Here is a 51788-nt window from a genome sequence, read left to right as displayed (position 1 = left end):
GAGTCAAGACCTTTGGCCTTTGTACTGGAGACCTCAGTGAAGCAGTTGGAAAGGAAGATAGATGTTTACCGTCTGGGGGTAGGAAAAGAACTTGTAAGGTAATGAGAGCAGATAATGAAAGAAGTCAACACTAAAAGTTAAGTCCTGATGATTTGGTTGCAGTGCCACAAGAAGTTTGATGATCCGCACAAGTGGTCAAGGTCAGAAAATGCATATTCAATTCAGTGTCCTGTCAATTGCAACACTGGCCTAGATAAAGTTCCAATCACTACACACCCTCACTCACCCATCAACAATCTAGTAATCAGAAATTATTCTTAACATTCAGAAATTTCACCTCACCTTCACACACTAAGCATCCCTTGAAGCTATAGATTCATATCTTTCAGGTTGCAAACACTGCCAACTACTCAACCATGACAACCATATTAGCCAACAGATTGCATGCATTCACTGACACACATCACTTTCCTTGCAGGACAGATTGGCGCACAGAGCTAGCAAGAATTATCCAGAGGGACAGATGCTCACCTGCATGTTCTAATTGCATTGTGCTGGTGATTGCTATGCTGTGTATTGCTAAGGCTGTGTTCAGTGTTGAGGTTAAACCCATTAATGATGACTGCATCCTTAAACCTAATCTGCACATCTACATCCCATATGCAAATTACCCCACACAAGTCTATGGTGGAACCAGAGTTGCATGTTTACTCCATTTGCATCTTGTAACTCATAACTTTGTGGGAAAAAGGACATGTGGGATTTAGATGTGCAGATTAGGTTTAAGGATACAGTTATTGTTAAAAACTCATCTAATTCACTAAAATCTTTTCAGGATGGAAATTTGTCATCCTTAACTGGTCCAGCTTGCCTGTGACTCCAGAGCTGCATCAATGTGATTGACTCTTAACTGCTCTCTCAGCAGTTAAGGGACAGGCAATAAATGATGAAGAAAAGCCCATGTCCCAAGAATATTTTTTTAAAAATGCATTGGAATGTCTGCCTGAAAACTTGCAGTTAATGTTAAAAAGTGCAGAGGAGCTCCTCACCAACTTGGCACAAGGCTTTGCAAAGGTCTTGGAACACATGCTTTCCAGTGTTGAAGTTGATGCCAACTCCTCTCACACACATGGAACCAAACATGATGTAATATCTGATGGCAAGTGCTCCATCTTATGTTACAGCATAAGTAACGGTCCTCCAATACTTATGCAAAAATAACCCCAAAGAACTGTTCTGAAGGGCCTCCGTACCCGAAACATTAACTTTGCTTTCTTCTCATAGGTGTTGCTTGACTATCTGAGATTTTCCAGCAATTTCTGTTGTTGCTTCTAACAGAGAGTCATAGAGCTTGGAAATAGACCCTTCGGTCCAACTAGTCCATGCTGACCATGTTCCCAAACTAAACTGGTCTCACTTGCCTGTACTTGGCCCAAATCCCTCCAAACATTTCTTATTCATGTACTCATCCAAATGTCTTTTAAAATTTGTAACATTACCCACATCTACCGCTTCCTCTGAAAGTTCATTCCACACACTAACCACTCTGTGTAAAAAGGTTACCCCTCATGTCCTTTTTAAATCTTCCTCTTCTCATCTTAAAAATTATGCCCCCTAGTTTTGAACTCTCCTGCCTTAGAGAAAAGACCTTTGCTATTCACCTTAAATATTCCCCTCATGACTTTTTAAAAATCTCTATAAAGTCATCCCTCACTCTCCAGAGAAAAAAGTCTCAGCTTATCCAGCCTATTCTTACAACTCAAACCATCATACTTGGCAACATCCTGGTAAATCTTTTCTGAACCCTCTCCAGATTAGTAATGTAGGCACACAGTCCATTGTCCAAAATTTGAAAAGCTCTGAAATCCAAATACTTTTTGTGAAGGTTTTTTCTCCCTAACTAGGTTGTTTGGTGTGCAACAGTTAACCCATCTCCACACCCACTTGACCCTCAGCACTCAGATGTGACTTGGTGGCATGGCCCAGCACTGGCAGGCATCAATTCTGTCTCAGCTCTCGTAGTACTCACAGGTATGTCTGCTGTTCAGTAAAAATTCTTCAATTTCACCATTAAACCGTCACTTCCAATATCTGGAAAAATTCAGAATTCTGAAAACCAGCTGGCCCCAAGGGCTTTGGATAAAGTATTGCGCACCTGTATTCTTCCTATAACAGGCTGAACAGAACTGGACACAGTACTCCAGAAGAGACTTCACCAATGGCCTGTATAATCTCAACACAACATCCCAATTCCTATACTCAAAGGCCTGAGCAATGAAGGCAAGCATGCTGAATGCCTTCTTAACCACCCTGTCTACCTGTGGCACAACTTTCAAAGCATTATGTACCTGAACCACTAGGTGTCTCTGGTCTACACTACCCAAGGCCCTATCATTAACTGAGAACACAAAATGCTGGAAATCACAGTGGGTCAGGCAGCATCCATGGAGAGAGAGCAAGCATGTTTTGAGTCTAGATGACCCGACATTTCTCTCATCTAGGCTCAAGATATTAGCTTGCTGTCTCTCCATGGATGCTGCCTGACCTGCTGTGATATACAGTTTTTTTTTTTGTTTTCGGTACAGATTCCAGCATCTGCAGAAATTTGCCCCTATCATTAATTGTATTGGACCTGCCCTTGCTTGTTTTATTAAAATGGTATATCGGAAGCTCAGGTTGCTGCTACATTAGGTCAGCTTGCAATTATGCAAACTCAGAATGTGACCATCAGGAATGCTGATGCCAGTTAAAAACACAATGTTGTGGTTGCTGGAAATCTGGAAGTGAAAAGAGGAAACGCTGAAGAACACTATTCAGAAAAAGAGTCAGATCAGTCTCAAAATGCTAATTTTGTTTCTACCTTCATAGATGCTGCCAGACCTGCTGAAATTTTCCAGTATTTGTTTCCTTTTATTTATGTTGCTATCAATGTTCAAAGCAGGGTGCAGAGCATGACAAGTCTAATAATCTGTCCTCTAATGAATTATTCCGATTGTCAAGGCACTGTCCTAGAGCAGTGCTATGGAACACAAACCTACTGCCTACTCAGAGGTAGGTGGCATTTCTCTTCTCACACCATCACTTTGCCATTGCCCTGGCTGTTTAGTTAATAGGTGGCTTCATTTTTGCATTTGGTAAATCAGTCACTGTCACCGACAGAGGAAGAAATGACGCAGGACTGTTGGTGAATGGAAAAATGACTGATACGGCCCCCATGAGCTTTTCATTGATAAAAGTGACCAGACTTGGGTTATCTATGCTGTGTCCTCCATTCCTTTTCCTCCTTTTTATTCACTACATACTTGTGCTTTAGCTCCTCAGATATTCACTCTACTGCTAGCGGTCAGGGCTGTCCCACACAACAGTGAGGTTGTGCACCATCACAAACCTTTGCATCTGTTCTGCTGAGTGCTGCAACAATCATCCAGGGCAGACTAAGTAGTGGAAGGTAATGGTCTATTCCATTAAACTTTGTGTGGAAGCATATGAATCATCAAGTACTTGGTAATTGGATAACGTTTGCCACCCAGTAGACAACCTGTAATTGTTCACGGTAATAAATGCATTTATTGCACAACAGGCTCCTGCAGAATGAAGACAAAAAAAAACTGCAGATGCTGGAACCCAAGCAGGAGGCTGGAAGAAGACAAACTAGCCAGGCAGCATCAGGAGTTGGACAAGTTGACATTTCGGGTGTAAGCCTTCTTCGAGACTGTCAGTGGGTGTAAGGGGAGCAGCAGATAAAGGGGTTGGGGGGTCAGCCTATCCACACCTCCCTACCCTGCCACCTCACCCCCGCCCCCTTTATCTACAGGTCTCCTTACACCCACCCCCAGTCCTGAAGAAGGGTTACATCTGAGATATCAACTTCTCCACCCCCTGATGCTGCCTGGCTTACTTGTCTATCCTGCAGGTCGAAGGCATCTTGATTTCCAGAGTATTTGCATTGGCCTGTGCTATTCCATGCCTATGCTCACATACTTGCTGAACTGTGAGAAAGTAAAATCCCTTTTAGGTTTAGGTAAATATCAAAATTGAAATGTGGTGCCCACAAGGCAATGTGAATACCATAAGACCATAGATGTAGGAGCAAAGTAAGACATTCAACCCATTGTCTGCTTTGCATTTCAATGAGATCATGGCTTATCTGGTAACTCCTCAACTGCACTTTTCAGACTTTTCCCTATAACCCTTGATTCCCTTCGTGATGAAAAAAATCTAAATCAGTCTTGAATGTACTAAATGACACAGTCTATGCAGCCCTCCGCAGTAAAACATCTTAATCATACCCTGTACCATGGGGATGCCCCAGTCCTCATGCAGTCATATGCTCACTTTGCTAGCTTTTCTGTGGCAAGATAAAACAAAGTATATTAGCTCTCCTTAAACAGAGAGCATCAGTGGCCTTTCTAATATAACAATAGAGGACAAACTGCAAATTGTTGTGAACAATTCCATCCGAGAAGGATTCAACAGATGACAGGAGACATACAAAGCTTAAAGCCTCAAGAAATGCAGTCCTCACCCACTTTGAGCTTGCTACAACAGGTGAGGGTGATTTACTCGAGTTAAAATAAGACAATGAGTCACTTGTCCTCAAATTAGAACAATGTGTCAATTCCTCAGCATTGTATAGGTTTCATTTCTGTATTCTGTATCTTAGAATTATCAGCATAGTGATATAAAATGATACATTGATTTCAAATTTCATCATCTTATTTTAATATTTGGCAATCCTATGGATTAAAATTCTTTTAAAAAGGAAAATTACTGATTTCAAAAAAGCTACAGCAATCAGCTGGCCACTCAGGTTGCAAGCTTTGTGCAACCAAGGTGAAATAAACAAAATCATCAGAACTGCAATTAACAGTTTTATCAAATGACATTAAAACTAGTTCATCCATTCAGGCATGAAGAAACTCTCATCTCCTATTTTCATTTACATCTGCATGATAACTTTCACATATTGGAGGTGAAAGACAACATCTGCAAGTATCAATAGAAAATCATAGAATCCCTATAGAATGGAAACAGGCCATTTGGCCCACAAGTCCACACTGACCCTTCGAAGAGTAACCCACCCAGTCCCATTCCTCTGCACATCTCTGAACATTATGGGCAATTTAGCGTGGCCAATTCACCAACCTGTACATCTTTGGACTGTGGGAGGAAACTACACAGACAGTCGCCCAAACTGGAATCAAACCTGGGTCCCTGGCACTGTGAGGCACTAGTACGAACCACTAAGTCACCATGACACCTTAAAGTATGAAGCTTAGAAACAAGGAACTCAGACACAGGAATACAAACACAGCTGTATTTTAGGGATTTGCTTTTTCAGAGCTGAGAATATTAATTTGTGACTGGAACCAGCTGAAATAAAACTCTCTCAGCCTCTCAAATAGGAACTGTGGTCTTGGGCTAAAACCATGTGTCTTGAGGACATCTTAAGTTCCATAGATAATATCTTCCTGTCATTGTCTGTATTTTAAAACTGTGAGCTTGTAAGAGTTTAAACTTGATTTTCTATCTTTAATATTCATCTTGGGGTTGAAATTATCTTTAATTTCACTCAAGAAAACCTTATAATTGATGCCTTACTGCTACAATAGATGTTGAGTAATTACCTTTTTATTAGAGACAGATTTATTCCCATGCTTCAAACATAAATCTGTGTTACAGCCAACCAAGGAGGGGAGCTGATTCATCCCTTCTCACCTGGTTGCAACAGAAAGTTAAATCATTGTTCCTGAATAACATGGACTGACGTTCTCAATATTTCTTTACCTAAGTACAGAGCCTATATAATATTTCATGTCAATAGACACACAGCACCCTCAGGTATAACTACCAGCTGTTTTATTACAAAAAAATGCAGAAGTGTGGCATTTAATATATGTGTGATGTAGTTTGCTTTTTAAAATGTTGTTTATAACAAGAAAACATTGGCAAAGTTACATAGAAAGCTTGAGCTTTATAAAACAGTTACATGTAAATAGCCATTCTCTATTGTTGGAATAAACTAAACAAAACATCGACCACCTCTGTTTTAATAAGCTGTCCTCTTGTGCATAGTCTGAAATAATAATGCCACTTGTCACTTCAAGCATCAAACAAACATTGAATGACAGTCACTGGTTAAAACTGCTTCCTTGCAAAGCAACAATTGGAAAATCCTTCTGCTTCTCTACTTGGTGAGAGCATTCAACCAAGAAAATGAAAAAATATGGCGAGGAGAGTCAGTTATGCTTGGTTCACGACTTGTCGTCTGTTGTACAATGGCTTCTATAGCAGACCCTGGGCTTTCCATCTGTTTTGGGGTGGGAGTGTAGTTGGAAAAGTAAACAAAGTAACTTCATGCAAAGTTAAGAATTGCATATTTTAAAATTAAATAATTACTGTAGCTCAAGGACATTAATTTAGTTTAATTTTTGGAAAGTCAAACATCAATAATATGAACAGATTATAATGTATAAACATGTTACTTTGATTTGTATTTAAATAATATTCAAATGTTAGTTTTAAAAATCATACATTTTTAAGGTTTGACACATTATTATACATTTACCATGTGCAAAATTACATATTTTCAGCTATTAATAGATGTTCAGAATAATTATCAATGAATGGAACATTTACTATTATTCAAACAACAGGACAACAAGAGGACAATTTTCTGTAATATGCACATTAAATGATACTTTTTAGTTTTCAACCAGGGCAAATGGAACAGAGATTGTTTTTTTTTCTGAAGTGTTTTATGGAAAAAATACAAAATTGTTTATTATATTGTAAAATAAAAACTGAAAGAACTTTGGATGGTGTAAATCAGAAACAAAAACCAGAAGTTGCTGGAAAATTTCAGCAGGTCTGACAGCATCTGTGCAGAGAAATCAAAATCAAAATCAAAGGGTTGGTGACCCTTCCTCAGAAGGAACATTAACTTTGATTTCTCTTCACAGATGCTGCCAGATCTGCTGAGCTTTTTCAGCAACTTATGTTTTTGTTGCTTGTTACATTGTTGTTTGTGAAAGAATCTGGAATAATTGTTATGTTACCTTCTTCATTAAAAGTCCATTCAACCCTTCTTTGTACAAGTCATGTATTCCAAAGGTTGTGAAGTATGACCATCAGTGTCAACATTGAAAGGCAGAAGCCTAGAGCCTAGTGAAGAATAACAGACCAGTACTACATACATTGGAATGAAGACAAATGAATTGAAACATTTAGTCCTGACGTCAAAAAGCACCATTTGACATAGGTATCAAAATCTCAGACAATTTATTGCATAACATTTTAATTTTTTTCCCTTTAAGGTTTTTATATCTCTCTTCAATAATAAGGTGGACAGATGAACCGATGTCAACATTCTGCTGAATCTGGTCCATATCCAATCTCTCAGGAATATTTACTGATTCAAATGACAGTCCAATTTCTTTTCCAAAAATGACTGGTTTTATCCAGCACTTCCAACTTGCAACAGGCAAGTTAAGAACTCTCATTTAACCATTTTATTACATTAAAAAATAATGCATGTTGGCAAGGTGAAACAAGTACCAGTAGGTCTGTTCTGGAGCCTCAGTTTTTCACAACATATATTTATGACTTGAATGGAGAATAGAAAGTTGTATATTCAAGTTTGCAAATACACAAATTTAGGAGGCACCATGTGTTGACTATGTTGGAGAAAAGGAATAGTGTCGACCAATTGTGTTGATAAGTAAAAGAAAACATTCATGAAGGAAAAGCAGTGGATGTTGTCTGTATAAATGTTGATGAAATATTTGACTAAATTCCACTTGAGAACGCTGGAATGGGAGAGTCAGTATCAGCTTGAATTAAAACCAGCTTCTGGAGAAATTGAGTTGTGTAAATGGTCTTTTTTTTTTAATCACAGACAGGAGATGAGAGACCATGCTGTTTCCTAATATTCAGTGCTAGGATCACTGCTTTTCATTTAATTGGGTAGTATGGATACTGGAATAAAATTCTAATTATCTCAAACCTGGAGGTGTAGCAAACAGTGATGATGTCAATGAACTGTGTCAGGTGTCGATACACTTCCAGAATATGCAGGCAACTGGCAAAAGAAATTAATTGCACGGAATTGAGATATGGTGCTTTTTTGCAGAAGAGATGGGAGAGGTTATGAATACATATATGTTTACATGCAGCTATTTAAAAAGTTCTGAAGTGTATTAAGGGACAGAGCAAACTTATGGTTTACATTCAAAAATCTTTTGAAGGTGGCAGGACAGATTAAGAGAGTGGTTAGCAAAGCATATGAAATCATAAATTGAGGCATTGAATACAAAGGAAGGGAAGTTAAGCTGAACCTTCATAGACAGTGGATAGGCTACAACTGGAGTACTGCTTCCTATCCTGGTCACTTAACTTTAGAAAGGCTAAGAGGATCCTTGAAAGGATGCAAATGAAATTTACCAGAATGGTTCCAGAGAAGCGAGAATTTAATGACAATTTTGAGTTGGAGAAGATGGGTTTCTTTGAAGCTGATGAAGTGGAGATCTGATCATGACAGGTTTAGACAAGATGGACAAAGAAAAATTGTTCCCAGCAGTTGATGGTACAAGGCAGCACAGAGTATAAGTTTAGGCTAAGAGATACAGGGAGTCTGTAAGGAAGAACTTGCTTATGCATCAACTAATGATGATTTGAAACACACTGTCTCCAAGGTTGGTGGTAACAGAAACAATTAATCAATGAATTCAAAAGGAAATTTGACAGACATCTGAAGAAAATGAACTTAGGCTGCTATGAGGGTAATATGGAAGAATTGGGCTGACTGGACCAATCTATAGAGAGCTGGTGTACACTTTGTAACACTGTGGAAAAGGTACTTGATCATGATGATAGTATACATTATGATGCTACTTTTACAGTTACATATGATCAGGAATGGAGAAGAGAAGAATGGAAACATTATGTATTCAGAATAATATATATAGGACTTACTGAGAGAAAGAGAACATTACTGTGGGATGAGAATTAGATGGAGATGTAGCACTTCCAGAGCAACAGTAGTTTAACTAGATAGCCTAGCTTCAAGACTACCATATAGACACCAAATTCCCAAGACAGCCCATGGTGGCTAGAATCTGTAATAGGACAATAACACTGGCTTCAGTCGTGGGAGTAGCACAGTCCATACATACAGCTGTAGTAGCACAGAGCATGCTAACAACAGTATTTGTTTAAAGAATGATAATGGTAATGTTCTCTCAAAGCATATTGTCCACCAGCAAAGCGTCAATATCAGGAAATTGAGGCCAAGTCATGGTCCATGCAGCAGAGAATACAGACAAGAGGGAAGACCCTGCAGACCAGAAGAAAACATTGGAAGACTTTGATGGCAAAGCAGTAGAAAGGGAAACTTCCAGCAACAACAAAAAAACACAGTCAAAAGACTTTAATAAACAATGAAAAACTTCCCATTACTTCTCCAAGTCAGGGCCATGAAGGAATATCAGCTCCTGTTGAAACACTGCCATTTCCAAAACAGTTTGGGAATGCTGAGGGCCCACTGCAATTCAAGAATGTAAAATACCATGGAGGCAAGAGTTCCAGAGATACAGACAGCAACAGCATTACATGTGAAAGAGGCGAAAGTGAGGTCTGCAGATGCTGGAGATCAGAGATGGAAATGTGTTGCTGGAAAAGCGCAGCAGGTCAGGCAGCATCTAGGGAACAGGAGAATCGACGTTTCGGGCATTAGCCCTTCTTCAGGGCTAATTCCTGAAGAAGGGCTAATGCCCGAAACGTCGATTCTCCTGTTCCCTAGATGCTGCCTGACCTGCTGCGCTTTTCCAGCAACACATTTCCATCTCTTACATGTGAAAGAGCAAAGTTATCAGAACAAAACATTTCTAAATGCAATCAGGCCAATAGCTGATGACATGCTGGTTTAGAAATGTGTAGAAGAAAGTGTTACTAACTACAAATCCAGTGTCAAGTTATTCAAAGCATATTTTGGTTGGAAGAGGAATCTTGAGCCAGAATGAAAAAGATTGAACCAAAGGTTGCAAAGGCAAGGGAAATCAATTGAATCACTTCTAACCAATTATGTTCAAGGGGGGTGCTATGGTTACAAAGTAACTGAAGTTGGGCCAATGAGTGATTGGGACATCAGAGGTACCAGGCATAAACAAGATTGGATTTTCTCCAATCAAAACAAGAAGCCTATGTAGAATGCAACATCGTTTCAGGTTAGGCCTCAGAGTAGGGTCACTATTCAAATTACTACTGAAGCTCAATTTGATTGGGTGAGTGGACCCGAAGAAAGCATTGTAACGCTCCTAAAAGGCTGTCAAAATGGCAAAGAGTGGGACACAAATTCATCACATATAGTGGAATGTACAAGATGTGGATCAAGACAACAGAACAAATGACCTCCAGGGAGTGAGCTGAGTATTATTGATGAGGGTTAGCACACTTTGAACACTATTGCCAACTTGCAAATACTGTATCACAACAAAAGCAAAAAAGAAGACCCAATGAGGAAGAAATTCCTGAAGAAGGAAAGCCATTTCCTAAAGAGAAGATCAAGAGGTCAAAGATGAAGACCAGAAAGGCAAACAAACATTTTTAGGTAAATAAAAGAGGGCCAGCAAAGTGCTGGATTATTGCTTTACAAGTGAAAGAATTTATTAAAGAATTTACTAAGATACAAAGGTGACTGTTTCAATATTGATTGACAGCTTGCCATGGTTAAATACGTGAATATGTAATCAGTAAGCATCAAACTACAAGGTGTAAAAGTTACAGATCTTCAATAATGAAGACAGTTCAGCACTACACACAGCCACAGGGGTAAGAGATCAAGATTCTCTATGTCTTGAGAAACCAAAAGTACATCATTAAGCAGAAATGCAAATATCCAATTAGTTCTCCTAGAGAGAGAATAGGCACAACATTACATGATGAAAATAGCAAAGAATTTTGTCAAGAATCCTATGAGTTTTCAGAGTCTTAGAAAAGCTGAAATAGAAACACCACATTACACTGCAGAAAGTAGTGTATGCTTTGCCAATATGCTTGAATACCACTGGATAAGTGTTCCTCTCACTCTAAAGAAACTGAAGGTACACCTAGACAGCATGTTATGAAGTAACATCACCAGCAATGAAGCCAACAAAGTGGTCGTCAGTCACAAACAAAAACAGAAATTGCTGGTAAAGCTCAGCAGGCCGTGACCATTGACAATAGTTCCCACACCCAACGGATAAGTTTGTGAGAGTCATAGGTCGCACACAACTGAACAAGGCTGCTCAAAAGATAAAACCCAGATGCTATAATCAGAAACAAAAATAGATATTGCTGGAAAAGCTCAGCAGGTCTGGCAGCACCTGTGGAGAGAAATCAGAGTTAATGTTTTGGATTGAGTGACCCTTCTTGACAACTCCTTCAATTCTGAGGAAAGGCCACTCGAGCCAAAACATTAACTCTGATTTTGCTCCACAGGTGCTAGAGACCTGCAGAGCTTTTCTGGCAATTTCTATTTTTACTCAAAGATGTTCACCCAATTTAGTCAGTGGACAACAATTTAGGAAATAAAGAGCAGGGCAATAATTGAATTTCCACAGCCAAAGCATGTCACCAATGTTCAATGCTTTTTAGGAATGGTCAACCTGATGGAGAAGCTCATTCCAGATCTAACCCCAGTAACATGACCACTAAATATGCTACAGATGAAAGGACAACAAAGGCTTTGGAGACCATATGAGACTACAGCATTCAAAAGAACCCTAGACATACTAACACACTTTAACCCAATTTTCTCTACAACAGTAGCTGTAGACGCAACTCCCATAGGATTAGGCGTAGTTTTCATTCAAGTTATAATGATAGGAGCAGAAATCTGTATACTCTGCATCAAGACTATTGACAGCAACAGAGCTGATATATGGTACAATGGAGAAAGAAGCATTAGCCATTACATGGAAATGTGAACCTCCTCAGATCATCTCACAGGACTAAAATATCGAGGGGAAACAGACCAGAAATCACTCATCATGCTATTTGGATGTAAATAAATAATGAAAATGCCATTAAGAGTATGAAAACTCAGATTAAATTAATCAGATATGAATACTCAACAGTCTGCATCCCAAGGAAGATGCTGATTACCACTGATGCACTATCAAGTGCAATGGTGGATCAGGCTGAAATGTAAGTCTCAATCCTCACTGAACAGATCGAAGCATCTTCCATTGAGTAACAAGCATAATACTAGCTACAGAGATAAAACTAAAAGAAATTTGTGCAACTTAGAAAACAGATAAAGAGTGAATCAGGATCAGAGAACTTTGTCTAGAAGGTTGCTCCACATATTGTACAACAGAACTCATTCTAAATAGTTACCATAAACAGAAGCAACATTGAAAAATAGGAGATAGCAAACAGGATGTGATCACAAGCTGGTAATATTGAAATCCTTGACAGAACAAATGCTAAAATGTCTAAATCCTAAATAAAATAAGGAGAGAACATAGGGATCACTAAGTGTAGAGGCTTAGTTCATCAGTCCGTATGGTGTCCAGGCATTTCAAAGAAAATATGGAATTTTATATTGTGTTACACGCTGGTATTAACTATAGTCAAGTGTCATTAGAGCCACTAACGTCTCAACACTTCCAGATATAATTTGACAAAGGTCAGGAATATATTTATTCCACTTCTGAGGAAAGACAAATTTAGTACTGTTACATTACTACTCCACATGGATTAAAGTTGCTGCACATCATAAAGTTACAGTGGAGTCAATAATTAAGACATGGAAGTGACTTGGTTTCCATACTGTGTTGCCAGATGAAATGGTTTCAGATAGCACACACAACTTGTGAATGAGGAGTTCCAAAAAATGCATAACGGAGGCTGATGTTAACCACACCACAAGTTATCCAGTTCTTTTACAGAAAAAAAATTACATGCAGAGCAAGGTCCAAACCATAAAGTGATGACCAAGAACACAGGTTGGGTATAAGCATTATGAAGTCATGGCTCCACAATACTGAACAATGGAAACAATAGATACTTATTCTGTGGAGCAATGCATGGAAAGAAGATTAAAAACAAATTCCTTTAATACAGGTATAATATCAGGTAAAATATAATGTATCAAGATCATGAGAAAGCAAGATAGAAAAAGAACACAGAAGGAAGCAACAGAAGTGACACAGCTGCACACTCAGGACAAAGATATTGTCAGTTTTGCCACCGAGTTAGAGAGCTTTGATAGGGGACTGGCAAATAGAGAGTGCAGCCCTCAGAATGAAACAATCACAATTGTATATTGTTTGCACACCTGAAGGAAAATTCAGGAGATACAACACATTAATCCTGCTCAAGCCAAGAAGAAAAGCAGTGCATAATTACCACAGTGTGGGGGACACGGACAACTGCACTACATCAGCTACCTCACAGAGTAATACAATAGCTCCAGGAATGGTCCAAAATGGTCACCTTTGTTCAGCAATCAAACAAACAGGGACAGGATGAGCAGTGATCACTCCACAATGTCTCTATCTCTGATATTTGGACTCTGAGGAGTGGATGATAGTGATAGTGTAAATGGTCAAAACAGATTGTTGAGCTTAGGTCAACAAAGTAGACATGTATGTTAGGAATGAAATATACAGGCAAATGAATATATTAAAGAAGATGGTACTTTGATTAGCTTCCCTACAGTGTGGAAACAGGCCCTTCAGCCCAACAAGTCCACACCAACCCTCCAAAGAGTAACCTCCCTCTGACTAATGCACCTAACACCGTGGGCAATTTTAGCACGGCCAATCCACCTGACCTGCATATCTTTGGATTGTGGGAGGAAACCCACGCAGACACGGGAGAATGTGCAAACTTCACACAGACAGTCACCCAAGGCTAAAATTGAACCCAGATCCCTGGCACTGTGAGGCAACAGTGCTAACCACTGAGCCACCGTGCCACCTGACAACAACAGTCACATGTGAGCAGGACTCAAAAGAGATAGCTTTTTAAAATATCATGACGATTAGAATTTTACTGCAGAATTTAAAGGACTTCCTGAGAGTTACTCCTAAATAAAAATAAGATAGAAAAGCAGCAGAGTCATAATAGGTCAATCTCCATAGGACAGCCTCAAGAGTGCTGCACAGTGAATGCAATGAAGAGACTTCATAAAGGGAGCAACAATGTAGTTTGTCCACAGGAGTAGCACAGTCCACAGGAGTAGATACAGTTGTAGAAGCAAATTAACATCTGAATGAATTTAAAGGATGGTCACAGTTATGCTGTCCCAAAGCAAACGTGATGAGCTGAATGGTGTTCTTTTGTGTCTCTGAATTCCATTCATGATTTAGGTGTCATGCACAAAATTGCTTAAAAAGTGAACAGCTGCACACAGTGACTAAAATGACCAATGAAAGTAAAAGCTCTGGAAAGCTGAATTAAAAACAGAAATGCTTGAAATATTCAGCAGATCAGACAGCCTTTGTGGAGAGAGAAACAGACGTCAGATGACTAACCTTTTGTCATAACTAATGAAGTAGTATTGGAATGTTGGTCTTTATGTCAGGAGAGATAGAATTGGAAAATGTTGCAGTAATGCTTCAATTTAGAAGGAGCAAAACACATTTACTAGAATTGTGCTACAAGTTTAAGAATTGAATTGAGGGTAGGCTGCATTCTTCTGTATTTAGAAAGTTGAAAGGTGAAAGGAGGCATTTAAAATGATGACTGTATTTGATAGGGTGGATATAGAGACATTATTTCCTTAGAGGGAGTACAGACTAAGAGGGCTACATCTGAAAAATTAAAGCTAGATACTTTAGGATTAAAATCAGGATGCACTTTCTTTCGCCACATTAAAGATAATGGAAATCTAGCATTCTTTTCCTCAAAAGTAATGATGCTTAACCGATTGACTGAGATTGATACTTCTTTTGTTAAGTAAGGGGATCAAAAGATAAATGAAGTTGAGTAAATATAGTTAGGTATAAATCACCTGAGATCAAATTGAATAGTTGAACAGATTTGAACAGTTTAGTTACTTGGTGTGTAAAATGTAATACAACTTGTCTGAAAGATGGTCTATGCGGTAATGTGCAAACAACAATAATAATTTGCACATATATAGTACCTTTAATATTGTTAAATCCAAGGTAGAGTTACCAGTGGTATCATAGCTGAAATCAGAAATACATAGAGTCTGGAATCAGAGCGTTGCAGATATATCAGAGGGTTGTTGGGGTGTAGGAGGTTATTGAGAAAAAGAAGGGTGAAGCTTTGGAGAAATCTGAAAATAAGTATGAGAATTATAATATCAAGACACAATTTAACTCAGAGCCAATATAGCCCTGTGAACACGAGGCAGAAAAGTGAATGGTGCTTGGTGCAAGATCGTTTACAGGTAGCAGAATTCATTTGGAATTAAGTTTATGGAAGGTAAATGATGGTCAGGTAGTCAAGAGTATTTTGGAATAGACAGTCTTAGAAGTAAAAAAGGCATGGTTGAAGATTTCGAGACAATAGTTGTGTTGGGCAATGTTGTTGAAGTGGAAGTAATCAGTTTTGTTGATGATGCAAAGGTTGGAAGCCCACCTTTGTTTGTGTCAAATATGATTTCATAGTTCCTTCATGTTCAGAGCTGGCAGGAAAATAGAATGGAGTAAATGTGAATCTACCTTTGGTATTAGATTAGGAGTGAACAGGTCATTAAAGCCATCAGCACTGTATATCCAAGGACTCAGACTTAAAAAAAAACCTTACAAAGGTATTTTGTCCCAATGTGACCACATATAAAATATTGTTTGCAGTTTTGGCCTCTCTGATTCTTAAAGCATTTTCAGTTAATGGAGTAGTTACAGAGATCAGCTACCAACTTCCTTCCAAAGAATAGTGTTTGCGAGAAAATGAAGAGGTAAAGGGATAAATAAAAATTAAAGAAGGGTGGCCACATTGAATTCAAGGAAACATTTCTGACATGTTCAAAATTTATGCACAAAGAATATGTTTGCAAATTAAGCATAACAAAAGAAAATAGGAAATACAGGAAAAATATTTTAACTGAAAAAGTAATGGAACAAAAATGGACTCTAATAAACTTCAGTCAGGAATTATACAGGAGTTTAATGACAGATGAAATTCAGGTTTATTGGAAATGCCAGAAATTAATAATAAGTTCTTGTGGGATTGAAGGTGCCCATTCAGACTGTTACTGAATCTCATTGTTTAACATTGTGATTTTTTTTGAAAGGGATAGCGAACTGAGTAAGTATTCTATTAAAATGAAGCAGATCCTTTGGACTATTAACTGGTTTATTGACAAAGGTAATGAATAAACAATATAACACCAGTATGATACATAAAACAAACATGCATTTGTCAGGTACCTTTGATGATTTCACAATGCTCCAAAGTGCCACACAACCAATGAACTGCTATAGTGCTAATGGAGGAAAACATAGCAGCAAAGTAACATACAGCAAGGTTTCACAAATAGGCAATAAGAAGGAGAAATTGTCACAATACTATGTAAATCTTATGGCTTTTCACTTACTACTGTGATATCACTTGCATCCACTTGAGATGGCAGACAAAACATTGGTTCGATGCCCTATCTGAATGATGACACATCTGTTCACAAAGTATTTCTTCAGCACTACACTAAAGAAGTAAAAAAGGCTTTTAAACTGAATAGCGGAGGCTGGGGATCAAATGTAGAAAGATACTGCATATCAAAAAGTAAAGATCAGGTAAGAGAAGAAAATTGATAATTAACATTGGAGAATTTTAAAAAATTCACTCTCAGGACATGGGTATTGCTGATGCGGCCTGGATTTATTGCCCATCCCTAATTGCCCTTGGTGGGGATGAGCTGCCTTCCTAAACTGCTGCAGTCTATTTTATGTAGGCACACCCACAATGTCATTAGGGAGGGAGTTCCATAATTTTGATCCAACAACAGTGAAGGAACAATAATATATTTCCATAGCGAGTGGTTTTGATGGGAACTTGTATGACATTGTTCCCATACATCTGCTGCCCTAGATGGTAGTGGTGTGTATTTTCTAAGAAGCCTTGGTGAATTTCTGCAGTACATTTTGTGTATAATACATACTGATGTTACTGAATATTGATAGTGGAAGGATTGAATGCGTGTGGATATGGTGTTAATCATGTGGGCCACTTTGTTTTCAATGATGTAAAGCTACTTTAATGATGTTGGAGTTGCACTCATCAAGGCAAGGTTCCTAGTCTCTGACTTGCTCTTGCAGCCATAGTACTTATATGGCTTGCTGAAAATGTTTGCTGGAAAAGTGCAGCAGGTCAGGCAGCATCCAAGGAACAGGCGGCTTATGCCTGAAACGTCGATTCTCCTGTTCCTTGGATGATGGCTGACCTGCTGCGCTTTTCCAGCAACACATTTTCAGCTCTGATCTCCAGCATCTGCAGTCCTCACTTCCTACTTATATGGCTTGTCAAGTTCAGTTTCCAGTCAATGATAACACCAGGAAGTCGATATTCAGAGATTCAGCATTGGTAATGCTATTGAACATCAAAGGGTGATAGTTAGATTCTCTCTTGTTTGAGATTCTCATTGCCTGGCACTTGTGAGCCCAAACCTAGGTATTGTCCAGGTCTTGCTGGATTTGGACATAGCTTGCTTCAATATCTGATTGAAACAGTGGTTAGCTGTTTCACGGCGCCAGAAACCCAGGTTCAATTCCAGCCTCGGGTGATTGCCTATGTGAAGTTTGTAGATTCTCCTTGTGTCTGTGTGGGTTTCCTCTGACTGAAGATGGTTAGGCCAATATAATTTCCTTGAGGAACTATTACAGAAACATCTTGGAGTTGAGACAACTGACATCCAACAACCATAACTCAATTTTTTTTTGTTTCAGGTGTGACTCTAACAGCGAGAGGTTGACTTTGTTTCCATTGATTCTAATTTTGCTTGATGTTACACTTGGTCAATAGCAGTGTTGATGTCAAGGGCTGTCACTTTCACCTCATCTGTGGAATTCTGCTCTTTTGCCCATGTTTGAACCAAGGTTATAATAATGACAGGAACTGAATGGTTTAATTACGAGTGATTGAGAGGAGACTTACAGGTCTGCCAGTTGGTTAAGTCAGATTTTCCTGCATTTGTATACAGGACATGTCTGGGTATTTTTCAACATTGTCAAGTTCATGCCAGTGTTGTAACTGTGCTGGACGAGGCTTTTAGAAGCACAGTAAGTTCTGGAGCACAAGTCTTCAGTACTAATGCTGGAATGTTGTCAGAACCCTAGTCTTTGCAGTATCTAGTGCCTTCAAGCCATTTCTTCAAATCATATGGAGTGAATCAAATTGACTGGAAACTGAAAACATTTTTGATGCTGGGGACCTTCAAAGCAGCCATAATCAATTTCTGGCTGACAATTGTTTCAGATATTTCAGCCTTATCTTTTGCATTGATGTGTTAGACTTCCTGATGACTGCCATGGTGGGATTCAATGCCCCCAGAATATTACCTAGGTCTCTGGATTATTAGTCCAGCAACAATACCACTACATCAAATTGCATTCTTCTAAATACAGAAGTATGATCTGATAGCTATTTTGGGGACATGGATGCAGGATGACTAGAATTGTGTCCTGACTATTTGGGAGCATCTAACAGTCAGAAAAATTGGGAACTGGGTAACAGCGGAGGGTGGAGCTATTACTCAAGGATAGCATTAATGCGATGGTTAAAGATGATATTGGTTTAGGAGATCAGGGTGTGGAGTTGACGGGTGAAAATGAGAAATAGTAAGTGGAAGTAATCACTTAGTGGGAGTAGTCTACAAGCCCTTTAATAATAACTGAGGTGTCAAACAGCCTTCTTCTGCTCTTATTTTGTATGTTCATATGCACTACATAAAATGATATTGGCACATAAGGAGAGTAGAGCTGAAAATGTGTTGCTGGAACAGCGCAGCAGGTCAGGCAGCATCCAGGGAACAGGAGAATCGACGTTTTGGGCATAAGCCCTTCTTCAGGAAGAAGGGCTTATGCCCGAAATGTCGATTCTCCTGTTCCCTGGATGCTGCTTGACCTGCTGCGCTGTTCCAGCAACACATTTTCAGCTGTGATCTCCAGCATCTGCAGACCTCACTTTCTCCACATAAGGAGAGTAGTCAGGCCTTTGTGACTGTGTTGGCTATATATCTAAGCTACCCTTTTGCTTGTACTCTTTTGCACTTTCACATTCTTATTTTCCCTTCATGCATTTCTGCAATTTCCTTTTGAAAGTTTTTGATTGAATTGGCTGCTCATCATCCTTATAGTCACCATCATTTCAGATCTTCTTCACGAAATGTAAAAAAAAATCAATTTGTCACACAAGTAAATCAATAAGAATACCATTCATAATTCACAACTTTATTTTTCACAAATAACACTATAATCAAATAGTGCTCTCTGATGAAAGGAATGCAGACAGACTGAATGTATAAAACAAATTACAGATGACAATCTGACAATTTGACAATGAAATGTATGACGTTACAGGAAATCATGTCAGTCCTACAATGGATGATAACCACTCCTGCAGAATAGGTATTAAAATCTTTCTCCACTGACCTGTATGACAGGTGATGACACTTCATTTTCACTGTCAGACTTTTTCATGACACCTGGTGAGCCTTCAGCAGTTCCAACAGAGTTGTGCTCTGACTCCAGTTCTTTCTTTGTTGTTGATGTTGGCCCAATCTGATCTTGACAGGTGACATGCTGGACGGCATTTGGAGCAGGCCCAGAGGAATTAATTACATGCCATGAATCACATTTTTGCCCCCCTGGGTACAGTTTGATTTCTTCATCAACCACTTCCAACAATTGTGTCATTTTTAAATCATCAGCATTAAAACTTCCACTTAATATAGCATCCTGAGCAAGGACAAATATAGATTAAAATGCAATGTCAGTAGTTGTCAACAATATCATAATATTTCTGTCAGTTAGTAATAATCCAAAGCCTCTATGAAGCAATAGTACATATTCTGTTAACATACTTGAGTTTAACTTGAACAGCAACAAATCAAAACTACACATTACATTCAACTGCACTACAGCCTTTTGTAACCATTCTATGAAATGGTACAATAGGAACATGTCAACTAGCTCAAGAACAAAATGTAAAGTTAGAGCAGCCACCAAAATATGTTTTAAAGTGTTCTAATTAACATTCAAGATAAGACAACGTTAATAACGTTCTGCAAATGCACTGTACATTTTTGTTCAGTTAATACAATGAAATTCAGAAATAGGTACCTGCTGTACAATTGCTTCAAATTCCTCAACTTCAGTTTTTTCTTGTCCTAATTTACAGGCTTCAACATCTATCAGTGGAATAATTGGTTCTCCACCTGGAGGAATTCCATCCAATATACATGAAGATGCCATTTCTGATTCGCCTATTGGGCATACACTATGTACAACAATTGGAGATGCCGTAATGGAATCCATGGCATTGACAGTATCTGAAAGTGGATCATTGAGCTCTTGCTTTGTAGATATGGCAATTGTACTACCTGGAGGTTCAACCATAGATTCTTCTATGACAGAGACTTTGTCTGGAAGAAGTATAGTTGTAGGAGTAAGGATTTTTTTTGCTGGTTCCCCAGTGTCTGTAGTCAACATATGATTTTCTTCCATGTTAGAGGCTGCATTTGGAACATCTAGGAATGTCTCATTGGATTCTTTTGTTTCAGGAATTGCATTTACAAGATCTGAAGTCACAATATTTGACTCCTCTGTTGAAAGACCTTCATCCTTTACAAAATGAGATGCAGAATTCAAAACTTCCTCAGGAGGAACATCATCCGCTGCATCTGAGGACTTTGTATAGACATCAGCCACAACACCTGAAGACTCAAAATTGGTCTCCTTTTCTGAAATTTCAGCCATTGTAATTGTATATGCACTAGACTCCTCAGAGACATCAGCCGTAGCATCTGAAGATTCAGGATTCAACTCTTTTTCCTTTGAGATCCCATCTGCAGCACCTGAAGACACTGGGCAGGGATCCTCATTCACTTTATGGACATCAGCCACAGTGCCTGGAGTTTCACTGATGGTCACTTTTTCCTCTGGGACCTCACCCACAGCACCTGAAGATTCAGAACTGAGTTCTTCCTCTTTAGAGACTTCACCCATAGCATCTGAAGTCTCAGGGATGATTTCCTCTTCCTCTTCAGGGACCATAGCCTCAGCACCTGAACACTCAGAGATGGACTCTTTTTCCTCAGGGACTTCATCTGTAGCACCCAATGAGTCAGAGTTGGGCTCTTTCATTTTAGAAACATCATCCACAGTACCTGGAGATTCAGAGCTGGTCTCTTTCTCTTTTGAAACTTCAGCTACACTACTTCGACATTCAGAGCTGGACTCTTTGCCCTCTTGGACCTTAGCTACAGCACCTGGAAACTCAGAGCTGGTCTCTTTCACTTTAGAGACTTCAGCCACAGTATCTGGAGATTCAGAGCTGAGCTCTTCCTCTTTATGGACTTTGACCACAGCATCCAAAGACTCAGGGATGGTTTCCTCTTCCTCTTCAGGGACCTTAGCCTCAGCACCTGAACACTCGGAGCTGGATCCTCCTTCCTCTGGGGACTCAGCCACAGCACCTGGAAACTCAGAGCTGGACCTTCCTTCCTCTGGGACCTGAGTTACAGCACCTGGAGATTGATGTCTGGGCTGTTCTTCCTCTGGGACCTCAGCCACAGCACGTGGAGATTGAGAGCTCGACCCTCCTTCCTCTGGGACCTCAGCCTCGGCACCTGGAAATTGAGAGCTGGACCCTCCTTCCTCTGGGACTTCAGCCACGGCACTTGGAAATTGAGAGCTGGACCCTCCTTCCTCTGGGACCTCAGCCACGGCACCTAGAGATTGAGAGCTGGACCCTCCTTCCTCTGGGACCTCAGCCACGGCACCTGGAGATTGAGAGCTGGACCCTCCTTCCTCTGGGACCTCAGCCACAGCACCTGGAGATTGAGAGCTGGACCCTCCTTCCTCTGGGACTTCAGCCACGGCACTTGGAAATTGAGAGCTGGATCCTCCTTCCTCTGGGACTTCAGCCACGGCACTTGGAGATTGAGAGCTGGACCCTCCTTCCTCTGGGACTTCAGCCACGGCACTTGGAGATTGAGAGCTGGACCCTCCTTCCTCTGGGACCTCAGCCACGGCACCTAGAGATTGAGAGCTGGACCCTCCTTCCTCTGGGACTTCAGCCACGGCACCTAGAGATTGAGAGCTGGGCTGTTCTTCCTCTGGGACCTCAGCCACGGCACGTAGAGATTGAGAGCTGGGCCGTTCTTCCTCTGGGACCTCAGCCATGGCACCTGAAGATTGAGAGCTGGACCCTCCTTCCTCTGGGACCTCAGCCACGGCACCTGGAGACTGAGAGCTGGACCCTCCTTCCTCTGGGACTTCAGCCACGGCACCTAGAGATTGAGAGCTGGGCTGTTCTTCCTCTGGGACCTCAGCCACGGCACGTAGAGATTGAGAGCTGGGCCGTTCTTCCTCTGGGACCTCAGCCATGGCACCTGAAGATTGAGAGCTGGACCCTCCTTCCTCTGGGACCTCAGCCACGGCACCTGGAGATTGAGAGCTGGACCCTCCTTCCTCTGGGACTTCAGCCACGGCACCTAGAGATTGAGAGCTGGGCTGTTCTTCCTCTGGGACCTCAGCCACGGCACGTAGAGATTGAGAGCTGGGCCGTTCTTCCTCTGGGACCTCAGCCATGGCACCTGAAGATTGAGAGCTGGACCCTCCTTCCTCTGGGACCTCAGCCACGGCACCTAGAGATTGAGAGCTGGACCCTCCTTCCTCTGGGACCTCAGCCACGGCACCTAGAGATTGAGAGCTGGACCCTCCTTCCTCTGGGACCTCAGCCACGGCACGTAGAGATTGAGAGCTGGGCCGTTCTTCCTCTGGGACCTCAGCCATGGCACCTGGAGATTGAGAACTGGACCCTCCTTCCTCTGGGACCTCAGCCACGGCACCTAGAGATTGAGAGCTGGACCCTCCTTCCTCTGGGACCTCAGCCATGGCACCTAGAGATTGAGAGCTGGGCCCTCCTTCCTCTGGGACCTCAGCCACGGCACCTGGAGATTGAGAGCTGGACCCTCCTTCCTCTGGGACCTCAGCCACGGCACCTGGAGATTGAGAACTGGACCCTCCTTCCTCTGGGACCTCAGCCACGGCACCTAGAGATTGAGAGCTGTACCCTCCTTCCTCTGGGACCTCAGCCTTGGCACCTAGAGATTGAGAGCTGGGCCCTCCTTCCTCTGGGACCTCAGCCACGGCACCTGGAGATTGAGAGCTGGACCCTCCTTCATCTGGGACCTCAGCCACGGCACCTGGAGATTGAGAGCTGGACCCTCCTTCCTCTGGGACCTCAGCCACAGCACCTGGAGATTGAGAGCTGGACCCTCCTTCCTCTGGGACCTCAGCCACGGCACCTGGAGATTGAGAGCTGGACCCTCCTTCCTCTGGGACCTCAGCCACATCACCTAGAGATTGAGAGCTGGGCTGTTCTTCCTCTGGGGCCTCAGCCACAGCACCTGGACACTCAGAAGCAGGTTTGCTCTCCTCAGAGACATCGAACCCACTACCTGCAGACTCAGCATTGGACTCTCCCTTCTCAGCGACCTCAACCACAACAAATGGAGTCTCAGTAATGGACCCTTCTTCTTCCTGACCTTCAAACAAAGGACCTGAGCACTCAGCACTGGGTTCTTCCACTTCAAAAATTTCACCTGATGATTCAGGATCGGGCTTTTCCTCCTGGTGAACTTTATCCACAGAACCTGCAATGTTGGGATCCTGATTTGAAGAAAAAATATCTGGAGTTCCTAAAGTTTCTGTGGTGATTTCTGTTGTGAAATGGATTTTAGCCACATTATCTAAAGATTCAACATTAGATTTCTCCATGGTTAAGACTTTGGTGATAACATCTGAAGGTTCTGTCCTAGGCATTTCTAAATGTCCAGTCACAATTTCAGTGTCTTCATTCCTCTCTGCTGCACCTTCCTCATCTTCAACTCCTTCTTCAGTTTGCTCTTCAACTGCAATTCAACATGCTTCACATTATTGTTAAATAACATTGAAACAAATGAATTCAAAATATTTGGGCCAATATTCACTTAAAACAAATTTGCATTTATGGAAGTGATTTGGTTTCTTTCATTTCTATTTCTTTTGCTGTAATGTTTAAACCAATGCTAATGTACTATTATTTAGCCTTATGAAGACCTAGAATTTGTGAACCAGTTTTAGAACTATAATTTTACTTTGATAAGAGAAATGTAAATTGCTGATGAAGGAGATACATCAACAATGTTGATACAGTACTTGCTTTTAAAGGCAACAATGAGTGTTAATTTTAGTCTAATAAATGTATAAAAGATAAATATTAAGAATTAGGCATGAAATTTTCTAAGAAATGATCAATTGCTATGAAAACATCATTTCAGGCTGGGATCTTAAAGAAACTTAGATTTATGGGTATTTCAATTTACCAAAGAGCAAATTAACAAAAAGTTGGAGGAAATAATTCTCAAAGAAACAGTAAATCTTTCTTTACACAATGACTTCATCAGTAATACATCAAACTGGTTTGCTTTATGGTTATTCAACCAAACTTTTAGCTTCCACTATGCTAATTTGAAAATTAGTACAACATCAAGCCTCAAAGAAAATAAATTAGAATATGAAAAGGTGTGGTGAAGTCCAGCACATTTACCACATCTGTGCATACAACTAACAATCTTCAGCTATGGTGAAGTCTTATTGCAATCATGTCAATTACTGTTTTATTGCAGTACTGTAAATTGCAACATAGAATTCAACACAGTGCACAACAAACCTCCTGTCAGGCCCAAAAATTACATTGTTGCTTATATTCATAAGCTTACCCAGTCATCCCCTTACAGACACAACACGCTCAGCTCGCATGAGCAGTTGGCCTCAATTTTTCAGTCCACTATGTATGCTTGATTTACTAAAATCTTATAATTTAGTACATAGGATCAAGCAGGATATGCAGGCTGCATTGTTTAAGACTGTTTGCATCAGATATCAACAATATTTCAATCTGGCACCTCCCCATATCTATGCCACTGGCTCATTTCTGTACTCTGTGCATAAGTTAACTCCATATTTGTGGAGGGATTTTGACATAACAAAATATGACTTATGTGCTGACAACTATGCTACTAAAATATAGAGTCACTCTTAACATGTTGGTTCCTCAATCTATCTTAAACATTAACTGCAGAAAGGAGTTTTACATGAGATAAGTTGAAGAATTTAACTACTTTTCCTGACTTGTAGAGAGTGAAGTTTGAATCATTCTTAAAAATTAATTAAACTTAGCCATTTTGAGTGTTTATGAATTGGTATTACAAAAGTGGCATCAAATTTGAATTGTTTAGGATTAGGTTGGTAAGTAAAGATTAGAAACAGAAATGCAAGAATAGAGTGTGGTTATAATATTTGGGTTTTAAGGAAAAACCCTAGTCACTGACTAAAGAGAAGTTACAAAGACTGAATGTGTAGCTGATGGCTTTGGGAGCTGTCTTGGCTCAGTGGTGGCACTCTTCTTTCCATGTCAAAAGATTGTTGGGCTCAGGTTCCAATAGAGAGACTTCAGCATCAAATCCAGATTGATGCTCAAAGTGCAAAACTGAGGGAGAACTGGAGTGTCACCGATGTTGTTTTCAGAAAGGACATTAAACCGAATCCCTATCTTTTTCACATGAATGCAAAGGATTCCATTGCACTATTTTGATAAAGAGCAGAGTTCTGTGAAATGTCATGGTCCATAGATTATTTGGTCATCATTGCATTGCTATTTGTGGGAGCTTGCTGTATGCAAATTAATTTCTACATTATCACAGTGGCTACCCATCATAAAGTAGTCCATTGACAGTGGTACACTTTGAGATGTTTTAAACCATGATGTTATTGAATAGTGAAAAAAGCTGTAAAGGTCAAATAACTACTCCTATTCTGATTTTGTGTGTTTTTAGTAGGTTTTAAAAAACAACTTGTTTAATATAACACTTAGGACAGAAGTGATCTGGCAAAGTCTATCCCCAAGTGCCCTCCTGAAGCTGGTGTTGAATGGCCTTCTTGAACTGAAACTGATGTGTGGCAATACATTGATGTCTGCTGTCCTTCCAGATGAAGGTGACCATGACTTTCATCTGGGATGTTTGATAGGTTGCCGATTGGTATGACCTTGACTCAAAGATGCTGCTGCAAACGGGATACAAAGAGGCAGGCAAGCTGCTGACACAAAATTTCATCACCTTGTGTTTCTGTCTGCCTGTGATATACTCTAGTAGGGACTGCACTCTTTACCTGGTTATGCCAAGTGCATTGATCGTGGTCGAGCTTCTCCCAAGATTCCTCTAAGATCAAAATCAAACTCCTGAATGAAGCCTTCAAGTGGGCTTTGTAATGCTTCCTGAGATCACCATGACAGTGCATCCCAGACTCAAGTTCTTCATGGAAGAATCACTTTGGTCAGCAAATGTCAAACATTCTGAGAGAGTCCGCCTTAGTTGTGACTGTCTCAAGATGTGTGCATGCATACTACCTCAGGGGTACAGCTGAGTGCCTCATACTTTGATCTGCCACCTGATCTTCAGAAGTTTCCAATGACAGCTGAAGTGAAAGTGGTTGAGTTTCCTAATATTGAGCTGACGCACAGTTCAAGTCTCATATCTGTAGAGCAGAATAAGCAGGACTACTGCTTGCAGACTTCCAATTTGGTATGCAGACATTTTTCTTCAATCCCAGACTAATGACAAAAGGCACCCAAAGGCTACACTTGCTTTGGTGATTTATGTAATTCTTTCATGATAAGCAAAGTTATCCTAGGTATATCTGAAGCCTTGGGCATGAGGTAGGAATTTTCTGGAGCAGGCTGGTATATTATTTCAGTTTTCTTCATGCTGAGTTTTAGACTGAAGTTGTCACATATATTGGAGAACAAGTCTAAAACACATTACATGTCCGACTCTGAACTGATAGCGAGTGCAGGGTTTTTGGCATGCAGGAAATCACTAAGTCAGAAAGTGCTGGAGAAACTCAGCAGCTCTGGGAGCATCTGTGGAGAAAGAAACAGAGCTAATATCTCAAATTCAAAATTACTTGTTTTCAGAAGATTTGAAATATTGATTCTGTTTCTACCGTCCATGGAAGCTGCCAGAGCTGCTCAGTATCTCCAGCACTTCCTGTTTTTATTTTAGATATCCAGCATCCACAGTATTTTATTAGGAAATCACAAAGTAGGTCCTTAGAGAATTTGATCTTTGCCCGACATTGTCTCAGACTGAGCACGTCTCATCCATGAATTCTCTGATTTCAATGTCAGGATAACAGTCCTGGAAAGCATTGGAGAACTGGTAAAGAAAAGCATACTTAAGAGGGTGCCATCAGCAGGCAACTATAATGAAGTTAGTAGAGCATTTTGATTGAGCAACAATGAAGGAATGGAAATATAATTTTACCATTAGAGCAATGTGTTCCTGGAGGGAAACATGCAAGTAGTGCTCTCCTCTGTACGCATCCCTTGATCTTCTATGTGGTAAAACTAATGGATTTGCACAGTGCTTTCAAAGGAGGCATGGTGAATTTACTACAGTTGAAGATTGTACACATTACAGCCACTACACCTACTGCAGGAGAATGAAGTTTTAGTTTGTGATGAGCCAAGCAACTATGCTGCTTTGTCCTGGATGGTGTTGAACTTGTGTATCTGTACTTACTTAGCTATTCATCTAGGTGAGTATTCCATCATACTCATGACTTTTCCCTTATAGGCATTTGCCAGTTAGAAGGTGAGTTACTTACCTCAGAATTCTCAGCCTCTGACTATTCTTTGACTTACAGAATTTATATAGGAAGTATAGAACAGAATTCTTACAGTGTGGAAGCAAGCCATTTAAGCCCATTGAGTTCACACTGACCCTCTGAACACCATCCCACCCACCTACCCAATCCCCATAACCCTGCTCTTCTCATTGCTAATCCACATGTCTATGGACACTATGGGGCAATTTAGCATGGTCAATCCATCTAACCTGTACATCTTTACACTGTGGGAGGAAACCATAGCACCCAGAGGAAACCCTTGGAGATAGTACAAACTTCTTGCTATGAGTTGCGAGTGGTACCGAACTTGTGCAATTATCAGCAAACATCTTTACGTCTGCCCTTTTATCGAAATAAAGGTCATTAAGAAAACTGATGTAGTTGGGCCTAGGACACTATTCTGAGCAACGTCTGAAGTGATATTCCAGGGGTAATATAATTAACTGCCAACAATCATAAACAACTTTCTTGTGTGAGGTCCAATTCCAACCAGTGAAGAATTTTCCTTTGATTTCCTACTGACTTGAATTTTGCTAGGGTTGCTTGATTTCACACTAAATTAAAAGCTGCTTCAATGTCAAGGGTAGTCATTCTCATCTTGGCTCTGGCATTCTGCTCTCCTGTTCATGTTGGAGCAAGGCTGTAATGAGATATAGAACCCAGACTAAGCACCGATGATAAGATCACTGCTGTGCCACATGATATTACTGTGAATGACACCTTCTATTTCTTTGCTGATGGTTGAGCATAGACCAATGGAGCAGTAATGGGTCAGATTGGATTTGCTAAAACAGAGAAATATTCAATAAAATACAAGTACTAAACCTAAAGTACACAGTAGATTTGAAGGAATGAGCAGGCTAATGGCAGTGCCATCTCAACAGTTATCATCCTGCTCTTGGTGTGAATATATCACAATGGATTAGTTATTATTAATATATTGCTTCGTGTCATTTAAAACACATTTAATGCTTTTTAAATTGAGCAATAAAGACAACTGATTTAGATAACAATTTGCAAGAATTATTATGCAGCAATATTCATTTACCTTTGTGGAAATTAATTGCTTGGAGCAGATTCTGTTCCTTCTCAACATCTACATTGTAGTGATTCATATTTTCATAGTTATGTTCCAAATCTTCAATCACTGATGCTCTTGTTGCCTCTGAAAGTCTAATTATAGAAGCAACCTTAATAATTAGGTTCAAACTTGTTTCTTCAGTTGATAATTGTTAAGCTGTTGTATCTACTTACTTAGCTGTCAATATCTTTGCATTCTGGAAATGAAAAATAATTAAATTAAAACCTTTCTGACTGAAGTCCTTCAAGGAAAACAGAGAAGAAAGCTTAATGTTAAAATATATTAATACCTGCAGAAAGACTGCCATTTGCGGTTCTTCCAAGGATTGTAGAGCAGTCTCTACAAGCTTAGACATGGACTGTATACGTTCAGCATATGATTTTATCAAGGATTTGCAGTGGGTCATTTTTTCCTCTTGTTCACTTGTGATTTTTTGCATCATTTGCTGTTTTCTTTCTTCCAAGATTGCAATTAGGGAGTCAATCTTTTCACGCATGATTTGTTTTTGACTTCTACAGTTGTCCTTTAAGACAAAAATAGGAACAATTCTTGTGCAATGACAACAATTCATATTTGTACAATCTCATAGAGACAGTCAAAATGGAAATCTAAATCAACCACAGGTACAAAATCACTTTTGAATATTTTCCAGAGACATTTGAATCAAATAGTTGACTATTACAATGATCTGGATTAATTAGATTTTTTCCCCCTTTTTTATTCACTCATAGGATGGGGCATTGCTGGCTGGCCAGCATTTATTGCCCATTCCTAGCTGCACTTGAGAAGGTGGTGGTGAGCTGCATTCGTGAACCACATTGTGTAGGTAACACCCCAATGCTGTTTGGAGGAAGTTCTAACATTTTGACCTAATGACACTGAAGGAACAGGAATATATTTCCAGTTCAGAGTACTGAGTGGGTAGGAGGGGAACTTTGTATGTGATGATTTTCCCACATATTTGATGCCCTTGTCTAGACAGCAGTGGTTGTGGGTTTTGAAGGTGCTGTCTGAGCAGCCTTGGTGAATTTCTGCATTGTATTTTGCAGATGTTACTGTACTGCTGCTGAGCTTTGGTGGTGGGAGTAAATGTTTGTGGTGCCAATCAAGTAGGTTACTTTGCCCTGAATGGCATCAGAGCTGAAAATGTGTTGCTGGAGAAGCGCAGCAGGTCAGGCAGCATCCAGGGAACACGGGAATTGACGTTTCGGGCATAAGCCCTTCTTCAGGAAAGCTCTCCAGCATCTGCAGACCTCACTTTCTCCTCCTGAATGGCATCAAACCTCTTACGTGTTGTTGGAGTTGCACTCGTCCAGGCAGGTGGGAAGTATTTCACCACACTCCTGACTTGCAGATAGAGAAAAGGATTGGTTGGTATGCTGAAATATGGTGACACGTTGACAGAAATAAAGAATTCAAATATTTTGATGTCTATTTAATAAATGTTCAGCTGATAAGTGATCCTTTATAAAAAATAGAGACACATCAGTAATTTCATAAAGGTGTCAGTACAGCAGTTACACATGGGATAATTTTAAAGTTTCAAGCACTAGAAGGAAGAAATGGTGCTGATGGCCTGAGAGGAAGGAAGTATAGATAGAAGAGATAGAAGAGATAGAAGAGATGCGATGTGTCCAGTAGCGCAAGCTGATAAGACATGAGACTGCAGTCTTTTGTATAGAGGAGGAATGCATTAACGGAGAACAAATAGCTATATATATTACAGATATGACAGTGCCAGACAACTTCCTCATCCTAGAAGAAATTTGAGGACTGCAGATGCTGGAGATCAGAGTCAAGAGGAATTCATCTGCTGAAGGGTTTATGCCTGAAATGTCAATTCTCCTGCTCCTCAGATACTGCCTGACCTGCTGTGCTTTTCCAGCACCACACTCTTGACAACTTGCTCATCCTGGTTAACATTGTATCCCTTTGTCTAACTCCAAAATATTATCCTTAAACCTTATATTCCAAGCCATGGTCCATTTTGAATAAGAAACCGTTTAAATTAAGACATTAATAAGATTACAACATTTTGGGACTGGGGCTTTAAACTGATGGTAAATATAGGGGTCATGTGATTTGTTCTGCAGTCTAACAACAAGCCTGAGTGGTCTGATCATTAGAGATCAAAGGAAGGCTTGTGATTGCCTTTGACCTTCTCAGTAAATCCTTTAAACTTGGAAACAATGACAGCAATCTCTGAGTTTACAATGAGTAGACTCTGAATCTTTCAGTCTTAGAAAGGTACTGAAAGTATTGGCAGATAAACTGCCATGCTATGCACATTAAATTCTACAAGGAAACAGAGTTGGGATGAAAGAAAGGTACTTAGCATTTCTATCTGAAGTGAAAAAGGACACAGTCATGAAAACAGACTCTTTGGTCCAACTCGTCCATGCTGACCAGGTTTCCCAACCTAAACTAGTCCCATTTTCCTGCATTTAACCCATACCCTTCTAAAACATTATTAAATTGAGAGGATTCAGAAAAGATTACCAGGATGTTACCTGGACTGGAGGGTTTGAGTTATAAAGAGAGGCTGGATAGGCTGGGACGTTTTTTACTGGAGCATAGGAAGTTGAGGGTTAATCTTATCGAGGTTTATAAAATCATGAAGTGAATATTAAAGGTCTTTTCCCTAGGGTAGGGGGTTTCAAAACTAGAGGGCATATTTTTAAGGTGAAAGGAGAATGATTTAAAAGGGACCTGAGGGGCATTTTCATACAGAGGATAGCTTATATGTGGAATGAACTATCAGAGGAAGTGGTAAATGTAGGTACAGTAGCAACATTTAAAAGTCATGAATAGGAAAGGTTCAGTGGGATATGGGCCAAATGCAGGCAAATGGGACTAATTTAGTTTGGGAAACTTGGTAGGTCTGGACAAGTTAGACAGAAAGGTCTGTTTCCATGCAGTATGACTCTAAACCCTTCCTATTCACATACCTGTGCAAAGTCTTTTAAGTATTATAATTGTAACTGTACCTGCATCCACCGCTTCCTCTGGCAGTGCATTCCACATATGAACTATCTTCTCTGTGAAAAAAGCTGCCCTTCAGGTCCCTTTTAAATCTTTCTCCTCACATTAAAATTATGCCCACTAGTTTTGAATTCACGTACCCTCCAGCAAAGACCTTTGCTACTCTCCTTATCTAAGTCCCTCATGAATTTATCAACCTCTATAAGGTCACCCCTCAACCTCAAGGGAAAAGTCACAGCCTATCCAGCCTCTCCTTATAACTCAAACACTTCAGTCCTGGTAACGTACTTGTAAATCTGCCACTTTTTGAGATTAGACTATAGGCTTCTCTATAAGATAATGAATATCTCAAAGAAATAAGAGTTCTGTGTGGTCAAACAGGATAAAAGGCTGTTTTGATTTTCTAAGCTGTCACAGCTAAATGCTGAAGGGATACAATCACTAGTTAAAAACATGCACCCTGTAGACATCTAAGGATTCCAAGAAATTTGTCTTGGCAGGCCAAGGTAAAGAGGAATCATTTAGACAAACTTTATTGCTGGTGGTGGATTTAAAAGCTATCCAAAAGCTGAGGGAAGCATCTGGAGACAGTCACTTGAAATTGCTCCTTGGTTTAAGTGAGATATGGGAGTCCTTTTGGAAAATGGGACAAGCAGTTTATTATAAATATTATAATTCCATGGGTTCTATAGTGTATGTTAATATAACTGGAAACACTCCTAATATTTAAGGTTGACTGTAAAATTAAAATATCCTTTAGTTAAAAGTGGTCTTGGATATTTGTTATAGTAAATGTCTTAAGATGGAAAATTTTGCCATTTCATACTTACAGCTAGTAAGCAAAAGTTCAACTCTCTTTTTAAAATTATACGTTTCTGCAAAAATCAAATCAAAATATATACTGTAGGTACAGGGTCAAAAGCTGGGGACTTCTTGGACTATGGGTACACCTAAACCACAGACCATGACACTTTAAGAAAGTTTATTAACATCTTCCCCATGGCAATTAGAGATGGAAATGTACTTTGAAATTCATATTGCATTCTCATGCATGAATATTAATAGTAGAATATCTGAGTGGCAACTCACTTTCCAATTCAGTCTCTAATTCCCAGTGGTTAAAGGCATGGTGTGGGAAAGAGAGATTCCATTTCATGGGGTATTGGCATCAGTTTTGGAACAGGAGGAATCTGTACCAATAGTATGGTCTCCACTTGAACCGATCTGGAACCAGTGTTCCAGCGAAAAGGATAAATATGGTGGCGCTAGGACTTTAAACTAGTGAATCAGGGGAAGGGAAGGGGAAAATGAGAGGAAGTAAAATGGTAAATAGAAAAGAAAACAGCAGGTCAGCATGTGATCAGGAGTGTATAACTACATGGCAAACCATAAATAAAGTTTAAAGGAAGAATAACTTAGGAGATATTATTAATGGAAATGTTAGAATTCATAAAAAGTGCATTAAAACCAGCAATAAAGGCACTTTACCTGAAAGCTCATACCATTCGAAACAATGTAGATAAGTTAATGGCACAAATCATCTCCATAGCCATTATGAAGACATGGTTGCTGGATGGTCACAACTGGGAGTTAAATATTCAGGGGTATCAGACTATTCAGAAGGACAGACAGGAAAGTAAAGGAAATGGTGTCGCTCTGATATTTAAGGATGACATCAGGGCAATGGTGAGCATTGATATAGGTTCTATGGAGGATAAAGTTGAATCCATTTGGATGGAAATTAGAAATTCTAAAAAGAATGGGTCACTGATAAGTGTGGTCTATAGGCCACCAAATAATAATATCACATTACAGCGGGCAATAAGCAAAGAAATAACTAATAGCTGTAAAAATCTGCATGTTGATTGATTGAACCAGGTTGGTCAGGGTAACCTTGAGGAGGAGTTCATTGAATGTATCCAGGTTAGCTTTCTTGAACAGTATGTAATGGAACTGACAAGGGAGCAAGCTATCCTAGATCTGGTCCTGTGTTATGAGGAGAAAGTGAGGTCTGCAGATGCTGGAGATCAGAGCTGAAAATGTGTTGCTGGAAAAGCGCAGCAGGTCAGGCAGCATCCAGGGAACAGGAGAATCGACGTTTCGGGCATAAGCCCTTCTTCAGGACAGGAATAATTAATGATATCATAATTAGGGAAACTCTTGGAAGAAGCAATCACAGTATGGTTGAATTTAGAATACAGATGGAAAGTGCAAAGATAAAATCCAATACTAGAGCCCTATGCTTAAACAAAGGATACTACAATAAGATGAGGGAGAAGTTGGCTGAAGTAGATTGGAAGCAAAGCAATTTTTCAAAGCACTCAGAAAATATATATACAGTGAAAAGGAAGGGCTGTAGGAAAAAGAGTATTCTGCAATGGGTGTCTAAGGAAATAAGGGAGGCTAACAAATTGAAAAAGAAGATATACAAAGTGGCAAAGACCAGTGGGAAACTAGAAGATCTGGAAAACTTTAAAAGTCAACAAAAAGCCACAAGAAAAAAGCTATAAAGAAAAGTAAGATAGATTATGACAGCAAACTAGCTAAAAAAAAAAGACAGATAACAAAAGCATCTATTGTTATGACACAGGGTAAACCCCCCTGCTTAATTTAAACCAAAAACACAGAAAAGATCTATCACGTGCAGTAATCTGTGAAAATTCGAGAGGCCAAGAACTAAGTAAAAAGTAACAACTTTATTTCTTAAAGTATAACAGAGAATAATTAACTAACAACTATTTACAACTTCTTCCTCTAACCTATCTTTTACTTTCCCCTTCTATCATACTAGTCTGATAAAACCTCCAATTACAATTTACCAAAAAATTCAAATTGCAAAACAAGCCAGCTGTCAAATCTCCTCTTATTATGTTCCTCTGTTGATTTGCTCTCCAGGTCGGTTTTGATTGTTTTCCTATTTGCAAATTCCTTCTCTAAACAGGCACCTCTCAGAGAGTTCTGACTAGCGGCCTATATCTGTTGGTCTTTTGGCAGTTGTTTCTCAACTGTTCAATTTTTCCCGATCTTATATCCCAAAGCATCAGATTGTTTCATTTCTTTTTAATATTGTCAATATACTAAATTCAAACTTGATTGGAGGTTGATATTTTGAAGTATAATTTAAACTGATTGGCCAAATTTGAATTTGTTTTGTCATCTCCAGACAACCCACCTAATCTAGCTATTCGATCAAATGTTACATTGTTACCTTATTCAGAACACTGGCACTATGTCAGGTAGTTCTGCTAGCTTTTAACTCTCTTTCATCTTCATAACACTATAAATATATAAAAAGAAAATGAATGGCTAAGGTAAACATTGGTCCCTTACAAGATGAGAAGGGGGATTTAGTAATGGGATATGAGCAAGTGGCCAAGGCAATGAACAGGTATTTTGTGTCAGTCTTCACAGTGGAGGACACAAATAACATGTTAGTATTTGACAAAGAGACGAAGGTAGGTGAGGACCTGGGAACAATCATTATCACAAAAGAGGTGGTGTTGGCCAAGTTAATAGTGCTAAGGGTAGACAAGTCTCCTGGCCCTGATGGAATGCATCCCAGGGTACGAAAAGTGATGGCAGGAGAAATAGTAAGTGCACTTCTGGCAATTTTCCAAAATTCGTGGGACTCTGGGGCAGTTCCAGCAAATTGGAAAGCAGCAAATGTGACACCTCTGATTAAAAAAGGAGGTAGAGAAAAGATGGGGAGCTGTAGACCAGTTAGCTTAACCTCTATAGTGAGGAAAATGCTTGAATCTATTATCAAGGAAGAAATATCGAGATATCTAGGTAGAAATTGTCCCGTTCAGCAGACGCAGCATGGGTTCATGAAAGGCAACCATGCTTAACTAATCTACTGGAATTCTGTGAAGACGTTTACGAGCATGGTGGACAATGGGGACCCAGTAGATGTGGTGTATCTAGATTTCCAAAAGGCATTCAACAAGGTGCTGCACAAAAGGCTGCTGCATAAGATAAAGATGCAAGGCTATACAGGCAATGTACTAGAGCATGGATAAAGGATTGGTTAACTAACAGGAAGCAAAGAGTGGGAATAAATGAGTGCTATTCTGGTTAATGATTAGTGACTAGTGATGTGCGTCAGAGATTAAGTGTTGGGACCATAATTATTCACAATTTATACAGATGATTTGGAGTTGGAGACCATGCGTAGCATGTCAAAGTTTGCAGATGGCACTAAGATGATTGTTAGAACAAATTATGCAGAGGACTGGGAAATTTTGCAGGGGGAGATAGTTTAAGAGAGTGAGCAAAGGTCTGGCAGATGGAGTACTATGTTAATAAATGTGAAGTCATCCATTTTGGTAGGAATAACAGTAAAAAGGACTATTATTTGAACGGTAAAAAAATTGCAGTACGCTGCTGTGCAGAGAAACCTGGGTCTCCTTGTGCATGAATCACAGAAGGTTGGTCTACAGGTACAACAGGTAATTAAGAAAGCAAATGAAATTTTATCCATCATTGCTAAAGGGATTGCGTTTAAAATCAAAGAGGTTATGTTTCAATTGTATAAGATGCTGGTGAGGCCACACCTGGAACATTGCCAGCAGTTTTGGTCTCCTAACTTAAGAAATGAATTACTGGCATGAGAGCAGGTGCAGAGGAGGTTCAGTACGTTGAGTCCGGAGTTGGGGAATTGGCTTATGAGAAGAGACCGAGTAGACTGGGATTATATTCAATGGAATTTAGAGTGAGTGGTATCATATAGAAACATATAAAATGATGAAGGGAATAGATAAAATAGATGTAGAGAGGATGTTTCCATTGGCAGATGCAACTAGACTAGAGTCCAGGTCTGGTTGTCCTCCTCCATGATGTCACCTTCTCTGCTGCCACCAATAGGAAGAAGATGAAGGAACAGTAAAAAGAAAGAAGATAAAAAGGGTAAGCAAAGAAGGGAGGAAGCAGCTGGTCTGGAGCGGACAGACCCAGGAGACCTGAACGCTGCCTAACTTGCCGGTGCTGCCATTTGGACATGCCTTTGTCTTTATTAAAGTATCTTATCTATCATTTCTATGACTTTTGTCAAAGTGTCCTTTTATTCCTATTTACTACATGAAGCTCCTTCACAGAATGCTTTTTCCATCCCCAATGATTTCACCTGCAAATCATCCTCTCTACTCTCTCACTGATTTTCTTTTTCTCTCTGCACTTTAGAGTCCCAAACCAAGACCACCTACTTCCAAATTTGTGACATTGTGTACAGACATTTCTATGCTATCTGTCACTGAAAAGTTCATCTATTCTGTAATCACTGAGTCTTCCTGTACCTCACTCTCTCATTTTCCACTTTTAAAATCTCTACCAACAATTTATTACAATCAAGATTGAGATTAAGTGGTTTAAATTATTTGGAGGTTTTACTGGCATCGTATTTATTATGAATACGTAATAAAAAGTGTCCTTCTGCTGTTAAATTATAGCCCTTAATTTAATGAGTAAACCCAACAGGTTTTAAAAATAATGAGATTAATGGCAACATGCCTTTTGTGCAAATAAAAACACACAATTGCATAAATTGACCAGCAAGTACTGGAGATTTGAAATTCCAGCATTTTTCATAATCTCTTGACATGCTTGCCGGTGCATTCATTAATAAAAGGATTAATCTTTAACACCCTATTGTTTTCCAGCATGATCCAGCTCATGATGTAATTAAAGAGTCTGTGCACTCCTTGAAAGTAATTGAACACATCAGTTTGCCTGCAGCCTTTCTGTAAATCTGGGTATTGGGTCATTCACAACCTACATTGATGTTCAGCTGTTTCACTGATGAATATGGAGAGTGACCACTTTGGAACTGTGGAGATGGCTGCAGTTTAATTTGCTTCATTTTCAGGTCTCATTGTTTATGACGGCAAAACTGAAATATTCCTGTATAGAGAAGCTGTAAGTTCTAGAAAGTAGATTTAAGCAAATTACTACCTCGATATGTTTGCTTGTTTCTTCCAGATGATCGATAAATGTTTGTGTTGCGTCATTGGCTGCAACAAGTGCTGCAATTTCATCATTAAGTTCATGCTGGGAAACAAAGACACAATAAGAAATCTTACATTTCAGTTCAATATTTCTAAAATGTTCTTAAATATTTAGTAATCTCTCCATTGGGTGACTTATTATTTTGTGAATACTCATTAATTACTCATTTACATTAACTGAAAATTACTTATTTTCAAACATGCTAACAGCAATCAATCCGAACTATACTGTACAAACCTTCAAGTTAAGATCAAAAGACAGAATGGATCTTTGGTTTCTTCCTTTGGGCCCCTTGATTTTCAGCTATTCTTGGGATGACTGTTATGTTTTCTATCTTGTTGACGTCTATTCAAAGTCCCTGCCAATTCTTTGGTTCCCATTACTCATTCCCCATCCTCATCTTTTAAAGGGCCAATATTTAATTACGCCTTGTCATCACATGGGTTGGTTTAAACACAGCTAACCCACTTTCACCCACTGGTGGTCCCCATAAGCATCTTTTCTTTCTCCTCAGCTCACCATTATCCATCCCTTTGTCTGGCCAACTGCTGTTTTCTCTCCCTGATCTCCATTTCTACCTATCGTTTATTACTACCCCATCCCTGGTCCAGTCTTCAACATATGTACCAACCTTTTCCTAGCTATAATCAGTTCTGAAAAAAAGGTCAATGGACCAGAAACGTTGACTCTGCTTTCTCTCCACAGCTACTGCCAGACCTACTGAATTTCTCCAATTCCTTATTTTCCTTCAGATTTCCAACATTCTTTGTTCACAGTTCTTTGTTTCTATCTACTCTATTCCATTCTATGCATTAGTTAATACTTTAATTGTCTGGTTTTATATTTCTTGCTAGTTTACTCTCATATAAATTTTAAACCGCTCCTTTAATCACCTTTTGCTGGTGTCTAAAATATTCCCAATCTCTGTCCTACCACTAATCTTCACTGCATTATCTGTACATATATCCCATTTTTAACTTGCTTAGTTCACCATATATGGTGGATCCTACTCATACTGCCCTTCTTCTTTTTGAATCAAAGTAGTATATAACACTACCCTATGTATATCATTAGTTTTGTTTCTGGAATTGTAGCATTTAGTGATATTGGCTGTTATGAAATGTAATAGACATTAGGAGGTAGAAAATATGTAATAATTTTCTGCATTTGAAGGAAAAGTTGAGACTCTTGAAATAGCACTTAAATACAAGATTGTCACTTTAAAACAGAGCGTACAAAGTTAAAAATCACACAACACCAGATTATAGTCCAACAGGTTTATTTGGAAGCACTAACTTTTGGAATGCTGCTCCTTCATCAGGTGGTCGTGGGGTATAAGATCGTAGGACACAGAATTTATAGCAGAAGTTCACAGTGTGATGCAACTGAAATTATATATTGAAAAAGATATGGATTGTTTGTTAAGTCTCTCATCTTTTAGAATGGGCATGTTGGTTTCAGTTCAGTTCGGTACCCAAGAGGATGACCACCACAGGTGACCCCACTGCACTACACACACCCTCTCTCAGGGGGCCAGTGCCTACTGCGAGGTAAAAACAATGACTGCAGATGCTGGAAACCAGATTATGGATTAGTGGTGCTGGAAGAGCACAGCAGTTCAGGCAGCATCCGAGGAGCAGTACAATCGATGTTTCGGGCAAAAGCCCTTCATCAGGAATAAAGCTACTAGTTTGAAAACATCTGATCAGAATACACAAGCTCTCTCCCATATGCTCACACATACACTCCCATACACTCCCACTCCCTCTCAAAGACATATATCCCTTTACGCTCATACACATACACACGCTCTCCCACAGACGCTCAAACCCACCATCCTCTCCATTGTGCGCACGCGCACACACACACATAATTTTGTGAGGTGAATTTGTACTTGCAGAATTTCATTTCATTTTGCTCAAAAACTGCATGAATCCATGTAAGATTCTGTAAATCCCTTTTTTAGATTACAATCAGTTCGAACATTGTGGCACAGACAGCCTCACACAGGGCACCTCACACCTTCAATGCATTATCTGGGCCGAAATGGCGCCCATTGTTAAAGCTCACTTGAGAATGTAACTTTAAGAAAGTTCTGGGATTTACATATGAAAGAGCTGAAACAAACATGCCCATTCTAAAAGATGAGAGACTTAACAAACAATCCATATCTTTTTCAATGTATAATTTCAGTTACATCACACTATAAACTTTGCTATAAATTCTGTGTCCTACAATTTTATATACCACAACCACCTGATGAAGGAGCAGTGCTCCGAAAGCTAGTGCTTCCAAATAAACCTGTTGGACTAAACCTGGTGAAGCGTGTTTCTTAACTTTGTACAGCCCAGTCCAACATCGGCATCTCCAATCATTAAAACAGGGTGTCTGGTTACCCTCCTTCAGCAGCACATGCTTAAAACAGATAATCACCTTTTGTTGTTTGTAGACATTTAGAAGAGGGGCAACTTCACAATCCTTGTGTGCACCAAATACTTTGCAGAGTGAGCACGTGGGAACCTCACATGAAGTGCAATAAATGTTAATCTTTTCCTCATCATGCTCTTCACATGTTGGCTGCTCAGGTTTTGCAGTAGACCTAGATTGATAGTGTGAAAAATATATGCAACATTTACTGTATAAATTGACCAGTCAGATTCTAAATTTAAAAAGATGCATTAAAGCTCACTTAAACATATCACTTTAATTTTTATTCACTAAGATCAACTAAGTTCACAAAGGGCACATTAAAATATATTTGACTTGACTTCTGACTCACAGCATTATATTATGGGCAGCAAAAGTGATTGCCCTGAGCAAAAGTCACTGCCAGATACTGGCTGAACTCCATTAGGGTCATCCAGAGGTTTTCAAAATTAAGATGTTGGTGAGAAGTTATATTTGGTGTCCAGGATTAAATGCAGACATAGCTGCATTTGTGGGGCAGTGACCAGAGTGCCAACGAGACAAAAGTTACCACCAGCAGTGCCGCCACATTAGTGGAAAAGGCCGGGTAAACCCTGGACTCAGTTACATGTCAACTATGCAGTTCCTTTCATGGGCTCCATGTTCTTAGTCATTGTGGATGCCACTCAGAGTGGCTGGATGTGCACAGAGTTCATTCATCAAATAGGGGTACGATGATTGAAAAACTGTGCTAATCTTTTACATGGAATCCAGGAAATGTTGGTCACAGGTAACAGGCCATCGTTTACCAGCAACGAACTTGAGTATTTCCTAAAATTGAATGATATTCGTCAAATAAGGACAGCTCCATATCATCCATCATCCAATGGTCTGGCAGAAAGAGCAGTCCAAACTTAAAGGCAGGCTTAAAGAAACAACCTACAGCTTCACTAGATACCAAATTGTCCTCTTTCATATTTGATTATAGGATCACCCCTCATGCAACTACAGGGATAGCTCCAGCAGAGTTGCTAATGGGGAGAACATTCCACACCAGGTTAAATCTGGTGAAGGGTTCAGAGGAGATTTACTAGGATGTTGCCTGGTATGGAGGGAAGATCTTATGAGGAAAGGCTGAGGCACTTGAGGCTGTTTTCATTAGAGAGAAGAAGGTTGAGATGTGACTTAATGGAGACATATAAGATAATCAGAGGGTTAGATAGGGTGGACAGTGAGAGCCTTTTTCCTCGGATGGTGATGGCAAGCATGAGAGGACATAGCTTTAAATTGAGGATGATAGATATAAGACAGATGTCAGAGGTAGTTTCTTTACTCAGAGTAGTAGGGGCATCAAACGCCCTGCCTGCAACATTAGTAGATTCACAAATTTAAGGGCATTTAAGTGGCCATTGGATAAACATACGGATGAAAATGGAATAATGTAGGCTAGATGGGCTTCAGATTGGTTTCACAGGTCAGCACAACATCAAGGGTTGAAGGGCCTGTACTGCACTGTAATGTTCTATGTTCTAAATCTAATCATTCTGGACTTGTGGGATTGGGGGTGGGGTGCAGAGAAATGGCATCAAGAATGTTAATGTGGGACACAAGACTCCACTATGCAAAAGAGACAATTTACTCCAGGGGACAAAGTTTGGCATAGGAATCATGGGAATGACTGGGTAAAAGGCACAGTTGATGCAAGGTCTGGTCCAGTGATGAATAAAGTTAGGGTAGGTGCAACAATCCTGAACTAACATGTGGATCGTATGAAGTGTTACAAACTCACAAATGTGCCTGCCTCTTCAACAGCCTTTCTGACTGTTCTGGAACCCATGGGTTCTCCTTCTCCATCAAGCATTGAAGATAACTCAGAATCCGAGATGGACACAGTGGATGTAGCTGCCTTGATGCCTTTGCAGCCTGAAGAAGAGAATAAATTCCTTCCAAGACGTTTCGGGCACAAGAAGTGAGCGACTGAGCATTACACGCTGCCAGTATCCGAGGCAGAGTTGGAAGAACTTGACCCGGTACTAAAACATCTCAGGAGAAGTTACGAGAAAAAAAATCAGCCTATTTCCTCAGACTCAGATGGAGACAGATGCAGTGATTTTAACGAGGTCAGCTGTAGAATATGAGTTCCCTAATTGGGGCTGTTAATCTAGGCCAATCAGGGAGACCTGGCTGACAGATAACAACAAGATTGTTCCCTCCAACTCTATTTTGATTTAGTCCCTACCCTCCCCCTTCACTGTTTTGATCACACAGCACTGCCCTTTGATGTGAAGGGCAGTGTTTGTCACTGGCCACCCGGGTGTTTTCCTATCTTCCTGGTGGTGGAAATTGAATAAAGATTTGTGCACTTTGTGTCTTTCACAGTGTCTCACACCTGCACACACCCACCATGGGTGCTGGGGATAAAATAAGCACTACCGCACTTAGGTGGTAGTGTGGGGGTTAAAATAAAAAAAAATAAAAAAAATTTAAAAAAATAAAAAAAACTATAAATAGGGATTCCTGCACCCAATATTGTAATTGTTCAATTCCAATGTCATTGTATTGACAAAATTATGACCTTTTCCTGTCCTTAAGAAATATTGTGACAGTGTGTCGTGCAACAAACAACAGCAAATTTGAAAAAAAAAAGAAAAAAAAAAAGAACAAGATTGTTCCCTCCAACTCTATTTTGATTTAGTCCCTACCCTCCCCCTTCACTGTTTTGATCACACAGCACTGCCCTTTGATGTGAAGGGCAGTGTTTGTCACTGGCCACCCGGGTGTTTTCCTATCTTCCTGGTGGTGGAAATTGAATAAAGATTTGTGCACTTTGTGTCTTTCACTGTGTCTCACACCTGCACACACACACACCATGGGTGCTGGGGATAAAATAAGCACTACCGCACTTAGGTGGTAGTGTGGGGGTTAAAAAATAGAGAAAAAATGAAAAAAAAAATAATAATAAAAAAAAGAACAAGATTGTTCCCTCCAACTCTATTTTGATTTAGTCCCTACCCTCCCCCTTCACTGTTTTGATCACACAGCACTGCCCTTTGATGTGAAGGGCAGTGTTTGTCACTTAAAAAAAAAAATATATATATAAACAGGAACGTACTGGCCACCCGGGTGTTTTCCTATCTTCCTGGTGGTGGAAGTTGAATAAAGATTTGTGCACTTTGTGTCTTTCACTGTGTCTCACACCTGCACACACGCACACCATGGGTGCTGGGGATAAAATAAGCACTACCGCACTTAGGTGGTAGTGTGGGGGTTAGAAAAAAAAGAAAAAAAAAAGAACAAGATTGTTCCCTCCAACTCTATTTTGATTTAGTCCCTACCCTCCCCCTTCACTGTTTTGATCACACAGCACTGCCCTTTGATGTGAAGGGCACTGCTTGTCACTGGCCACCCGGGTGTTTTCCTATCTTCCTGGTGGTGGAAATTGAATAAAGATTTGTGCACTTTGTGTCTTTCACAGTGTCTCACACCTGCACACACACACCATGGGTGCTGGGGATAAAATAAGCACTACCACACTTAGGTGGTAGTGTGGGGGTTAAAATTAAAAAAGAAAAGAAAAAAAACAGAACAAGATTGTTCCCTCCAACTCTATTTTGATTTAGTCCCTACCCTCCCCCTTCACTGTTTTGATCACACAGCACTGCCCTTTGATGTGAAGGGCACTGCTTGTCACTGGCCACCCAGGTGTTTTCCTATTTTCCTGGTGGTGGAAACTGAATAAAGATTCGTGCACTTTGTGTCTTTCACTGTGTCTCACACCTGCACACACACACCATGGGTACTGGGGAAAAAATAAGCACTACTGCACTTAGGTGGTATAAAAAAGAAAAAAAAAACAGGTGTGCTTGCCCTTTGAGGTGAAGGGCAGTGTTTGTCACTGGCCAAGACTAAAAAAAAAGAACAAGATTGTTCCCTCCAACTCTATTTTGATTTAGTCCCTACCCTCCCCTTCACTGTTTTGATCACACGGCATTGCCCTCTGATGTGAAGGGCACTGCTTGTCACTGGCCACCCGGGTGTTTTCCTATTTTCCTGGTGGTGGAATTTGAATAAAGATTCGTGCACTTTGTGTCTTTCACTGTGTCTCACACCTGCACACACACACACCATGGGTGCTGGGGAAAAAATAAGCACTACCGCGGTTAGGCGGTAGTGTGGGGGGGTTTAAAAAAAATAAAAAAAGAAAAGAAAGAAAAAGAACAAGATTGTTCCCTCCAACTCTATTTTGATTTAGTCCCTACCCTCCCCTTCACTGTTTTGATCACACAGCACTGCCCTTTGATGTGAAGGGCACTGCTTGTCACTGGCCACTTGGGTGTTTTCCTATCTTCCTGGTGGTGGAATTTGAATAAAGATTCGTGCACTTTGTGTCTTTCACTGTGTCTCACACGTATACACACACACCATGGGTGCTGGGGAAAAAATAAGCACTACCGCACTTAGGTGGTAGTGTGGGGGTTAAATTAAAAATAAATAAGAGGAAAAAAAGAAAAAAAAAGAACCAGAGTGTTAAGAAAAAGAAAAAAATAAACAGGAGTGGGGGGCACTGCTTGTCACTGGCCACAAAAAAAAGCAAGATTGTTAGGTCGAAAGGTGTGTCAGGGCGGACCGAGAACTGGAAAGGGCATGGGGTGGACCGAGAACCGGAAGGTGGGTAGGGGCGGGCTGCCTTAGAGTGGTCGGAAAGTGGGAGGGGCGGGGGCTTGCTGGGTCTGTATTGTCTGCACTTTTGTATGTAACAGTACTGTCTAATGTACAACTGTCATTGCTGTTGTCTCTTTATATCTTTATGTGAAACTGGGATTTGAGGTTTGTCCTCATGTCCCTGTAAACTGTTTGAATGGTAGGGTTTGGGGCCTGGCTTTGCTGTTCCTCTCCCTTGTAAAATTGCTGTCTCTTGTATGCAGCTGTAAATGTAACTGTTTGTTGTAACCTGTTTTTGCAATTTGTTTAATAAAATAAAAAAAAAATAAACAGGAAAAAGAAGAAAAAAGAACAAGATTGCTCCCTGGAGTTGTTCAGGGAGAGGTGGGCGCCACAGGGAGTGGAGTGCAATATTTCCACCTCCAACTCTATTTTGATTTAGTCCCTACCCTCCCCTTCACTGTTTTGATCACACAGCATTGTCCTTTTATGTGAAGGGCAGTGTTTGTCACTGGCCACTCGGGTGTTTTGCTATCTTCCTGGTGGTGTAAATTGAATAAATATTCATGCACTTTGTGTCTCTCACCGTGTCTCCCACCTGCACACACACAACATGGGTGCTGGGGGAAAAAACAGAAAAGAAAAAAAAAAGAAAAAAAAGAAGAAAAAAACAAGATTGTTGGAAATTGAATAAAGATTCATACACCTTGTGTCTCTCACTGTGTCTCACACCTGCACACACACAACATGGGTGCTGGGGAAGAAATAGGCACTACCGCAGTTAGGCGGTAGTGTGGGGATTAAAAGAAAAGAAGAATAAAAAAGAAAAAAGCAAAAAAGAAAAAAGAAAAAAGAAAAAGAACAAGATTGTTCACACCTGCACACATGCAACATGGGTGCTGGGGAAAAAAAAATAAGCACTACCGCAGTTAGGCAGTAGTGTGGGGGTCATAGAAAGAACAAGATTATGAGACATCCTGCTCACTCTGAGAGCTGGCTCTAAGGGAGTTGAATCAATGTCAAGGACTCTTCACATGTAAATAAAGGGTGACTTGGTGATAGGATACTAGCCTCTGTGGAGTTATTTCACTATTCCTGATCATAAAATTGCATAAAAGGTATACAGTATTTATGCTTTTGATGTGCAATATGATAATTCCTACCTTGAAGACTCTTGTTTATAAATGTCAATAATATTTTCCACCAACAAATTTCGCTGGAGTCCATAAATTCCATGTCTATCCAGAATAACCTCGTGACGACAGGATGGACACCGGAACCGACCTCCTGAAACTCCAGCTGTGCCACGAGACTAGCAAAAGTAAATTACATTTAGATGATACTGTCTGGAATTTGAACATCCAGTCCAAAAATGTGCAGGTTAGGTGCATTGGCCATGCTAAATTGCCCGTAGTGTTAGGTGAAGGGGTAAATGTAGGGGAATGGGTCTGGGTAGGTTGTTCTTCGGAGGGTGGGTGTGGACTTGTTGGGCCTAAGGGCCTGTTTCCACACTGTAAGTAATCTAATCTAATTTAAACAGAAACTGAATAAAACACCACTCCAAAACACAAATATTTTGGCAATGTATCTTATAAAATATTTTACAAGCATGCATATGAATTTGCATGTTGGTACATAAATTGTAGCAATGAAGAATAATAAAGTGGCTTCCCTTTTTAAAACTTGACCTTTTAATGAAATGTGAAGGCTAACTGTGAAATGATGGCAAAGGATGACCAGCAGATTGAATTGAAATTTCAAAGGAGCCAAAATGTAATGACTTTAACATTATCATTCCACACATGATTGTTCATACAGTGAGTAATGTCTTTTAAAAGACACATCTGTATTGCCTGGTGACTCACTAGTATTTATTTAGCAGATGCATTTCAGTAATTTTAGGGAGAAATACCTGTAGCTTCTTTCCTGTGCAGTAATGAGTACTGACTAGATCTACAGTTGGGAAAGAAAGAATACATTTTTGTTGGCATAGGGACTTAGAATCAGAGAATAGTTATAGTATAGGAGGTGGAAATTTAAACCGCATGGCTATGCCAGTTTTCTACGAGAGCTAACCAGCTAGCCCTAAGCCTTACTCTTTGCCTACAGGACTTGGATTTGTCCGATACAGTCCTGATGGCTTATTAACTTTAAGTATAGCCAGTCATTCAATCATTTTTTTTTATCCATTATCCCAACTGAGTCCTCATACTCAACAAGTGAGGCAACATCTTTTTCCTTGGTAAAGACAAGTACAAATTATCCATTTATCTCTTGACTATTTACATACTGATAGAAGACTTTCTGAATTCCCTTTTATATGTGCTTTCACTCTCTTCTAATATCATCTTCGAGTTTTTTTCCACTTTTGCTGAATTCATTGATAGTCAGCTAACCTGGAGTATTGCATATTGATCGCTAGGTGATTACTTAATCTTGTTCGGCTTGAAGCCACCTGAGCTCATGGAATCTGGAGTTAGTGTTGAAAATGCCCAGGGTTATTTGCATTTAGCTTGATGTCTGTTCATCTGTTTAGCAATTAACAGTCTTCCTGCTCTTCTAGAATCTATGCTGGGAGCTGATTAAAATAGTTACAGAGGCTGATGTCACAAATCTGGCAAAGCCATTTAGATTCCAACCAGAGTCTGGCTGTGCTCCCAATAACCATTTTATCAGGGATTGCAAAATTGGCCCTTATAGTGTAAGCACAACAGGTATTAAAAAGAGACCAATCAATTATTAATATCTTTTTGAAACAAATTTGTTTGTTTAAAAACAAACTAATATCATTTTTGTAATTATATATATTGTAATAACATATATATATATAATATATATATGTTCCACATCATTTCTCTTTCCAATTAAGGATCTTCAGTTTTTCAAAATTGTAGAGTCTTTGGGAATAAAACTAGATCCAAACAATAAGCAATTTCTTTGAGTTTCATGTGGAAGATGTGATAACTGAATGTTTAATATATGCAAGTTTATACTCTGTTTTTAAGGCAGTCACATTAGTACATTAGTGGCTTTAGTCTACTGCTACGTCCTCATTGTTATCTACTTTTCCAAGTTTGTATCAAATTGAAAAGTTGACTCAAGTACCCAAGTCCAAAATATTACTATATAATCAAAAGTAGCTGTGTCCCTAAAATTGATATAGGATGAAGTGGTACAATCCTTCTAAAGTACACTTTCACAACTACTTGCCGCCTTGTATCTCACAGCCAATTTTTTATCCTTGCTGTCAACACCCCTTCAATCCCAGGAGAATCAACTTTGCTAACAAGTCTATAATAAGGCACTTAATTGAATAATTTTTCAAAGGTACATTTATAGCGTTCCTCATTATTTCAGGGACAAATTTTAGCTAGAGTTAAATTGTTTTTAATAAATCCCAGGTTGGCTCTCTATTACTAACTTGGGTTACTCCAAATGGCCAATAATGCTTTTCTGAAATCTACTAAACAACATTGATGTTATTGACCCACGACAACCAGTTTATCATCCTTGACTTTCAATAAACATGGTAGTCATTCTGGAAATAACAAGTATTCCATCGGTACTTTTCAACCACAAAGCACACATTCTTTTCTATTTCTTTACTTCTAACGAAAACACATATCCTGTAAATCAAATTTAGAAGTACTTCTGAATCATTTTTATGCATTAATATAAAAGAACAGCATTTTTGAAAAAAAGTCCTAAAATAATTAAATATGCTTCAAAGGTTATTCTACAGTAAGAAGTAAAGCTCTGGTTTATTCTTTAAGGGTCTGCTAACATTGAATTGCTATGAAAGTTATTAGATATGCAAAGCAGAATGAAATTGAAATAGTTCTGAATTCTCATTGTACTGGAGATAATGAAAGCAAAATTCCTCTAAACCTCATTAGAAAAGTGGCCAGCTCCCACCCCCATCCCTTAATCAGTGTTCACTCATGTTATGGAGTGATTTACTTTTGGCATCTACAAAAGTTTAAATTATGGCTTAAATATATTTTATTCTTGATAGTTTGAAACAAGTTTTTAAATTAGAGTACAAGTACATCTCTTACCTGAAAAATGTCATTTGCACATTTTCTACACAGGTTGTGCTGACAAGGCAGGATCACAACAGGTTTCGTAAACATTTCCAAACATATTGGGCATATCAGCTGTTTCTCCAGATTATCCATAGTTTGTGAACCTCTGTAGATTGAATTATATTCCATCGGGATAGACATGTCAAAAACAACTTTTTCACAGAGATTTCAAGACTGAAAGGTAGGATTCAGCATACGGCCTTCTCGTTGTTTGCACAGATTCTCTCTGTTGAAAAGTATTTTTAGCAAGAGGCATAGAGAATTAGAAGCTTCACAGTGCAATACTGCGCTTCACCAATCTGTCGTTGTGTTTAAATTTAAGTTGCAGGCGTCACATGTTGTGCAAGAAGACATGCCATTGCCCATATATGAAAAGTCTAGAATTTTGTTTTAGAATCATCGCTCTTCTCAGGTTACTTCCATTCATATCTCAAGGGATCATAGCAATTTTAAGTTCATGACAGTATAGGCCTTTAAGACAAAACTTATTTATAGTACAAAACTGCAAGGTGTAACATGCAATTGAAATTGACCACCAGTTGAATTTCCCTCACTAGTAAATCTACTGTAAATTTACAGTCTGTAAATTATAAGATGTATTGTACTGGTTTAAGTATTCATTCTTTGATCAATTTTGATTTACAAACAATATCCTTTAGATTTTACTGCCAAACTTACTTCTCTGGTTCAAAACAAAGAACAGCACAAGAACAGGTCCTTCAGTCCGCCACGTCTTTCTAAACTAAAACCTTTTGCCTTTTTATGGTTCAAATCCTTCTATTCCCTAGGTATACATATATCTGCCAAAATGCCGCTTAGACATTGCGATTGTATCTGTTTCTATCACTTCCTCTGGCATTGCATTCCAGGCACTTACCAATCTCAGTGTAGAAGTTTTGCCTCTCTCAGCTCCTTTAAATCTTCATCTCTTCACCTTAAAGAAATGTCTCTTAGTAATTGACATTTCTACCTTGGGAAAAAGACACAATATCAGAAAGGATATAAATCGCATCCCAGAAATACCTGTTAATCAGGGATTGAAGGGAAGGAAAAAATTGTCAGAAAATTATAATTTCCAGAGCATTGCCCTGAGCAAACTTTTAGAACTGCAAGTTGATAAATCCCCGGTTCTTTATGGTTTTCATCCCAGGCTCATGGAATCACAGTCCTGTCCCACTGGTAAGATAGATCTGGCAGAGGTGGTGGCACAATGGTATACAGTTGGGAAAAGTTGTCCTGGGTGTCCTCAACGTTGCCTTCAGGCCCCATGAAGTCTCATGGTTTCAGGTTAAACATAGGCAAGGAAATCTCCTACTGCTTACTACGTACTATCCTCCCTCAGCTGATGAATTGATACTCCTCCATGTTGAACAATACTTGGAGGAAGCATGCAGGATAGCAAGGGCACAAAATGTACTTTGGGTGGGAGAATTCAAAGTCCACTATCAAGAGTGGCTCGGCAGCAGCACTACTGATTGAGCTGGTTGGGTCATAAAGGACATAGCTGCTAGGTTGGGTCTGCAGCAAGTGGTGAGGGAACCAACAAGATGGAAAAATATACTTGACCTCATCATTACCAATCTAATGGCTGCAGGTGCATCTGTCCATGAAAGTAGTGTTAAGAGTGACCACCAAGCTGGAGACAAAGATTGCCTTCACATTGGGAATAACCTCCATCGTGTGATCTGACGCTATCACTGTGGTAAATGGGGTAGACTTTGAACAGACCTAGCAACTCAAGAATGGGCATCTATGAGGCAATGTGGGCTATCAGCAGCAGGAGAATTATGCTCCAGCACAACCTGCAACCAGCATATCCCCTATCATCATTACCATCAAGCCAGAGGATCAACTCTGGTTCAATGGAGAGTGCAAAAGGACATGCCAGGAAGAGCACCAGGCAATCCTGAAAATGAAGTGACAACCCAGTGGAGCTACCACATAGGACTATTTGCATAAGCAATAAGTGATAGACAACTAAGCAACCCTATGACTAACGGATCAGATCTAAGCTCTGCAATCCTGACACATCCAGTTGAAGATGGCGGTGGACAAGTAAACAACTCACTGGAGGAAAAGGCTTCAGCAATATACCCATCCTCAATGATGGAAGAGCCCAACACACCAGTGCAAAAGATAAGGCTGAAGCATTTGCAGGGTGGATGATTCATCTTGGCCTCATCCAGTGGTTGTCAGCATTACAGATACTAATTTTCAGCCAATTTGATTCATTCCATGTGATAGCAAGAAATGGTTGGAGACACTGGATACTGAAAAGGCGTTGGGCCCTATTGTCATTCGGCAATAGTACTGAAGATTTGTGCTCTAGAACTTGCCCTCTAGCCAAGTTGTTTCAGTACAATTACAATACTGGCATCTACCCGACATCGTGCAAAATTGTCCAGGTATGTCCTGTACATAAAAAGCAGGACAAATTCAACCTAGCCAATTACAACCACATCAGTCTACTCTTAATCATCAATAAAGTGATGAAAAATGTCATCAACAGTGTTATCAAGCAGCACTTACTCAGCAATAACCTACTCAGTGACACCCAGTTTGGGTTCTTCCAGGACCACTCAGATCCTTTCAACCTTAGTTGAAACATGGACAAAAGAGCGAAATTCAAGAGGTGAGTAAGAGTGAAAGCCTTGACATCGAGGT

General features: G+C 39.8%; 1 protein-coding gene across 4 annotated transcripts; it reads right to left on the bottom strand.

Moving 5' to 3' along the window:
* Positions 1–3884: 3884 nt before the first annotated feature.
* LOC122560132 (uncharacterized) lies at positions 3885–49369 on the bottom strand. Of its 4 annotated transcripts, XM_087994879.1 has the most exons (11): positions 49098–49369; positions 46203–46351; positions 40405–40570; positions 37918–38013; positions 29279–29512; positions 29163–29185; positions 28957–29081; positions 20295–24091; positions 19605–19910; positions 16556–16662; positions 7132–7164 (listed from the first exon to the last, which is right to left on the bottom strand). In XM_087994879.1, coding segments are annotated over exons 1-11 (5172 nt in total). In that variant the 5' UTR covers positions 49266–49369; the 3' UTR covers positions 7132–7163. The 4 variants fall into 4 exon arrangements, with proteins under 4 accessions (XP_087851004.1, XP_087851007.1, XP_087851006.1 ...); XM_087994878.1 differs by lacking the exons at positions 7132–7164; positions 16556–16662 and adding an exon at positions 3885–6310; XM_087994880.1 differs by lacking the exon at positions 16556–16662 and having other exon boundaries at positions 7059–7164.
* Positions 49370–51788: the final 2419 nt, after the last annotated feature.

The sequence above is a fragment of the Chiloscyllium plagiosum genome, unplaced genomic scaffold, assembly GCF_037043375.1.
Source record: "Chiloscyllium plagiosum isolate Xiang-an unplaced genomic scaffold, Cpla_swu_hap1 HiC_scaffold_15, whole genome shotgun sequence".
NCBI lineage: Eukaryota > Metazoa > Chordata > Chondrichthyes > Orectolobiformes > Hemiscylliidae > Chiloscyllium > Chiloscyllium plagiosum.
The sequence above is the reverse complement of the archived record's forward strand: the minus strand, read 5'-3'. Positions and strand labels throughout refer to the sequence as shown.

Coding starts and splice junctions, on each gene's coding strand:
- LOC122560132 (XM_087994878.1), bottom strand. CDS start 49,265: ATGTCTATCCCGATGGAATATAATTCAATCTACAGAGGTTCACAAACT. Junction 40,571..46,202: donor TATAAACAAGAGTCTTCAAG/GTAGGAATTATC, acceptor CTATCAATCTAG/GTCTACTGCAAAACCTGAGC. Junction 24,092..28,956: donor AGCAATTAATTTCCACAAAG/GTAAATGAATAT, acceptor GTTGAATTGCAG/TTGAAGAGCAAACTGAAGAA.